Source organism: Ailuropoda melanoleuca, chromosome 11 (genome assembly GCF_002007445.2).
Source record: "Ailuropoda melanoleuca isolate Jingjing chromosome 11, ASM200744v2, whole genome shotgun sequence".
Taxonomy (NCBI): Eukaryota; Metazoa; Chordata; class Mammalia; order Carnivora; family Ursidae; genus Ailuropoda; species Ailuropoda melanoleuca.
In genome coordinates this window covers 70,343,951-70,405,737 of record NC_048228.1, presented here as the reverse complement: position 1 = coordinate 70,405,737, position 61,787 = coordinate 70,343,951, and the positions used below count along the sequence as shown (strand labels likewise).

Sequence of the window (61,787 nt, the reverse complement as noted above, 5' to 3'; positions counted from 1 at the left end):
ACGCTGTGAGCCGGTATTTCCAGGCTTTGTTCTCTGGCGGCTTTCCCTGGCGGTTTGCTGTGCCTCTTCTGAGAGTCAGAGCAGCAGTGGCTGAATCTCAGCCTCTATCTCAGAACAGAGGGATCACGGACCATTCTCCACTGACGTTCTGGCCACTTTAACTCTATTACTGTTGGTGCTGCTCAGCCCTGCAGCGTCCTGGGATGTGTGCCCCACACCTGGCTTCCCAGCCCTCACTTCCAGAGCCGGCGCGTCTCTGTCCTTTGTGTTTCTAACATCGCCAGCCGCCAGCTGCCCCGCGCACGCTCCCGGAGCTCCCGGTCTCAGTCTGGTTCCAGTGAGCACACCGGAGCTCCATTTCAGTCTGGTGGCACACTCCCGGCTCATGGTCTCAGTCTGCTCTCTCGCAGGTGCCGGTCCTCGAGTCCGCCCGCTCCCCCTGTGCAGGTGGCTACCACTTCCTGGAGCCCAAACGCGGCAGCTCCCTCCCCCTCCCATTTATCTTCTGATATCTGTGCACGGTTTCATGGCTCCCCGCTTCGTACCTCAATACTCAGCACTGGAGATGTTCATTTGTAGAGATCCAGATGTATCTTCCTGTGTCTCAGGCTGATTCCATGGATGTTCAGGATGGTCTGGTACCTATCCAGCTCGACTCAGGGGACTGGCTGAAAAAGGGGTCCCCTACTCCTCCACCATCTTAACTGCAACTCCTGATTAATTTATATTTTGCCTTGTTCCTGAAAGGATTTCAGGAGGCTTATGGGGACTCAAGGATACAGCAGGAAACATAAATTAAAAGAAGGATGAAAGGAGAGAGAACACAAGGGTGGTGCTCCACAACGAAGCAGGAATGTGGCCCAGTGTGTGCACAGCTTTGGCCTCACCCAAATTAGGGAATTAGATCAAACAAAATGAACTAAACAGCTGCAGAGGAAGGTATAATTCCTTCGTGTGGCTCTTACTCTCCTTACTCTGCTGTCATCTTGGGTTTTTTCCCTTTCAAAGTCCAAGATTGTGCTCCAAGCTGGGTCCATGTGTCATTATTTATGGAGTTTCTGCTATTTAAAAGACATCTTTAGGGGCACCTGGGTGGCTCATTCGGTTAAGTGTCAGACTCTTGGTTCTGGCTCATGTCGTGATCTCAGAGTGATGTAATTGAGCCCCGAGTTGGGCTCTGAGCTCAGCGGGGAGTCTGCTTGAGATTCTCTCTCTCTCCCTCTTCCTCTGCCCCTCCCCTCCCACTCACACTCTCTCTTTCTCTAAAATAAAATAAAAGGCATCTTTAGTCAAAAGGTAACAGAATCGATGTCTTCATGGAAACTCATCACCACCACTAGAACAACTCAAAGCTTATGCCCCGCAGGTGGTCACTGCTGTGAAAATAAAGGGTGGCACATTTTGGGGTAATATCCAGTCCCTTACCAACCAGATGGGATGGAAGAATGGAGTTGTTCTAAGTCTAAGTTAACATGAACGTAGACCAAAGACGAAGGAAAGCCATAGTAAGAGAAGCAGCAACAGCAGGACAGGGCAACGTTTATCACATGGCTCCCGGCCACCATCTTCCCCACTGCACTGCAAAACCTTTCACAAGCCTGGCCTCCGTTCCCTTCTCGATGGCGCCTGAGATGCTTGGTTCATAGAAGGTGTCAGTCAGTGCTTGTGGAACAATTACACGTTGGTCAGTGGAAAGCCAAGTATGCCTTTTGGCTCCAACTGGTGTTTAAATATTTTGGCTGTTGGATCTAAGCACATAAGCGCTCGGGGCCTCAGTTTTCTTATCGTGAGAGTAGCGTGTATGCAGCAGCTTGCTAACTACCACCCGATCTCCATGCTCATTTTTGTTACGGTGTTTCTTCGATTAACACCCCTCCCCTGTCCTCACAGCTGCCCTCTCAGGATTTTGCAGTCCAACACGTTAGAGAATTCTGACTTGTATTTTAAAAGCCTCATTTAATCGTAGACTTGGGAAGGAGATACCCTGGTAACATCTCACCAGTCCTCAGAGTCAGCCGTGCGACAGCAGATTGACCCCAGGGTAACTAAGAACTGGCTTAGGACAGACAACCTAAGTTTGGAACCTTTGCTTTAAATGACTCGCTAACTGGAAATATCTAGAGAAGAGCAGGTATGGTTCATCTGTAGAGCCCGGGTCACGTTTGGGGGCTTCACCACTCCGTGAAGAGATTTTGAGAAGCAAATGAAAAAACATGGCCATTACTTATTACATCCATGCTTTGAAAGCTGTCCTCTGATATCTTTGTTTTTTTTTTAATATTACAAAATAGAGTATATCTTTAATAAGTGATAAGAAAAATATATTATTTTTTAAATTGAAGGACTTTATAAATAACACTGATGAATTTTGATTTTTATGAATGATATGGTTATCTACTATTATAATAGAAGATTTTTTTCATCTGAGGAATGCAAGTGTTTATTCCCCTGGGCCCTCTGAACAAAAGGATTCAGAAAGTATCCTTTAAATGAGGTATCACCCTAGTGTTTATAAAATATGATTTGATACATAGAATGAAAATTCAAATACATATGTACCAGTACAATGTCCAAAAATGAATGAAGAACTCAATATACTGTCCTCAATACCATGGGGACGCTATTCACATGACCTATGGAAAACCACGTGACCATGAGAGAACTTGACCTTAAATGCCTAGTTATTCAATGTCGAAAACACCACCACCAATACCATTTTCAGAATCAACCTTCCCCACAGATTATTATATGCCCTATAGAAGCCCCAAATTTTCTTAAGAGAATGTAAGGGAATAACTCTCAAGCTCCCTGCTCAAATAGATACCACTAACCGCGCACACACACAGGACCCCCTCAACATTAGGGAACGACCAAAGCAACTTCAAGCTAGAATGAGCTCCCTGTAATATGGAGGCTCAGCCAGCCATTTAGGAGCCAGACGAAGCATATTGGGCATCTGTTAAATGAAGCCTGCATACTCACCAGTCCCCTCAACGCCTATTCAAGATATTGTTGACTTCCAGCCAAGTTATTCCATTCTTGGTAGGGTGCAGTTTGTAATGCACGCAAACAGACTTTTCAGTCTTTCCAGTCTTTCCTGTTCACCCTGATTTACCACTGGCTGGTGGCTCCCGCTCTAACAGTCTGCTCGCAGGCCAGGGATGACATCATGGGCCTGGCTTTCTGAGCTCCTGCAGCTGCACACTGTCCTGAGAGACTCTCACCGCCTTCTGGAGCAAGAAAGAGTGCCTGCAGAGCTTCAGGCTACAGTTCTTAAGGTGCCAGGGAGCAGCTTTCTTTTCCAGGAGGCGCCTTCAGCTTCTAGAAGGTTAGTCGCTGGGCCCCCAGGCCAAGGGGGTGGTCCAACCCCACTCCAGAGCTTTCCTTCAGGCCTTGCCCTGCACAGTTGCTGAGGCAAAGTGAGAGCTTGTTCCATCTGGGTCCTATTATTTCCTCTAGGTTGAGCCAGGTTCCCATTGGATTAATATTCAGATGAGTACTCACATAGTTTTAGAGATTTTGATTTCCCCGGGTCTATTCTGTACCCTCTGTTGGAAGGCAATAAAAAAGCCTATTTTCCTCTGTCTTTGAAATTCGTCAATTTCTATAACGCACTGAACAAAATGATTCCATTTAGCAAAAGAATGGGGGAAAGAATTCATTTAGCAAAAGAATGGGATGTGCGGAGTGAGGAAGGATAAGGATGATGGAAGAGAATGACAAAAATCATCTTCATAAAATGACATAAAGTGTTGTAAAATGTTTGATGGCGAGCTATTTCCTTAAGCCGTTATCAGGCATTTACATAATATGGATGTGTGAGTATACAGCTACTAACGTTTAGCTGATTGCAATACACTAATGTAATTAAAGTTAATAAAACATAGAAGTGGAATTTTAAAATATACATGCAGAATATGGATTTTTAAAAGATTTTATTTATTTATTTGAGAAAGAGAGTGTGCGTGAGTCGGGGGAAGGGCAGAAGGAGACCGAATCGCAAGTAGACTCCCTGCTCAGCATGGAGCCTGACGCAGGGCTCGATCTCATGACCCTGAGATCATGCCCTGAGCCAAAATCAAGAGTTGGATGCTTAACCTACTGAGTCACCCAGGTGCCCCTAGAATACGGATTTTAAAAACAATTACTTACTTTCTCTATTACCTGTATACTCAAAGGACAGCGTATTTACAGAAAACTTTAGATGTTTTCCTTAAGTCAGTGTGCTCTTTCCCCTCATAATTCTCCAGGGTCTAATTGTCTGGGGCTAATCTCTTTCATCTACAACCCTTCTAGTGAGAGTTGAGAAAGAGGAAGCGGATGGTCCAGCATTCTCTGGTTTGGGAACCTCGGGCTGATGTGTGTGATAGGTAAAGCTAACTCTGGTGTGCCTCCTTCTCTTGAGTCTGCGATGCAAAGACGGTGGAAGAAGGAACCAACCAAAATTTATCTGAGAGCTTGTATGACCATTCCATTTCATCCTCTACATGACTAATAGGGTAGAAAGAAGTGTGCTTTGGGGAAGTTTTTTTTTTTTTCCCATTAGAAAAGAGCACAGAGAAGGATACACTTACTGGATTTATTGTAAAAAAAGAGGACTGGTATCTGTGGTGGGTAGGCAGGAGGGGGTTTTGTTGGGAACATTCAGGTCCTAGGTGGAATTGTTTCTTGAGGAGGGAAAACAGGCCCTGCTACTTACTGGCTGTGTGACTTTGGGCAAATTACTTAACCTCTCTGAGCTTTAGTTTGCTCAACTGTACAAATGGGAATTTTTACTTTACAAACTTTTCATGAGGACTACATTAAATGGATTAAATAATAAATGCAATAAGGATTACATTAAATGGTACAGGAGAAAGTGTGTTTCAGAGTAGACACTCAGTCTTAATCTCCTTTTCTTCATGGTCCCTATCCTGAGTATATACAGTTCCAAAGCACATTCCCAAATATTTAGTATTGCAAAATAACTAGCCATTGATCCATTGTGTGATTACATTGCTACTTCTTACAACCTGAACAAAGCATACAAAAGAAAGTAAATAAAAATGGAGAAAAGTAATGGCATTTCCTGCTTCCTCATAAACTAGAAATAAAAAGTTGGCTGAATTTTCACGTATCCATAAAATCAGCATTAGAAATCAGATAAAGAAAATAAATGTCAATTGTATCTTTGTTGGATGAAACTCTTGAAGTTTTAGAGGAAATCTGCCAGAAGAGCAAAGTGGGTTTTGCCCAGTTAGCACCGAGCATTACATGGCGGCAAGGATGCATCTGAAATATGGGTTATGAATTCCTCGGTAATGAACTCTTGGCCAGATGTGTTTCAAATTCAGGATTTTTCAGATTTTAGAAGGGCAACATGGTGAAAGTGCTGTATGATACATAACACCCCTGGTCTGGGGTTGTTACTATGTCTGCGGTAAAATAGAAGAGTAGTCACACTAAGTGGGACACATAGAAACCCATAAAGGGCTTCAGCTTTGTTTAGATGTGTCCAACTTGGAAACAGTTTTTTTTTTTTTTGCCCAGATGTTGGGGATTTTTAAATTGTTTTTAAGAGATTGGGGGTTTAATGCATTTCCCTTGGATTTTGTGTTCCTCCTAACCTGTCCCCCTCCTATTCAGGGCCCACAGAGGCTGAGGAGAGACTGGGTGGTAGTGGGTTCACACCCTGTCTCTTACTGCACCCAGACTCCCTGCTCCCTCTGACCCCCAGGCCCTGCTGCTGAGCTCAGTGCAAGCACTGAAGCTATCTTTACTCATGGTGCCCTGGAGTCTCTCCCTGAAATCAAACATCAACTCTGACCTGCCCCCACCCCGTCAACCCTTCACATCCACTCTCTGTTTATATATAGCTCAAGTGCCCTCTTCTGGGACTTCCAACCTCCAGGTAAGTGTTCTGTGGCTGCTAAGTGATTTTTGGTCTGCACAGCAAACCTCTGGGGTGCGGGTGGAAGGAGCTTACGTCATCAGCTTTCATCTTCTAATCCCAGCTCCAGTGTTTCCAAGACATCTTTATATGCAAGTATTGGGGTATACAGTATACACCCTCAGACTACACTCAGATGTGCAGGAATAAAATGGCGGTGTCTTTGTTAACTGATGACTTGATCTGGGTTTTCTCACAAGCTCCCTACTCTGCTGGGCAGGAATGGGGGTTGAATAAATTTAGTCCAATTTGATCAGGTCGTCCATGCTGTGGGCGGTCTGTCCACACAGTCCATTATGGGTCTGTGTACTCAGTTTTTCAGACCTCTTCATCATCTACTTCTTGTCCCTGAGATAGCAATCAGAGCATGAGGGATGCTTACCGTGGGCTTAAGACAGTGGAGTGACAGGTCTTCAGAGCTCTGACAAGTCTTCTGGCCTCTCTGGATTTTGCAGTGTCTTCTGTCAGTTTTGTTGCTGCCAGCCTGGCTGGCCTTTGGAGGTGATGTTGGCCGCTGGTATAACCCATGGTCTAGTTTCTCTTAGCTGGTCCAGAATACTGGTGTTCCACGGCTAGGCTGGCCTCATTTCACCTTTCACTGATTCTGTGGACCTCTCTGGGTGTGGGTGATTCAGCCTTAGCCTCAACTGTGAAAATCACCTCATCTTCTTCATGGCACCTGATGGCAAACTATGGCTCTCACACGGTTGCCTTCAAAGATCCCTTGAAGTGCATGCAGAGAGTTCAGGGCCCTATGTATAACACAAGGTATGGAGAGGACTGCTAGCAAGCAACCAAAAGCTGTCCTCCCTTAGTTCCATAATGATAAAAGTTTACCTGGGCAAACATGGCTACTTTGTTACACTAATTTCCCAGCATTCCCTGTGGTTAGATTTGGGCAGGTGACCAAGCTCTGGCCAATGAACTATGAGTAGAGGTGACATCTGTCACTTCAGGGCCAAAGTCTTCTGACATGGGGTGTACCTCCTTACCCTCTCTTTTCCCTTCCTACCAAATGAAACATTGGCAGTCATCCAATGGCAATCACATACTGTTGATGACAGTGCTCTAGGCTCTCTGGTATCGAAAAGAATTTGAGTTCTTGAATGAGGAGCTGACCACCCGCCTGGAAACTCACCTCAGATTATTTGAAGGGAAAACTTTTTTCCTTCTAATGACCCTAAAGTTGAGCCCCTTGGTGAAAGCAGCAGTTTTCCAACAGCAGCTAAGAACTGACTGCAGGTAGGGAGAGCCGCATCCGGGCTTCCACTAAGTAACTAAAATGTGCTACTCAGGCAAAAGTCCTTTACCCTTGGAGTTCTATCATCCTAGCTGACATACCCGCTGTCTTGGAGCAAGGAGACTGAGCTCCTCACATCCAGCCTCTTTCTCTCTGACTCTCTCCATAGTTTATAAGTGCATGGATGTGGGCTTTGGACTTTCCCTCCTCTTCCAGTTATAAAATAAATAAGTCCTGGGGACATAATTTACAGCATGGCTACTACAGCTAAAAATACCTTATTGCATATTTGAAAGTTGGTGAGAATAGCTCTTAAAAGTTCTCATCACAAGAAAAAAAAATTGTAACTATGTAGGTGATGAATGCTAACTGGACTTCTTGTGGTGATCATTTTGCAATATATGCAAATATTGAATAGTTATACTGTACACCTGAAACTAATATAACATTTTATGTTGATTATATCCCAATAAAAAAATCCTCCCTCTCTGAACAAAATCTGGCTTTCAGGCTCACTGTCCACAAAATCCTATTTTGATGCATGACCGTGGAAATGCAAAAGAGGAATGTTCGTTAATAGGTTTTAAAATATTACCTTTCATTACATATACCAAAAAAGGAAAAGGATTTATAAGAGATTTATAGTTGTTTATAACTGTATGACAAAATTATGTGATTTTTAAATCTTATTTTTGATTTTAATTTTCTGACTTTTCTATGCTGAACATAGACTACTTGGTTAAGTTTTTTTAAAACAATAAAAGTTATTTTTAAAATATGCCTGTAGCACTATCAGTTGGGAAAAGGCAAATTACACTCTCTGTGGGAACGAAGTTAAACTTGTCAGAGAAGTTAAATTAATTAGGTCTTAACTGACATTTAACAGCCAGGGTGGCAGGTCTGATATAACTTAGCAAGGACTTAGAAAATTAGGGATAATAGTGTGCAGACTGTATTCCTGCAAGGCATGCTCGACTCAGGGGAAACAGTGCAGCGAGCAGAGTTCCTAAAAATGCCTCTGCGTTTTCGTTTGTTCTTTTTCCTGGAGAGAGAGATGCATGAGTGAAATATCTAAGACGAAACACACACCCGTTTTTGTTGGCATTCCCCCTTCACGTATTATGACAAGAGAATGATCGCAGGCTTGGCTGGAGTATTTCATGGATGGGTCATTGTAAAGAAATCCTGTGGCACTTTTTTCCCATAACAAAGAGAGACATAGAGCTCTGTTCTCTGGCAAGTAAATTTCCTCGAGAAAACAAAATATAAGAGATAGATTTATAACGTCCAGGAGGAAAGAGGAACTTCAAAGTCTCTGGGAGTGGGAAGCAAACTCCCAGACTGGAGGGAAGAGAGGGGCCTCATTGCCATCATATCGGGCCTGCTTGGCCGGGCCTGGGGACAGACAAGCTGGGTGAGGGAGGGAGTCAGGAGACAAAGCGGAGGGACCCGGCACGCCTTGAAGAGTCGTCTGAAGGAAAAGTGCAGCTGAAATGCCCCAAGCAAGAACCTTAAAGACATCAGGGAAAGAAAAAGTCCACAGGAAATTCTGAACTCTGTTATTTTTTGCTTCAGGTATGTCTGGAGGGAGCCTCTTGCCCCCATCTCCAGAATGCCATGGAACTTGCTAGGCAGATTTCATTTTTCACTGTGGAAGCCTCCACAGCCTGTCAGACAGAGAGTCAAAATAGAGCAGGGGCGGGGGGTGAGGGTGGGGTGGGGGGTTGCCAAACACTTCTAGGGCAAAGGTTTCTTTGTGCGGCTCTAGCAGCCGCAGACTGTTACCTGGCCACGGCCTTCTGGGCCGGGTTTAATCGCTTCCAGCTGCGCTGGCTCCCGCGGCCCCTCTCGCTCCTCCCCGTCTGGCCTTCCTGCCCTCTGCCTCTCGTGGAGGAAAAATTAAGTATTGCACTTAAATCCCCCCTTAGGATTGGGGATCCTGAGCGGGAGCCTGGCCACAGTATCCATCTCCAGCCACAGATGACAGGCCGGGTCGCTGCGCATGGGGTGTCTCCTTTCTGCCCCGTGGCTAAGCTCTCTCCCTGCCCCTAATTCGTTCCAGCTAAGCACACAAGGGAAAAAGCACCAGGGCAGCTCCACTGCAGAGAACCCCTCCCCTCCAAATCCCACCCTGGCCCCACCCGAATCCTCCCAATTCCTTGTTAGGGATTGACGCGTTAGGGCTACATTCACCCTCTCCCGGCTGTCATCTTTTGAAATACCCATCTTTCTGCCAGGGTGGCTGGGATGGCCATCAAATCCATTCAACACTAGGCCTTGGTGATGTGGGGGGATTGAAAGTCTGTGGCGAGAGTGGGAATTGGGGAGTGCCTGACCAATCGCTGCCTACCCTCCCCTCCCACGTGCAGACGTCCCTCATCGGCCAGGAAGCAGATCTCCGGCCAGAGAAGCTAAGACTGAGGCCTCATCCTCCTCCACACAGCACGCCGGGTAGCCACCACGGCCTGGAGAGAATCAACGGATTCGGTGAAATCTCCTTGCTATCTCTGGGGTAAAACACAGAATGCATACGGAGCAGGGGTGAGCAATGAGTGTGGGTCGGTGGGCGGGGAGGGCCTGCATCAGGGGTTCTCAACCTGGCCATGACATCAAAATGGCCTGGAGAGCTTGTGAACACACAGATTCCCAGACCGCGTCACCAGCGCCCCTGTTTCAGTAGGGCTGGGATGGCGGCCCAGGGGTGCCCCTCCTGATCTGGCGACCGTGCTTAAGACCCACTGGTCTACATCATACCTGGGCACTTGGTATGCATCAGGCAGTGTAGGCTCCTTGAAGGATGTTAATCTTGGTAGGACGGGGTTGTGGGCTCAGGTGGACATTTCCCAAAGCTCAGACTGTCGTAGTGTGGAGAACTGCCTTGGAGAGACTCAGGTGGGCACAGGAAGGCTGAACAGAGGCTGGTGGCATGCTCCCAGTTGTGTCCACGATGAGGTATTTTGTGTCATCTTACAGAATGAGATCTTGGCAGCAAAATGGCACCGAGCCACCTCCAGGAGCCCGAGAAAGAAAGTTGAGAAAGATGGCTTAGAAGAAACCACTAACAAGAGATAGGGGCACTCAAAGACAAGTGTTGGCCATTTCCCAATTTTGCCAAGCTCCAGTCCAGATCCCAGAACAGAGATTGTGCCCTTGCAGGGGGGTCTCCCACAGTGACACCAGGCAGACCTGCTAACTACATAAGGCTAGCTCTCTCCCCTCCTCCCCCCTTCTCTGCCCTGCCAGGAGACTCTATTCTATTGGGGAGAGCTGCTTGGAGAACAGGTGGTGATAATTACCAGGAGACCAGCAGTTTCCCTGCCTCATCTTTCAATGTGTCAAAAAGACTGACTTAGGGAATTATGGAGTGTGGGGAGCTTTCCTAATTTGTTCAGTTCAGTAATATTTGGCAGAGCCTGGGCATTCTGACTCAGTGTCTGATGTATAATTTTGGAAGAACATTAAAAATTATCTAAACTCTACTAAGTGCTTTCTTAAGGAGGGTTACTAGCATACACACAGTAAAAGAGAATTCAGAATTTTGCTGCACATTCCAGATGTGTAAATGAAGCTACATCAGAATCTGGGCAACTACCTACAGATGGCATCATGGCGGACCCCTGCTCATCAACTGTCAGGGCATTCACATGACTTTGGATGTCTCCTGACTCACCTACAGGCCGCAAAATTGGTCAGATTGGCCTACTCTGAATCTGTGCATTTTCACCCCCGGCTGTGCCCAGACTGCCATAGATAACATGTAAATGAATGACAGTGTGGCTGTGTTCCAATAAAATTTACTTATGGACACTGAAATTTGACTTTCATAGACTTTTTACGTGTCATGAAATATTCTACTTTTGATTTTTTCTTAACCATGTAAAAATCATTCTGTCCCCTGGTCTAAGCTAATCATTACCCTTGCCAATGGCTAGTTTAGACCAGAACATGTGATACAACTTGAGCAACAGGATGTGAGATGAAGTCGGCTGGGAATCTTCTGGAAAAGATTTCCTCACACTTAAAAATAAGCATGGAAGACATAATCTCCTTTCTGTTTCTGGATGGTGTGTAGCATGGATATGGCTGCTGGAAATTCGGGGGCCATCTTGTCACCAGCTGGGGAGCTGGGCTAAGGTCAAAGTCTTCATGCTGATGCTGGCCCACCTGAAGGATGGAAAGAGCCTGGGTCCTTGATGAAGTCTTTGAGCCATTGAACTAATCACCCTGGAATGGCTCTACTTACAGTCTTCTTGTTCTGGGAGTTTATAAATATTTCTGTTGTTTCAGCAGTGGAGGTAGAGTTTCCTGTTAAGCTGTAGCTGAAAGCAGCCTCATCTGTGAACACCACAGGCCACCATGATTGGGAGTTCCCATAGTTCCTCACGATTGGAGGGAGTGGGAAAGCAGAACACGTGGTGAGCAGCCGAGAATCTCACGTCCTTGACTACACTCTCAATACACCACTTGATTGATTGCTCTTTCAATCCCACACCTCTAAACCCCAGCTCCTTGATATTCTTCTCATTGTCCAGCCAGTGCAACATTTATGTTTTTAGTTCCTGCTATAACCAAAATATTCCCTGAGATTGTTCCAAATGCACATCTGAAGAACCTTCCGAGAGCGGCTCAGCATGACCACTCATCTCTCCTCAGCTCACTCACCAAAGTACAGCGCAGAGTATTCCCTCTTGTGACCTGTGGCTTTTTTTTTTTTTTAAGATTTTATTTATTTATTTGAGAAAGAGACAGGAAGCACAAGCAGGGGAGAGGCAGAGGGAGAGAGAAAGGGAGAAGCAGGCTCCTCGCTGAGCAGGCAGCCCGATGTGGGGCTTGATCCCAGGACCCCAGGATCATGACCTGAGCTGAAGGCAGATGCTGGAGGGATTGAGCCATCCAGGTGCCCTAGTGATCTGTGGCTTTAATCATCTTTGCCTCTGCCCTTCCAGCCTCACAGCATGATTCATTCACCTCTTGAGTTAAACTTCTCTTCCCAGAGTTCCAGCCACCCTCTACCACATCCCCTCCACTCAAGGCCACTCTCCTTTGCTTCTCCCCATGCACTCGGGTGTTTGAGTGTAAAGGCAGGGAGCAGTTGTTCGAGTCTGGCCACAAGACGTGGCCACAGGCTCACAGCCCAGGGAGACACCCTTGATCCGACCTCAGCTGCAGAAGTGGATCCGGCTAGCGGGGGTTCTTCCCCATCCACATTTCAGCCAGCTACCCACATTTTCCCACCAGCAGCTGCAAATACCTATTCCTCTCCTTACTTGCTGCTTTGGTCTCTGTCTCCTCCATATTTATTTTCTTTGCCTACACATTTTGTTTTTGTTTCAGGGACCCTTACCTAGACCTGCCATATGGTTCTCCTTTAAACAAAGTGTGGAGTGTGCGGAGGCAGCTGGTGGGGTCCCTGCACATGATCGTCTACACATGGGCCCCCTCCTCGAGCTCTGCTGCCTGGCAGAGAGGGGCTAAGACCCAGCTGTGGAGAGGAGAGGGGGATTCCAGAAAAAGTCCAAGGCAGGCCACACACCTCATTAGTTCGTTTTGATTAGTTTCTTTTATCCAGTTATTAGGAATGGTGAACAGTGATAGATGAGGTAGCCCTGAGATTTTTATCCCCTGAATTTTATACAATTTGGCAAGAGCAGATAAACCATGGAGAGCACACAGAAACTGACATGTATATAACTAAGTTGACTTGTAAGATTGTGTAAGGTTGCCTGAAATCCCAATTCCACAGCCCTTCCTCATTGTTCCTGCAAAGCTTTGAGGGCTTCTGCTTTGACAGCCTTCTTTGCTTTTTGGCTGCTTGTCCCTTTGTGCCATTTCTTCTTCTAGCAACCTGGGCTGAGAACCAGGGCAGTTGTTCACCGGGATGCAGGACCAGGTTGGATGCCGCACACAGGTGCCCTGTCCAGGGGCGGGGGGGCAACTAAAGCTAGCTCCAGCTCAGATTTCTGAGGAAAGCCCAGAGGGATGTGTCTTAATTCCTCCGCCCCCAGGGTACACCATTTTGTCATTTGTTTTACCCAAGGGGCTTCCTTTTCTTATTTGTATAAAAGTATCAGGTAGATTAACTGAGGGTCCTACACTGACCTTTGCCCTTCACTGATTCCCTGGAGGGAATGCCAGACCTAACTGAGCTTCTAGGCAACTGCAGGTTTGAAGGGCTGGGGTGGGAGGTCACTTTGTACAGTACACACCTCTCCTTCTTTTGTTTTGGCTCCTTTGTCCCCATGTCCTACCCTTGTCCTTGTCATGGAGCTTAGCGTCACTCCTGTTGTTTGAATATGCTCCAGTGAGTCATCCAAGTATTTCCGCCAAATAAATGCAAAGCTCTCCCAATATCCGGGGAGTAACGTTTTCTCTATCTCAACAGGTTGGCGGTGACCAGGGCAAAGCAGTGTATCTTCGCGAAGCTGGAATACACTGCATGTCTCATATCACGCAACGTTGTCGGTTGTCTCGGTAGAACTGGTGAGTTCAGGAGAACACAACCCAATTATTACCCCCTCTCACTATTCCAACTTGTTTTGTGGGATTATGTTTTTCTCAGATCTCGTGACGTGTCTGTTTATTTCCATTGGAAGAATGGTAGCACCTGTATGGTTAAACTGTTTAGCCACATGTAAGAGTGGAAACGTTCTTTCCTTTGACGTGAAGCTTCCCTGACCCTTACACGTTGCGCCTCCACCACCCCCACAGGCCTGCTTGATGAGGTTCACCCCCCAGATGTCCGTACCCCACCCCCAAGTCGCCCTTGGTCCTCTAGTCTTGCAGCAGAGGAGGTAGGAAAGTCAAAGACAGAAAAGGGGTGTTTGCCTGGCACCCATGTAGTCTGGCGCTGGGTCCCTCGGGCCCTGGCAGAAGTGGAGAGCTGAGTTTCTTCTTTGTGTGTTTGGTTTTTTGCTTTGATGATAGTTTCCTCTCTTATGAGATCATGAGCACTTCAAGGATATAGTTTGAGTAATACATCCATATTGCATACGAATACTTGAAGAGATGTGTGCTGGAGAGATGTTAAAAAGGTTGTGGTAGCCTATTAACATGGAAAGAAACAAAACATTAAATGGGTGAAGGGGGTCAATGGTTAAAAAAAAAAAAAAAAAGAATTGGGGTAGTGCCCCAGCCATGTGCTTCACCGCATTTCAGCAGAGCTCCGGCTGTGGGCAGGGCGCCCCGGGCAAGCAACATCATTTCACCAGATGAGCTATTTGACGAATGATTGGAGGTCCTGACTCTAGGGACCATGAAGGCATCTTGCTTTGCTTTACACACAAGGTGAAGACACCAGTCAGAAAGGGCACGTAAGCAAGGACAGGAGTGTATAAAGCCGATGGCTGTTCTAAACTTTTCCTTATTTGTTTTTGAACTGCATCTGTGGACTCTGATTCCCCTTGCTAAGCCCTCCAACTGCAACTTCAGACAGCGGGTCTGCTCTCTCTTTCAGGTGGCCCAGATTTGGGCAAAGAAAACAGCATTTTTGCTCTGACAATAGCCCGAGCACAATTTTCATCCCTGCTGCCCCCCGCCCCAGCTTCAGCCAGCTCTTCCTGAGCAGTCATTTTCCCAGCCTGGGCCCACTGTGGCCCCCAAGCTCTCTTGATGCTGCTTGATAACTTTATCTGAAACATAGTGGCTTTGGCTGTTTTAAACTTGTTATTATGGAAATTTCAAAATTCAAAAGTAGAGAGATTAGTTTAATAAGCCTATAATAAACCCATGAACCAATCACCCAGCTTAACAATGATTAATTCAGAGCCAATCTCTTCATCTATACACAGATGTATTCCCCTCTCTGCTCTTCCATAAACATCAGACTACATTTCAAAGCAATTATAATTTTTACATGAAATCCTTTGGTAAGCAGTATCTCTAAATTCTAAGAGCCTTATTTAAAAAATATAACATGTACAACCACACAGCCAAATTCATAGCAATATCTTAGTACCATCAAATAGACAATGTTCAAATTTAATTTTCTCATCATTTTTTTAAGACTTTTTTAAAGAGAAGTTTTAAATTCACAGCAAAATTAAGAGGAAGATACAGAGATTTCCCATATGGTCCCTGCCCCTGTACAGCCTCCCCCATTATCAATACTCCCTACCTAAGTGGTACATTTGTTAAAACTGGTGACCCCATATCAGCACCTAATAGTCACCCCAAGTCCATATTCGGCGTTAGAGTTCACTCTTGGTGCTGTGCATGCTATACGTTTGGCCACATGTGTAATGACAGGTATCCACCATTACAGTATCACACAGAGCATTCTTACTGCCCCCCAAAGCCCCTGTGCTCTGCCTAGTCATCCCCAACCCCTAGCAATGACTGGTCATTTTACTATTTCCATCGTTTTGCCTTTTCATCATCATTGTTTTAAACAGTTGGTTTGTCAAATCAGGATCAAAAATTTCCTATAATACATTTGGTTGATGTTTCTGTAGGTCTGTCCTTCCTTTTTTTTTTTTTTTTTGCCCTTAAGATTTATTTCTTGGGGGCGCCTGGGTGGCTCAGTTGGTTAAACAGCTGCCTTTGGCTTGGTCCTGATCTCAGGGGCACTAGGATTGAGCCCTGAACCAGGTTCCTTGCTCAGTGGGGAGTCTGCTTCTCCCTCTCCCTCTGCCCCTCTTCCTGCTTGTGCTCTCTCTCTCTCTCTCTCTAAAATAAATGAATAAAATCTTTAAAAAAAGATTTGTTCCTTGAAGGAGGAGGGCCATTTGTTCTATAGAATTTCCTACAATGAATTGTTGCTGGTTGTATCTCTGTTCAATCAGTATTTTTACCAACATTTCTTATGTTCCACATAATAATGGTCATCATTTCTGTATCTTCTCTCTCTGTCTTTTTTTTTTTTTTGGTCAAGGCTAGAAAATGTGTATTTAACAAAATACCTCAGATGGGAAGGGAATGTTGCTGGAGGCTGGGAAGATGGTGGAGTAGGAGGACCCCAAGCTCACTTGTCCCATGGATACAACTAAATAACAGTCATGTCAGCATAAATAACCCAGAAAGCAACCCTAAGATTTGCAGAACAAACTTCACAACTAAAGGTAGAGAAGAGGCCACATCAAAGAGGTAGGAAGTGGGGGGAAGATGTGGTTTGGGAGCAAGAGAGACTGTGGCCCACAGCTGGGAAGGAGCCAGCGGTGCAGAGAAGGGTGAGAAATAGACTATCACATCAGGGAGCCCACACAAGGAAAATGAATCCCCATAACATTTGTCTTTGAAAACGAGAAGGGCCGAATTTCATGAGTTCTTACAACCAGCAGGACTTAAAGCCTGGAATTTTAAGAATCAGTGATCTTGGCTCTGAGAGAGCCCAGAGGCCATGAGGAAGCTGAGTCCCTGCCCTTCAAGACATTAGCATGACAAACATCCCTCAGAGATACGGCATAGAAGCAGCAGTTTGAAAAACGTCTGGGGCATGTATGAAGGAGAGTTATTTACTCATTTCGGAGCATGCCCCAGAGAAACAGTGATTGTAGGGAGGCCTCTCCAGGAACAAAGGAACTGGCAGGCACCATCTCCCTCCCCCATGCCCCAGCATAAACACAGGGCCACCTGTGGGAACCAGCATGATGCCAATACTCACTACCTAACTTGCTTACACCAAACCCCACCCCCTTATGCTTCATGGGATCTGCTCTTTCCACTCATGCTTGCCTAAGTCCCAGCACTGTGGGTACCTCCCACCCCCTGCCAGGAGACCAGCAAGAACTCTGCCAAGACCACATCTCCAACCTGTGGGTTTTGTGGGGCCTTGGTTCTGGAGATGGAGGTGTCAGCAGGTCTCATTTCACAAACAGGCCAGTGCACATCTTGTTAAAATTCACCCTACCCCACCAAACACCGTCCACAACAGGCGAAAAGAGCCTCTGCAGATGACTGGACTAAAGGAAAAGGTGGCCAGTACACAATAACAGGGCATAGGCAACACACAGAGGAGATACTGAAGTACCAGGTCCTGGGGAAGAGGGGACACTGCACTGCTGAATATTACAGGCCCTCTTCTTCATAAGGACATTACCTTCAAGAGCAGGAGATTTGGCTGACTTTCCTAACACAGAGAAATGGACAGAGAATTGGATAAAATGAGGAAATAGAGGAATATGTCCCAAAACAAAGAACAAGGCAAAACAACAAGACCCATCTATCTGCTGCCTACAAGAGACCCATTTTAGACCTAAAGATACCTGTAGATTGAAAGTGAGAGAATGGAGAACTACCGGTCATGCAAATGGATGTCAAAAGAAAGTGGGGTAGCAATACTTATATTGGACAAAATAGACTTTAAAACAAAGACTGTAACAAGAGACAAAGGAGGATGCTATATAATAATAAAGGGGACAATCTAACAAGAAGATATAACAATTGTAAACATTTATGCACCCAGTATGGGAGCAGAAATATACCAGTTAATAATAAACATAAAGAAACTAAATGATAGTAATATAATAATAGTAGAGTCCTGTAACACCACACTTACATCAATGGGCAGATCATCTATACAAAAATTAAACAAGGAAACATGGTCTTGAATGACAAACTAGAACAGATGGATTTAACATACATATTCAGAACATTCCATCCTAATACAGCACAATACACATTCTTTTCAAATACACATGGAACATTCTCCAGAATAGATCACATATTAGCCCACAAAACAAATCTCAACAAATTCAAAAAGATCAAAGTCATACCATGCATCTTCTTTGACCACAATGCTTTAAAAATTAAGAAATGAACCACAAGAAAAAAGTCTGGAAAGAGCAGAAATACATGGATGTTAAATAACATGCTACTAAATGATGAATGGGTCAATCAAGAAATCAAAGAAGAAATTAAAAAGTACATGAAAACAAATGGAAATGAAGAAACAACAATCCAAAATCTTGGGGATGCAGCTAAAGCAGTTCTAAGAGGCAAGTTTATAGCAATAGGCGCACTTCAAGAAGCAAGAAAAATCTCAGTAAGCAACTTAAACTTACACCTAAAAGAGCTAGAGAAGGAAGAACAAACAAAATCCAAACCCAGCAAAAGGAAGAAAATGATATAGATTAGGACTGAAATAAATGATACAGAAACTAAAAAACCCAATAGAACAGGTCAGTGAAATGAGGAGCTGGTTCTTTGAAAAGCTCAACAAAACTAATAAACCTCTAGCCAGACTCATAAAAAGAGAGAGAGAGAGAGAGAGAGGACTCAAAATCACAAATGAAAGAGGAGAGGTAACAACCAACATCACAGAAATACAAACAATTTTAAGAGAATATTATGAAAAACTATATGCCAACATATTGGACAACCTAGAAGAAATGTATAAATTCCTAAAACACTTAACCTACCAAAACTGAAGCTGGAGGAATAGAAAATTTGAACAGACTAATTATCAGCAATGAAATTGAATCAGTAATCAAAAAACTCCCAACACAATTTGTCCAGGGCCAGAAGGATTCACAGATGAATTCTAATAAACATTTAGGGAAGAGTTAATATTTATTCTTCTCAAACTATTCAAAAAAATAGAAGTGCGAGGAAAACTTCCAAATTCATGCTTTTAGGCCAGATAAAGATACCACCAAAAAAGAGAACTACTGGCCAATATCTCTGATGAACAGAGATGCAAAAATCTTCAAAAACATACTAGCAAATCAAATCCAACAATACATTAAAAAAAATCATTCACTATGATCTAGAGGGGTTTATTCCTAGGATGCAAGGGTATTTCAATATTTGCAAATCAACCAACATGACGCATCACATCAATAAGGGAAAGTATAAAAACCATGTGATCATTTCAATACATGCAGAAAAAGCATTTGACAAAGTACAACACCCATTCATGATAAAAACCCTCAACAAAGTAGGTTGAAGGAACGCACCTCAACATAACAAAGGCCTTATATGAAAACCCACAGTGAGCATCATACTTCATGGGGACAAACTGAGAGCTTTTTCCCTAAGGTCAGGAACAAGACAAGAATGTCCACTCTCACCACTTTTATTCAACAGAGTGCTGGACATCCTAGCCACCACAGTCAGACAACAAAAAGAAATGAAAGACATCCAAATTGGTAAGGAAGAAGGAAAACTTTAACTATTTGCAGATGACATGATACTATATACAGAAAACTATAAAGAGTCTACCAAAAAACTATTAGGAATGATAAATGAATTCAGTAAGTTTGCAGGATAGAAAAATTAATGTGCAGAAATCTGTTGCATTTCTATACATTAATAATGAAACAGCAGAAAGGGAAATTAAGAAAATAATCCCATTTACAGTTGCACCAAAAAGAATAAAATACTTAGGAAGAAACTTAACTAAAGAGGTGAAAGACCTGTACTCTGAAAAATGAAAACCATTGGTGAAAGAAATTGAAGATGACACAAAGAAATGAAAAGACATTCCATGCTCATGGATTGGAAGAACAAATATTGTTTAAATGTCTATACTACTCAATGCAATCTGCACATTTAATACAATCCTTATCAAAATACCAACAGCATTTTTCACAGAACTAGAACAAACAATACTAAAATTTGTATGGAAACACAAAAGACCCTGAACAGCCAAAGCAATTTTCAAAAAGAAAAACAAAGCTGAAGTATCACAATTCAGGACTTCAAGTTATATTACAAAACCATAGTAACCAAAGCAGTATGATGTTAGCACAAAAATAGACACATAGATAAATGGGACAGAATAGAAAACTCAGAAATAAACCCACGATTATATGGTCAATTAATTTTTGACAAAGGAGGAAAGAATATGCAAAGGGAAAAAGAGTTTGCCCCCAAAAATGGTCTTGGGAAAACTGGGCAGCTACATGCTGGATGAAACTGGACCACTTTCTTACACCATACACAAAAATAAACACAATGGATTAAAAACCTAAATGTGATGTCTGAAACCATAAAACTCCTAGAAGAGAGCACAGGCAGTAATGTCTCTGACGTCAGCTGTACAACATCTTTCTAGATCTGTCTTCTAAGGCAAGTGAAAGAAAAGCAAAAATAAACTATTGGGTCTACATCAAATTTAAATCTTCTCAAATGAGGGAAAAAATCAGCAAAACTAAAAGGCAACCTATTGAATGGGAGAAGATATTTGCAAATGACATATCTGATAAAGGGTTAGTATCCAAAATATAGAAAGAACTGATACAACTCAACACCCCAAAACCAAATAATCCAATTTAAAAAATGGGCAGAAGACCTGAACAGGCATTTCTCCAAAGAAGACATACAGATGGCCAACAGACACACGAAAAGATGCTTAACATCACTTGTCATCAGGGAAATGCAAATCAAAACCACAATGAGATACTGCCTCACACCTGTCAAAATGGCTAAAGTCAATAACAAGTGTTGGTGAGGATGTGGAGAAATGTGGTGAGATGTGCACTGTTTGTGGGAATGCAAACTGTGGAAAACTGTATGGCGTTTCCTCAAAGATCCCGTAATTGCACTACTGGGTATTTACCCCCCAAAATACAATAACATTAATTCAATAGGATACATGCACCCTTTTGTTTATTGCAGCATTATTAACAATTGCCAAATTATGGAAGCAGCCTAAGTATCCATTAATAGATGAATGGGCAAAGAAGATGTGGTATATATACACAATGGAATATTATTCAGCCATGAAAAAGACAAGAAATATTGCCATTTGCAACATGGATGGAGCTAGAGAGTATAATGCTGAGTGAGATAAACGAGTCAGAGAAAGATAAATACCTTATGATTTCACTCATATGTGGAATTTAAGAAACAAAATAAATGAGCAAAGGGGAAAAGTGAGAGAGAGGCAAACCAAGAAACACTCTTAATTATAGGGAACAAACTGGTGGTTACCAGAGGGGAGGCAGGTGGGGGGAGCGGTGAAATAGGGGATGGGGATTAAGGGGGGCACTTACCATGATGAGCACTGAGTAAAGTGTAGAACTGTTGAATCACTATATTGAACACCCAAAACTAGTATAACACTGCACGTTGACTATACTGAAATTAAAATTTAAAACTTAATTTAAAAAAAAGATGGGAAGGGAAGAAGAACAATTTTTTTTTAAGGTTTTATTTATTTATTTGACAGAGAGAGAGACACAGCCAGGGAGAGAGGGAACACAAGCAGGGGGAGTGGGAGAGGAAGAAGCAGGCTCATAGCGGAGGAGCCTGATGTGGGGCTCGATCCCGCAACACCAGGATCACGCCCTGAGCCAAAGGCAGACGCTTAATGACTGAGCCACCCAGGCCCCCCCAATTTTTTTTTAAGTAGAAGAATAGAATGGGAAGATTCAGTGCTTTGCACATGTGGGAAGAATATTCTTTTAAGAAACTTTTTATTTTGTTTTATTTTATGAGAGAGAGAGGGAGAAAACTTGTTCCACATCTAAAATATTATTTTCAAAATCATGATCACATTCCAAGAAAAAATTTGAAAACATTGGAATAGATCAATTGTTTGAGCCACAATAGAGAACAACTCCATACATTGGAAGACTGCCTGTCATCTTTAGTCAAAAGACCAATTAGGTTGTGAGACTTGAAAATTAAGAAGCCCCTGTCTATGTGTGATGCTGTTTATTATATTACCATGAATCATAGCTGAAATGCAAAAATTAAACAAATAATAAGAGGAAAACTTCACAGGAATAAAAGAGTGAGTTTAGAGCCATGCCAATGCCCTCTAAATGGGTACAGGCTTTTAACATGGCCATAAAGCTAATTAATCCTATTTCTTTCTTGAAATTTAAGAACCAACATTTCAAACGTACTTGAAGGATATGAGTAATTATGGTCTTGAGTCAGAGAGGGAAGAAGAAGTGGGGAGGTAACAAGACTACTCAGATAGTCAACAACCAGGAACTCTGATGTCCTGGCTACTCTACTGTGCCCTGGCTTCCATGTTTGAAAATAGTTGGCCCATTAGCCACTTTTAGCTTCACTGAAGTTTTTTAAAAAGGGAATTATACAGCAGCCTGTGAAATATACAGCGCTTTTTGCTGCTACCAAGGACATGGAAGAAGGGAGTGTGGAGTCAGTTTTAAATATGAAAGTAATTCAATCAGGCTCACAGTTTTCATTTGCCGCAAACTAGACATCAAGCATGGAAACAGAGCTGTTTCCTTTGCATTCTGATGTATATTGCAGGTGTACATATCAAAAGATAATGAAATTCTTTAAATGCCCCATGAGAACTGAAAGCCACTCTGGATTGGCTGCCTCACAAAATTCAAAATTAAAATAAGGGGCAGAAGTGCTATAAAGCTGACGGGATTCATTTTTAGATATGACGTTTAAAAGAAACATGTTCTTGAACTCAAAGTTTGCAAGCCACGCAATTTTATACATTTTAGAAATAGTGTGTGAAAAGTCACAGACATGTTCTTCCACCAAGGCACACCAGGAAATGTGCAATAAAACTAAGACATGCAGAAGTGCTTGCCCACAGGCATTCAACACCCCAGCCATTCACTCCGCACCAGCGCCTCAAAACACCTGCGCTATAAAACAGTCCTGGGAGCACCGCTCGCCAGATGGGGAGTGTCTTTTAGGAGAGAGATCTCTCTCATTGTTTTTCATTTATATACCTGTGGCTTCATTCTTCCACTCCTGTGTACCCATTTGCTGTCCCCTTGCACTCCCTGGGTGGACATAGATGGAGGAACTCAGCACCTCTTTGAGTTCCCCCCAAGAGAATCCACTTACAGAAAAGCTTTAGTAAGTAAGGCAGCCTTCGCTAAACCCTTCGAAGAGGAGACAGAGGAGAGGGTTCCTGTTGCCATCCTACAGCAAGCAAGTTAAGTTTTTTGAAGGGGGGAGGGGCAAAGGGAAAGAGAGAATCTTAACCAGGCTCCACACCTAGAGTGGAGTCTGATGCGGGGCTCGGTGTCATGACCTTGAGATCATGACCTGAACCAAAATCAAGAGTTGGACACTTGACCAACTGAGCCACTCAGGCGCCCCTAAAGTTTTTTTTTAATGAAGTCGTTCATTTTCTTCAAAGTCCTGTCTCAACACCAGTCTCCACCCAGAATGGTCTTTTTCCCCCTCTTTTTTCTTCTCCATGGGGTGCCTATCCTTTCTCTTGACTGCCTCATTCTAAGATTAGCCTGGGAAGTTCAAATTCTCCCATCCTCAGTTGGCCAGATGCAGTTCTATGCCTCTGTTCCTGGCTGTAAACTGGGAAACTCATGGCAAGGACTCAGCAAAATAAAGGATCTCCAGTTAATAGAACCTATACTCCTTAGAAAGCGTGTTCCATAATTTGTACATTCAACAAATATCTACTCAGTGCCATTTGTCAAGGATTGTTCTAGGAGGTGAGGATATAGCGGTCAGTGACCATCTTTCCCCATTTGAGTATGCTTTTTGGTGCCTCATTCCTGCCCCATTCATGCCATCAAAACATTTCTTCCCAACACACATAGTATTCTCTGAGAGAGAATTCTGATAAAGTTGTCTATACCTTGTTATCTTTGCTAATGTTACATATTTTCTTTTGTATTTTTAATATGTTTTTAATTAAAAGCCAACCGATAATAGTATTTCCTATCTAACATAATAGACAATATTTTTTAAAGTAACACAAACTGGCTTTGACCCCAGAACTGACCAGGGTGAACAAAAACATCAGTCTGAAATGCAAGGTCTTTTGGCAAGAAACGAGAATTCTCCTTTACGGTTTTGGAAAGCAACCTGGCAAAATGGATCAAAAGCCTCAAAACTTTCCTTATTCTTTGCCTCGGTATTCCTACTTTGGGTAACCTCCCCTGAGGAGATATGTAAGTAGATATGTATAAGTCTGTGTATATGTGCAGGGTAGGGGTGTTTCTTTACTTTTCTGTATTTAAAAAAAGTTGTTCCTTCATAAACAACACTATTTTGATAAGAAAAATAATTTTGCAATCTTAGTTTGTGAAAGGAATTGTTTCCAAGCCCTATTTCTTCCATGAAACTTTCCTTGATTAATTTTTATCTGTTTCCCTTCATAGTTCTGCTGATCACACACTTGTCTCCACACTTTCGCACTAATTTTCATTTGTGTGTGCATATTTCCTGTGCGTGTTTCAGAACTCTCCTTCCTATTAGATTGAAAGCTCTTCAAGAGGAAGTACCTGTCTTCAATTGCCTCTGCATATCATGGTTTATCACTACAACTGCCATCTGTTGGTTGAGTAAATGCTCTCATTCGTTTGTACCACACAAGCATTTCTCAAATTGTGTGCCATGGGTTTCTGGTTCCTGGAGACATTCCACAGGTGAAGAGTTTCCTAAACAAATAACTTTAGGAACACGGCATGTGTTATGTCCCTGTTCAGGATTCACAATGCAGATTAGTATATTAAAGGCTCTGAAAGTCCTCCAAGTAAATAAAGCTGCTTAACTTGCTTTCACTCAGCACTTTCTAAACATATTTGATATGAACAATTCCTTTTAAATCTTTTTAAATTTTTAATTATTTTATTTTATTTTAAAAAATATTTTATTTACTTGAGAGAGAGAGACAGAGAGACAGAGATAGCAAAAGAGAGCAGGAGCAGGGAGGAGAGGAGAAACAGGCTCGGCGGGGAGCCTGGTGTGGGGCTTGATCCCAGAACCCTGGGATCATGACCTGAGCCAAAGGCAGATGCTTAAACAACTGAGCCAACCAGGCCCCCTCTGAACGCTTCTTATTTTAAATGACATTTATTAACATTGGGTCTTTTCTGGAATGCTTGATGAGAAATAATGATTAACTCCTAGAATATGGGGGTAGAGATGATATCTTATTCATCTTTGTACTTGGCATATTGTAATGTTGTCTGACACGTAATCGTGTTAACAAGAATAAATGTTTCTGTGTGAGTGAAGAAGTATGTGATATAAGAAACAGGGCAGGCGACCATGGAGGAAGGGTGGGAAAACGGAGTGGGAAATCATCAGAGAGGGAGACAAACCATGAGAGACTCTTAACTGTAGGGAACACACTGAGGGTTGTTGGAGGGGAGGTGGGTGGGTGGATGGGGTAACTGGGTGATGGGCATTAAGAAGGGCACCTGATGTGATGAGCACTGGGTGATATATGCAAAACTGATGAATCATTGAGCACTACATCGGAAACTAATGATGTACTAAATGTTGGCTAATTGAATTTAAATTAAAAAAAGCAGTACCTGAAGATGAGCTTCTATGAACCAGTGTGATATGTGATGGAATAGCTGCAGGCTAAGGGCAGATGGATCAGGTTTTAAAAATATATTCAGGATTTTTTTAAAACCTGAGTTCACATGAAGCTGATCAATAGAAAAATGTATGAAAATATCCCAATCCCAGGATGAAGACTAAATCATAGACCCGAAAGATGTGCCAAATATATTGTAGCTTATATGCCAGGAACTATCTATGCACAGATTATCCAGACTGCAAGCAATGTGTAAGATCACCCGGTCCAATCCTCAGTCTTTTCCATGGACATACCCTTATTGGCCAAAGAGAGCAAGCGCAAACTTTGAGGGAGGTCTGTGGGAAAAATCTAACTGGCTAAAGACAAGCAGGAAGTCCCGGATTGTATTTTTTTTAAATTTTTTTTTTTACATGTCAGTTTTACAATTGCTCCATAATATACCTGAGTTTAATATAAAAGTAATGCTTTACACATGAGAGACTGTGGACTATGAGAAACAAACTGAAGACTTCAGAGGGGAGGGGATGGGGGAATGGGATAGACTGGTGATGGGTAGTAAGGAGCACGTATTGCATGGTGCACTGGGTGTTATACGCAACTAATGAAGCATCGAACTTTACATCGTAATCCGGGGATATACTGTATGGTGATTAACATAACATAATAAAAAAATCATTNGTTATACGCAACTAATGAAGCATCGAACTTTACATCGTAATCCGGGGATATACTGTATGGTGATTAACATAACATAATAAAAAAATCATTAAAAAAAAAAAGTAATGCTTTACAGAGTTCAGCTCAGTGGCACAGTACTTCTGTTTGAGATGCAAGGACCTGTTCCCTCTCCTTCATTTAACAATGAGAGCACTCACATTCAGAGAGAAAAAGTGACTTGTTCTAGACCCCTGGCAAATCTCTGGCAAACATGGGGTGGAGCCTAGTTCCCTGGACAGCTGGTTTCATGCTCATTCCTGACCAGACACAGCTCCTCCCTCCTACCTCATACTAGAGCCACAGAATGCCAGTTGATCCAGAAATCCCACTTCTAGAAAATCGGTCCAAGAAAGTAATTCGAGATGCAAAAAAAGACCCAAAGATGTTATTTATATTAGCCTTAAACTGGAAACAACCATCTAATAATGGGAAAAAGGGCTAAGTAAAATCCCTATAATAAAATATTTTGTACCCATTAAAAATAATGCTTATAAGGAATTGTATAATATTAAATAAGAAAACAAAATTGAGATTTCCTACTCTGTAAAAATATTATAAAAACATCTATCATGTATTTTTCTATCCAAATGCAGCACCCCAAAATATTGAGAGTGGTCATCTTTGACCAATGGGTAATGGATGATTTAAATTTTCTTCTTTGTACTTGTCTATGTTTTCCAAATTTTCTGCAATGAACATATTACTTTTATAATTAAAATTAAGCACAGTATTATTAAAAAATATATTTGTGGTGCCAAAGAGCAAAATTTATGGAAAGTGAAACATGATGCCTGGCTATTTATTTAAGATTTTATTTATTTATTTGAGAGAGAGAGACAGAGATAGCAAGAGAGAGCACAAGCAGGGAGGAGGAGGAAGCAGTCTCTCCACTGAGCAGGGAGCCTGACACGGGACTCAATTCCAGGACCCGGGGATCATGACCTGAGCCGAAGGCAGATGCTTAACCGACTGAGCCACCCAGGTGCCCCGATGCTTGGCTATTTTAGGCACATGATGCTGAATTCCTTTCCAGGCCCTTCTTTCTCTGTATGAAAGGGTTACCACAAATTGGGCCCCAGTTGCATTTGCTGTTGGAGACGGGAAACCTGAAAACACAGGTGCTCTTTATAAAGCACATGTCCGTCGGGCTTCCTGGGTGAGCCTTAGAGAGAAATCCCCGCGTGGGGCTGGCTTTGTCCTGCTACTTCCCTCTTCCACCGTTCTCTCCTCCCTGCTTCCCTGGTTGGATTTGCACTCTAGGCAGAGCCGGCACACAAGTCCTGCCCAGCCTCTGGGGTCCAGGCTGGTCTTGCTCAGGTAGCATTTGTCAGCAAGGAAGCATCATCACCCTGGGAGGCTGCAAACACGTGTGGTTTCATTGATAAACAAATGAAACTGGACCCCTGTTTCCAGAGGGTAGAAACACAGTATCCTGGAAGGAAAATGTCTTGAAATTAAACTCTTTAATGCCACAATATTCTAGCACAGTGACTCACTCTCAAACTTGAGCCTGCCTGGCAACACCTGGAAGGTTTGTGAAAATACAGATTGCTGGGCCCACCCTCCGAGTTTCGGATTCAGTAGATGGGGAAGCGGTCTGGGGGAGCTGAGTGTTTGTATTTCTACCAAGTTCCCAGCGGCTATTGCGGCTGCTCCGGGGCCACGCTTTTCAGAGCCGCTGCTCTAGCAGAAGCGCGGGGCTGATTAAAATAAAGAAGAGGAAGGTACCTGCGGCCCTGGGACCCACGGCTCTTTAACAGAGGGGGATTTTGATTCATGAGCTCCTTCTTTTCTTTAGCCTAATTATTCCCTCTGTATTTCCCCATTTCCAAGACGTTCATTCGCTCATTCAACAATTTAAAGAGCACTCATCATACACGAAACATTAAAGATACAGCAATAAACAAGACAGGCAAGGTCTAACTTGAGAGGTTAAGAGGGCTTCTATCCCAACAGGAATGGTCAGCATGAATCAACTGTGATGTGCATTTCCAGTGTTATTTGGGAATGGCCCAATATTCTTCTATTCTACTATAGAAGATGCGAAACTCATGAGATGTGTTAAGTATAATGAGTAAGCAAAGAGAGTATGAGACATAGTCCGAATTCATGGAATATGTTAGATAAATGTAAGTTAGTAGGTAGAACACATCAGTGTTGAACATAGAAAGGAATGGAAGGGCCAAGAGAAACTTGACATTCATAAGGCACCAAATATTTGTGAAACACTAAATACATATGAGGCCTATGAGGCCTTTGACATTCAGAGTTCTAATCCGGCCTCCCACTGGTGATACCCATTCTGTTCCCATATGTCCTCTGATCACAACACACAAGAACAATCCAGAGCTGCTCATCGGGCTGATTGGCAAGCTATCGCTGTGGCCTAAGGCACTTATTCCTACATCTGTCTCAGGAAGCAAGTGTGTATTTTGGCCCCACATATTTTCTACATTTGGGGCTTCCTTGCTCAAACCTCGACTTTGTCTTTGCAGCCACACATCAGTGAGAAAGGCTGATGTGGCAAAGAGAAAGAAGCAGCAAGTAAACATCGCCTAACCCAGGACCCCAGCGGGGTGACCCTCCCATCCTACAGCTGTCCTACAGGGCACCCCAGCCCCTGTGTGCTACCCTATCCCAACCCTTGTCTCTGGCTACTTGCTGCGTGTTTTCAATTGATTCAAATATCTTAATTTTGTCTGTGAGAACTTCTGTTCCATGACCTCTGGGATAGCTTATCTCAAAAGATGTTTCCAGGTTCTCTGTGGCATCAACATAATTTCCTGCAAGACCCTAATAGTCATGCAAAAAATGACAAACATGATGCCTTTCTACATTTCCTTTCTCTCTAGGTGGCTTCACCTCTTGCCTTTAACACAGCTGAACCACAGAGCCTGTCTTTGGAAAGAGAACTGACACAAAGCAGACGTGGAGAACACCTCTCTGGCGGGCCTGATGTGAAAATCAGAATGAATATGTGAGAGGGTCTGGGGCAGGGTCCGGTATAGAGCGTGTTCCCACAAAGGTGGCACTTGTTATTGCTCTCCTAGTCCCTACAAGACATTCCTACATTCTAACAGATAATTCGTAACAGCCTCCTTCAAGTCTCCTTAAAGGATTTTCTTTCCTACCCACCAGCACAAAATTATGTTGCCAAATTATGTCACCTAATAACGTTGGTGTGGCTTTCTTTCTGTTTCTCTCCTGAGAGCACAGGGTCTCCCTCATTCCCTCATTATTTTACAGGAGAGCTTATCACATTGCTTGGGTATAATTAATATCCAACCCACAAATAAACACCATGCCTGGGGTTCATCTCCTGATGCCAGCATTTTGTCCCTTCCTCGCAGCTACCGTCACTTCATGAAGAACATCATAGTGTGTCTTCTATATAATCCATGCTTTGTAATTCACCAACCCCAAGACGATGGGCCTCCTTCTCATTCAGTAGGAAGTCATAGGAACTCCCTTCCTATTTAAAATATTCTATAGCAGTAACCTTCATGAGCCCCACAAAGCAGCTGTCTGTGTTAGGACAGGAAAAGCTGGAACACATTGAGCAAGGTTTTGTTTTGGTTTTTAAATTGCAGGCTTCAGGGATCTCCCCCCTTCTCGGGCTCAGAAACTAAGCTGTTGAACAGGGCTGAGAGCCGCAGTTTGCAGGAGCAGCTGAAAGCTATTTCACCATGAAGCAGACCTTGGCAGGTCTCGAAAGCTCCATATGGTCTGCAGCTCTGGTCTCCAGGAAGCGCCCAGTTCATTCTCCCCACTTAGTTTGCCTTGTGTATAATCCCGGCTTGTTTGTTTGTAAGGCAACGGTATAGAAAAGAAGCCTTGCTCTGTGGTTTTTTGTCCTAGTCACCTTTATGGGAATAATTCACTAAGATGCAATTTAGTATATATTCCATCTATGGATTCTCTGCCAAGTTACCTCGTGAGACAGCTAAGCTGTCCTGAACCGAGAAGGACTCAAGGAGGCAAATGGAGTTGTTACCTTCAAGCAGCCAAGCCATGGGAGATACGCCTACCTTCCCCAGCACTGTGGAAGCCTCTGAATCACCGAGACCGCCTTCCTTCTCCAGCTCTCCTGCCCTGCTTCCCAGAAGCGTGAACAGACTCCTCTCCCAGCCCCAGATCCAAAGCCCTCATGCACATAGAGACCAGCTCTGCCATTTCATCAGTCCATGGCTCAGTCCTGGGAAAGGCAGCTTGCCAGGACACCCACCTGATCTCAAGGGAATTGCTGATCCCGTGAACTTCCTCAGAGTCAGAATCTGCTGTCACCTTTCATCATTTGATAGAAAAGTAGAGAAATGTCAGTCTTCCTGAAGCACAAGTGTTAGGGCCACGCTGTCCAACAGAAATATAATATAAGCCGCCAGTGCTTGCTGTCCTTTGGCAAATGTCATTTCCGATGTTCTAGAAGCCACACTTAAAATAAATAAAAAGGGAAAATTAATTATAATGATGCATTTGATCTAACCCAATGTGTCCCAAATATTATCTTTTCAACATGCAATATAAACAATTATTGGTAAAAAGTTATTATTCCCTTTAATAACACGTCTTCAAAATCTGATGTTTTATACTTTCATCGCATCTCAATTTGGACTAGCCCCATTTCAAGGGTCAGTTGCCACACGTGCTACCATATTGGTTTAGAAGTTCAAAACAAGGTCGGTGGGAGAAACAGAACCTCTGAGTGAGAAATTTCACTGGGAATAGTATCCTTCTTTACGTTTCTGGGAATTCCCTCTCCCTGATGAGTGTGGGGCATGCCAGTTGGAGAAGAATGTTTTCACTAAATCCTAAACCCCCATGGATGAGGCTGGCCTGTATCCGTACCAAGGAACCTCCTTCCTCACCTGCCCCGCTTCTCCGGAGCAGGGCTCCTCTCACTCCACCCTGCACACAGATCCCCCAGCACCTTCTTAAAATGCACATTCCGATTCCACAGATCTAGATTTTGTACTTCTAACAAGCTCCCCGGCGACCCCCCTGCCATTGGTCCTCCACCCCCACTTTGAATAGCGAGGTTCTGGAGGCTGATGGCCCCCAGGGTTGTGCGTGTGATTAAATGGAGGTGGTGTGTATCACGGTGGGAAGAACGTGAACTTGGAGTCAGACCGCCGGAGTTTGGCGCTTTGGTCTGCCACCTCGCTGTGGGACTCGGGCAGGCGGCTTCACCTCTCCGGGCCTCTGTCTCCACACCTGTAAAAATAGAGGCAATGAGCTATCATCTCACACCTGTCAAAATGGCTAAAATCAAAAACACAAGAAACGGCAAGTGTTGGCAAGGATGTGGAGAGAGGGGAACCCTCTTGCACTGTTGGTGGGAGTGCAAACTGGTGCAGCCACTCGGGAAACAGTATGGCAGTTCCTCAAACAGTTAAAATAGAGCTACCCTATGACTCAGTAGTGGGATTATGTGGAGAACAGTCCTTCTCTGGCTGCATAAAAATCACCTAGGGAAATTCGTTTACAATATAGATTCATAGGCTCCATCCCAATGGTTGGACTCAGTGAGTCTCATTTGGACCTAGAAATCTATATAGTTTAAGAGTTCTGCTCCTTAGCTGGGTTTGGGAACCACTGGATTTTTCCACTTTGGATCCTCAGTGTCTACGGAGTTCCTGGCATAAAGTCAGCTCCCAGGTTGTTGGATGAAGATGTCATTCTTTTTTATTTAAAGTTTTTATTTATTTATTTGACCCAGAGAGAATGGCAGAGGGAGAGTGAGAAACAGCTCCCTGCTGAGCAGGGAGCCTGATATGGGGCTCCATCCCAGGACCCCGGGATCATGATCTCAGCTGAAGGCAGACACTTAACCGACTGAGCCACCCGGGTGCCCCCGAAGATGTCATTCTTTACCTTGACACAACCAGTCACGGTTTCCAAAGGACCATCCCATACATAATTTTATCTGGAGGGCTGGATCAGGTTATGTGGGATCTGATCCTTACTCAATTTGGGGTGACTTCTTTTAAAAGAAAGGAACAAAATTAGATGTGAACATGAATATGAATATTTATTTAGAATGAGAAAAATCACAACAAATTCAAGTTGTGAAAAACTGACCAATACAATACTGTATTACAAATCATTAATATTTTTATCAGTTTATTTTATTAATTTTATTAATTAATTGCTTGATATGCCTCTACCTTATTTTTCTCTAGCTTGTTTTTGGGGGATGCATGTTCTTTTATCACCTCTTCTATAGCAAGTTTTATGACATAATTTTCAATAAAGAAATAGCAGTATAATCTAGTCATTCCTCTAATATGGTTGATTAAAATTTGTTTGGTTTTTTTTTTAAATTATAGATGGCTTAGGATGCATAAAACCTGTGGTTTTCCTGAAGTGGAAAGGCTAGCAATAACTTTGCTACATCTGAAAATGACTGAATATCTAATAATTATTCCCCAACTAAATGTCTTGCGAACTTGGCTTCCCCTTAGCTGAAGTGTCATGATGACTTTGGCCACTCCATTATCATCCAGGACAAAGGGCAATGTGATTAAATGGAAGCCAGATTGGATAGAAGCTGTGGTCTTAACCAGTTGTTATTAAAACTAACTTTTGCTGTGTGATGAAAACCTTTGACCACGTGAACACCTTGCTTGGGCTCCTCTGAGCACCTTGGAAGGGGTTTATGCAAGTGAGAGTCCCGAGGCCCAAGCTCAGAGAGCTTCACAGTGAATCTACCTTTGCTCATTTGGTCCTAACAATCCCTGCGTTAGTTAGAATTCCCTGGATGCAAGCAACAGAAAAACTCTGGACGGCAAGAAGGTGTTCATTGGCAGTGTATTGGGTCCTCCCAGAACTGAAGGAAAAGCTGAACAATCATTTCTCAGAAAGCAGTTCTGGGATTCAGGGAACAGAGCAGATAGGTAGTCTTTTTGCACCTCCCCTGTTAGCAAAAATGGAATGCACGTGTTTTTCAGCCTTTGCTTCATTAGCTCAAAAATGTAATTCCAGGGACATGGTGATGGAATTAGCCCAGCCCCAGGGCCCAGCCCTCACCAGGGGAGAGCTGTGCTGCTTGCTGGACACATTCACCAAGCCTGGGTCTATGCAAGAGGCCTCGTTACCTGATGCTGGCTTAGGTGCTGCTGTTGGAGTAAGTGGAATGAAACCGGGCAGACATCTGCAGTTCCTTGTCTGGGCTCCCATCAGACCACGTGTAGCTTTTACCACATTATATTATAGACAAGTGTGTGTTTCCAACTGACTTTGTGTCATGCATCTTTAATTCCCAGTTACAAATTTCTGCACCAAACGGTACATGGTAAGTATGCAATAGATATTTATTAAGTGAATAAATATTCTGATGCAGCAGTGGAAAGGTATGACTGCTCCAAAGTTACTTATGAAGCAGTTGTGGTCTAGAGAAGGTTAACTAACTTTCCCAGGGCCACATGGTCAGAGAACATGTCAGGGATACAGAAGGAACTTACCGTATTCTCTTCCCATGGCGAACGTCTGGACATGGGAGCCTCTCATGAAGGGAAAGTCACGGGCTCTGGAAAGTTCTATACCTATCCACCCCCATTGCTGCCTCAGCTGCATCCCTCAAGGACTTTCCAGCTAGGGAGAGTACATCACCACACCTGCCACAGCACGGGGTGGCGGGGCCATGGAACCTGGAGCCAGCCCCTCACCCAGGGAGAGTCAAGCCCACACTCAGCTCTGCTGCGAGGAGCCCGTCACCCAAAACACCCCATCAAAACTGAATGTGTGCCATCTGGCGCCACTGCTCCTTCCCGGGGGTTCTCAGCCAGGTGCCATGTACTAAAAGGGCTAAGTCAGAATGACATTCTGCTTTCTGCAGCTAGAGGTTGCCTCAGCTCCTTGAAGCACAGAGCTGCTAGCAGGGAGGTTCTTGGGCTGAAAATAAGCCAGGAGTCCCCCCAGCTGGGCCCACGCTATTGCTCTGTCCAAGTGCAGCGTGGCAAAGTCTGAGTCATGACGATTGTTCAGTCAGTGGTTCTCACGCTCCAGTGGGCAGTTCGATCCCTGGGAGGGCTTGTTAAAACACGGGCCCCACCAATTCAGCCAGCCTGGAGCAGGGGCCCCAGGCTTTGCATTTCTAACAGGCTCCCCAGGGGATGCTAATGGAGCTGCTCTGAGGCCCACAGGACCACACGTTGAGAACTACTGATTTGGATACTGCAAGAATTTCATTAGCGCTGCCTCGGTTATGGAGATCACAAGGTGTGCACCAGACGATCGATAGGCAGCGGACCAAGGTCAACAACTGAAGTTCTCTGGCTTGAAGGCACAGAGAGGAAGCATGTGAACACACCAGGGTTTCTCAATTTCCCAACTACTTACATCTTGAATCGGATAATTTTTTGTTGTGAGGGGCTGCTCTGTGCATTGTTGGATGTTTAGAAGCAGGCCGGGCCTCCGCCCTGTAGATACCAATACATGGGATTTCCCCTCCCCCTCCAACGGCCGTGACAATCAAAACGCTCCCCAGACATTGCCAGATGTCCCTCAGATGGCAAAATCAGCTCCAGTGGAGAACCACTCATATATACTCTAATGTGCTTCCAGCAGCGTGCATGGGGCGAGGGGGAGCATTTAAGATTTCTCCAGCTGGGCCCCATGCTGCTGCCTAAAGCCAACTATAGGCTGACATGAAACATACTGACGCCTTTCTTCTGGAACACATGTTTTTAAGGCTGTTTCACATATTCAAGTTCCTATGATCCCTACCTGTGTGTGTGCAAAAGTAGGTATCACTAGTGTCTTCATTTTAAAGATGGGGAAACGGAGTCTCAGAGAGGCTGAGCTTCCACAGAAAAGACTGGAATACACATCCTCTAATTCCTAGGCCGGTCATTTGTCCATTACATAATGCAACTTTTATTCAGTCTACAAACATGCCATGAACAGTACCAGGTAATGGCATTCTCACAATTTGTGGTGATTGAGAGGCTGTAAAAGACATGAAAACATTTGCCTGTGGAGCTGTGGGCTTTGAAAATTCCAACTGGGGCTAATGAAACCTATGTATCCTGGGGACAAATTGGTAGCTGTAGAGACTTCTTGATCTATGGGATCAAGTAAGCCTAGGGTTCCCTGGGGAATGAGCCTGGTCAAGCCAATGAGGTTCTTCTGTGCTTGGTCTGACCCATAAGCAGAGCCGGGACACCCTGACTCAGATTTCTCTGAATGACCCCTGCCCTTTCCAGTATGTCAAATCATCTTTTCAGTGGGTACCATCAGGGCTTAGAAACATCTATGGAACAAATTCTCAGTTTCTCTCTTTCTCATATGTGCTCACGCAGACACACACACACACACACACACACACACACACACACACACACACTCTTTCTGTTTATTCCAGAGAGGATTTGATGCCAAAGCCCATATTAAAAAATATTGCACCAGAGAGAGAATCCAGTAGGTATTAGAAACTGAGTATCAGGCACGTGGGTGGCTCCGATGGTTAACTGTCTGCCTTGAGCTCAGGTCATGATCTCAGGGTCTGGGATTGAGTCCCACATCAGGCTCCCTGCTCAGCAAGGGAGCCTGTTTCTCCCTCTCCCACTACTGCTCCCCCTGCTTGTGCTCTCTCACCCTCTCTGTCAAATAAATAAAATCTTCAAAAAAGGAAAGAAAGAAAGAAAGAAAGAAAGAAAGAAAGAAAGAAAGAAAGAAAAGAAACCGAGGATTAGGCTTCTCCTCGTGTAGCTAATACATCACCACCTCCCACCACATCTGCCACCTTGCCCCGTAGTCTGCTGCTCCGGTTTATTGGGGTGAGCATCTAGGCAAAGACCAAGCCTTGGGGGCTGCATGTATCTAGGAGGTATTTTCACTATTATCTCAGTCTAGCCTGCCTGCCTTTCTAAATTCCTCATTGACTCACCTGGAACGAGAGCGATACCCATTTGAGTTTGAGCATATCACATGCAATGAAATTTCAAATAAGAACAAATTCAGGAAATGAAGAAGGTAGCCTAACAAGACACAAGTGTGGAAACCAACCACAGCCTTTGTGTTTTCCTGCTACTTTGAAAGTGTCACTATTAAAGGGGTGGTGTATGTGTGTTTGTGTGTACGTGTGTGCATGTGATATATGTGTGGGTGTGTGTGGGTGTGTGTCTGTGTTTTGAGGAATTATTAAGGGGGTGGAGTGAGACTGTTGAGAAGCCTGATGAATGAGACACAATTTGTCCACAGATTTCAAAGCCAGTTGCTATTTATATCTCTTGCCTTTGGCTCAAGAAAAGCTTTCAATATGTAGCTGAAAGAGTTGAGGGTTGCTGAGTGAGCCAATAGGACCATCTCGGAGAGAGTAATGGATTCACCCCTAGTGAGATCAAAACAGAACTCTCAGCTGGAAAAGACCCCATAAGCCCTAGAGTAACCCAATCATGCAGGAGCTTGGATTCTTCCCGCAGGTGAGACTGTCTCAACGTCCAGCGTGCTGCTCTGGTGGTGCCAGGCAGATGGAGCTACAAAAATAATCACTCGGCCAGAACACTCACTGCCATGTGGCAACGAATATGGGTCATGACTGCACTTGCCAGAGTGATTTTACTGCCCATACAAGATGAAGTGACTCTAATGGCTTCCACCAGGCTCCATATGGCGTCTCAGTGTTCATATTCCCTGTGGTGGGCTTTTCTTTGGTCATATTTCTTTCTGTAAAATTTATTAAGAGGAAGAAAGGGAGAAATGATGAAATACCAACCCTTACTTACCTGAGCCTGGCAGAAGAAAGAAAAATTCTATGGAAAATATATAGAAAGAAATGACCAAATGAAATCTAACACTTTTTCATATTTCAACCACATCTTCAATAAAATAAGAGCTTCTTAAACTAAGATTTTATGATGCTATTTTGCTCTGGGTCTTTTGAAGATTTCTGTTAATACATTTTAAAAAAATGGTGTCAATGTATATGGAGATCTGAAGTAATTAACATCAATTTCACTGGAAATGTTCAAATAATTGAGGTAAGAGGTTAAGAGGGTGGGTTACTAGTTTCATCATTGTTTAGCTGTGAGATCTAACCTCAGTTACTTAAACTAGGCATTCATTTGCTTATTTCATTTGTTCATTCAGCAAACATTTGTCGGGTCCCTACTAAATGCTGGTCACTGTTTTAGTTATGAGGATATAATGAAAACAAGAAAACCAAGTCTTTCATGGAGTTGAGATTTCTGATGTGATATAAAGGCAATTAAAATATAAGCAAATCAGTAAGTTAAAAAACAATACCCGCTATTGAATGACACTAATAGCTCTTTCTTGTCATTCAGACCACAGCTAGAAATGTCACCTCCTTAGAAAAATTTTGTCACGCTTCCTTTTGTATTTGATTTAAATACCTTTGATCTACATACAAATGAAGGGATTGAATGACAACAAACAGCCAGTCAGGAATATATTGGAGGAAGAACATTTGAAATTGAGGGAATGGAAAACACCAAGTCACTTAGATAGAAGAGAGCCTGGTGTGTTCAAGAATGAAAGTGAAATTCAGCCTTGCTGGAGCCCAGTGAGGTGGGAGGAGAGTGGTACAGGAGTTGATCTTCTAAATATGTAGATAAAGGGGGAACTTTATAGGCCATGGTGGAGAATTGGAGATTTTATTCTCAATGTGATAGAAAGCACGTAAGTTATCTATCGCTGTGTAACAAATTATGGATTGATGCAATAGGTTTGCCTCAAAGCTATGTCTTAATCTTTCTTATTCTTTGTCAGTAGAAGAAGCTGCAAATTTGCAAAATTTGCAAGTCCAAGCTTCTTTTAACAATCCTTTCTTGATTTTATCTTTTTCCTCTTGAATTTAAATTTAAGTAGGAAGAAGAAACCAGGAGGCATCTTCAGCACTCTGCCTGGAAATTTCTTTACCTGGGTCACCCATTTCACTGGGCACATTTTCTACTTTCTACAGTTTAGTGCTGCTAGACATTCTGCCACTGTGTGGTAAGGATCCTCTTTCTTCCAGTTTGCAATGCCATTTTCTTCCTTCCCTTTATATCCTCTCTGGTAGCATCTACTAAGGCCACTGGGCTTCTGCTAACATTTAGTCAAACACCTTACACTTTCACTAACACACTTTCCTAAAAGTTTTATCAGCTTCCACACAATTCCTAATTCCAAAGGTACTCCCACATTTTGGTTTTTGTTGCGATAGCACCTGATAATGTTTTGGAGTTGTGTGATCAAGACTTGCTAAGGGATGTGGGAGGAATGATTATAACTGAGAATGACACTTGGGTTTTTGATAGGCTCAATCAAATGAATGGCGATTCCAATTACTGAGAGAAAAGTGGAGAAGAAGTGGGTTTGGTGAGCATCAAGAGTTCAGTTCAGTGTATGTATAGTTGGAGATGTATGGTTGCAGATGTATGGTTGGAGATGCACATCTAAGTCCAAGCTGCAGACAAGAATCAGGAGGAAATCATTCAATCTTTCTTCATTAACTATGATGTTAGGTGTTTGTGTTTTGTAGATTCCTTATCAATTTGAGGAAGTTCCCTTCTATTCCTTCTATCTATGATGCATGTTCTGTTTTGTTTTTTTATCATGAAAGGGTGTTAGACTTTGTCAACCACTTTTTCTTCATGTATTGAGATACTATTTCTTCATCTATTGGTTTTTTTCTTTATTCTATTAATATGGTATATTACAGGATTAATTTTCAGATGGTAAACCAAACTAAAATTTTTATGATAAATCCCATTTGGTCATGTGGATAATACTTTTTTTTTAAAAATGTAATTAGATTCACTTTGTTAGGTTTTTTTTTCTTTTTTTGGAGAATTGTTGCATCTATGTTTGTAAAAGTATTGGCCCAAAGTTTTCTTTTCTTTGATGTTTTTGTTTGGTTTTGGTAACAGTATTATACTGGCCTCCTAGAATGAGTTGGAGACTATCTCCTCCTTTTCTATTTTTTGGAAGAGTTTGTGAAGGATTAGCATTAATTCTTCCTTGTATGGTTAGTAGAATTAAGTTTAAATCATCTGGGCCTGGGCTATTCTTCACAGAAAGTTTTTAAATTGCTAAGTCAATTTCTTTACTAGGTACAGGTTTATTTACATTTTCTATTTCTTCCTGAGTCAATTTTAGTATTTTGTGCTTTTTCAGAATCTCTACGTTTCATCCAGATAATCTGGTTATTCATAGCATTTCCTTATAATCCTTTTTATTTCTGTAAGGTCAGTACCAATATTCCCTGCTTCATTCCTGATTTTAGTAATTTGAGTCTTTACTCTTCGGTCTTGTTAGTCTAGCTAAAGTTTTGTCAATTTTGTTAATCTTTTCTAAAAACCAACTTTTGGTTTTGTTGATTTTTTTCTATTGTTTTCGTAGTCTAGTCTACTGGGAGAGGCTCAGACACTTCAAACTTTGACCTCTAGGAAACATCCAAATATACAACATCATATTGTGCATAGCACTATAGAGTTAGTAATCAATCTTTTATGGGTTCTTTCTCCCAATTTTTGTATGAGGTCAACTCCAAAGAATTTATTATGATCTGCTACAGTGATCAAAAAAGATCAATAAAGTCAGTGGGGAGAAATAGATACCCAGTTCTTGCGCTAACTTCATTCTCTGCGTCTTGAAAGCTCCTAGTTTGTAGCAGTGAAACATTTCTATGGGGAATGCTTGTTCACTTCAAGGCATGTACTCATCACTCCAGACAATGGCTATAAAATTTCCCCTAATAAAAATGGAGTTCCATCCAACATTTAAGATGAGTTTGACAAGAGACAAAAGTTTTACTTAAGATTGCCAGGTGCATATTTTAAGAGTAAGAGCCAGTACAAAAAAATCTGTAGTGTTGGAAAAATAACTGAAATTGTGATTATCCTTACAAAAATATCAGCACAGTCACTGCTATTTGCACACCAGGTGTTTCTAATTACCTCATGCATTTGCAGACTCTGTCTCTCCACATAATTCTCTATGCTTCTCCCAACAAAGATCTTCAAGACAACACATTATAACACCTACACCTGGTGCTTTGCGTTTGCTACTCTCACCTACTAATCACCGACTTGCTCATCAAAACCCTGAAATCATGACAGGAGACTGGAACATTTATTGGGTGTTCACTGTATGCATGCTGGATGTTGGGTTAAGGACAATAGAAGGAATTCATGAAGGGATCAAACACTTTCACAAAAATTTAGTGTCTGGGGAAGATGGCATACTTAAGATGGGTTGGACATGTACTTTTTTCAAAATACAGGAAGGAAAAAAATATGTAGCACTTAGAAGCATGACAGAACTGTCAAAGTACACTAAATCTCCTACATATGCTGTGATAAACAAAGACTGGTTTTGTGTGTTTCTTCAGTGGTATAAAAGCACAACTTGTTCTTAGAGATAGAAAAAGAAAGCAAGGAAAATTTACTTGCACTTCTGACAGCAACAACTTCTACTGAGACACATCGTTCAGGTAACTATCACTGCAACATTCAAGAAGACTGTGTCCCTCAGTCCTCTTTGCCTCCTTCCCCAGGCTCCAGACATTTTAGTCTCTTGCCTAGGGCAGACCCTAGCGTAAAAGCACATGACAGGAAGAACTTAGTTACAGTGCAGATCTTTGCTTCAAGTCAGTTAATACAGCAGGAACCTCAAATTCTGAATTTTAAATAGGCATTCATGTAACTTTGACGCTGGTGGTCCCAGGACCACACTTTGAGTAACTTGGACTGAGTTTTTGCTTTGTGCAAGACCTAGTATCTATCCTAGAGAAGATTAAAATTTAGTTGGAGAATCAAAGCACATTAATGAAATGAAACAAACTGTGAGGAAAGAGAGAGCAATATTCATCCATTGAGCAAAATTTCTCAAGTGCCTACAAGCCTGGCAAATTACCAGAAAAACAACAGGGTATTAAAACTGGACACTTCTTATCTCAGTCAGTCTGAGCTCTTCAGATCTAAATGCCACATTTGGGGTGCTACATTTGGGGGACAAGGTAGACTGGTTTCTGGCAAATGTCTGAGGGACCTAAAGCGGGGTGGGTGGGAATGGCTGGTTTGCTGCAGGACTTCTTTTGCCAAAGGGGGCTTTTCTCTCCTGCCCATGCATCATGGCACTTTTCAACCAAAGGCCACAAAGTGACAAGTGTTGAACACCTGAATATCCTGGTGAGGCTGTGAGGTATCATCATCCCTAACGTCCAGCTGGATAAACAGAGAAAATTGGCTGCATTGACCTGGATCACACAGGGGGCAGGTTTGGGAAGAGAAATGGGCCATAGCCTCCTGCAGCCAGAGTGGGAACTTTGGTTAGGTCTCCCAGGGAAGATTCCCAGTTACCAGGCCAGAACTTTGAGCGTGCCTCCTTCAAGTGCATGAGTTCATGAGGCATTTTGCTATTGTCAGGGTGTGTGAGCTGAGAGCAGCTGTGTGATGAAATCTAAGGAAGGGAAAATTTTTCCAAAATATCCTGTTTTCAATTTGCACCTGATTGGCAGGCAGAGATAAAGAAAATTGTGCTGCTTTAATTGGCAAGGGAAATGTGCACCCAAGAGACTAGAGTTTCCTGGCTTTATTTTAATTTTTCAATTAAAAAATATATATATACGTAGGTATGTATGTGTGTGTGTGTATGTTAGAATGACTGCTTATACACCTTAGCTTGCAAGCCTTTGGCAGCAACATACTGTCCCTGGAGCTCTCTAGAAATGTTGCCCTGTGCAACAAGATGCTTAACAACTACAAACAACTCAATTAAACAAATATTGAACTAGCCTGAGAGTGGAGTGGGGGTGGATAGACACAGATAGTTAAATATAATACAGCCCTACCCTCCAGAAGCTTACAACTTGAGTAATGATAAATAATGGAGTTCCACTTCAATTGGAGTTAGGTTCTAAAATCAGTGAGTACATAAAAATCTCACGTAATCAAAATTACCCTTGCAAAATTCTTTAACCTGTCTGTGAAGTATTGCATACATGAGTTATATGTAATAAACCTGTACAGTAATTTTTATGCCCTTCAAATTTTAAGAAACACAGGAATCATAATGTAGGGAACAAAAGACAGGTCTAATAGTCAGCCTAATCATTCAACCTCACCCTTCTGTAAGGTAACTACCAAAAACTTGTGAACAGCAGATGGAGTATAACATCATACAGTTATCTGCTTAGATTGGCTGCACAGCAAACATCCCCAAACTCGGCGCCTTAAAATAACCATCATTTATTCTCAGGGAGCCGCTGGTCAGTTGCATGTCTGCCATCTTGCCTGGGCTTGGCTGGGACCATTCAGCTTTGCTCCAGAGTTTCTTAATCCTTCCTTGATACTAGTCAGGCGTGTTTTTTTCCATGGGAATGGCAGAGACTCAAAATTGCAACGTCATAGAATCACAGGAATAGAGACGAAAGAGCCTTTAGTTATAAGGACAACGGTAAGCTTACTTCTAGTCTGCAACTGTCTGGTAGTTAAGGAGCATATCTCACTCAGCATTGGATCCCTACCCTTGCCTCACCTTGCTCTTGGCACACGTTCACTCAGTAGTTGTTGGCCGATGCATGCTAATTATGTTGTACCTTCCAGGACACAATTCGTATTGTGGTGGAATGACATGCTGATGCCATCCGTTCAAGCTGCCGTGGGAGAGCAGGCCTGGCCAGCCGGAGGCTTAGCTCTCAAAGGTTCTTGTGGTTCTTGTGATATGTTTGGAGAAACTTGAGCTTGTGAGCTCACTGAGGCCAGAGACATCTCTTAATTATCATAATATCTTTCCAGAGACTAGCACAAGCTCCCAAGGGAGCCAGCTCTTTACTTAAATAATTACCCATAACTGTGTAATTAATGCTGTAGCCACACGAAGAAGAGAACCCTGAGGGAGCAGGAGCATTCAGGTAAGTCCCATCTGGGGGCATGGATATAAAGGGGAGTTATTTGGGAAGGTTTCAGAGAAAAGGTGGAGGGCTTCCTCTTTTTATCTTGTTGAAGGTTAGTCCTTTTTTTTCCACAAACATACCTGTGGAAACCAGAAGCGGTTAGGATTGCTCCTAGGTCAGGAGCTCAGGGAGACACTTTTATAGAGAAAAGGCAGAAGCAAAATAAGAAAACTATCGATTAGCTATAACTTCAAGCCTAGTTGGCTGTTGGTGATTGGTTGTCATTAGGTTTCAATTTTCTAACCTTGAAGCATTTACAGGTTCAGGTTTGGTTTGCTTACAGCCAGCCATGGCCTAGGGCCACCTCAGAGCCCCCTTGTTTAATTAATTTAACAGAGGGGACAGAAGGGCTAATGTGTGCTTGTGTAGGAAGCATCAGGCAAATATGCTGGAACTTTGCTCCATCGAGGCTTCCTCTCAAAACAGCACAAAGCAGACATGAGGCTGAATCTCATCTCAGGATGCAAGGACGTGGATGTGGTTACGCTGCACTTACACCACGCTGCTGGGAAAAACAGCCCTGGCTTCCAGAGTCTGTTTCCTTGTGTATTAAATGGATTATAAAGAGCCACGTGCTTGACAACATTCACAAAGCAGAGAGACTGGTTCCCAAGGAGAAACTTGACATCTACCTTCATATGGGGCTGGGACTTAAAATTTGGGGGTCACTCGCCAGTGCACAATATATTTTAGAGAAACTAAGAGTTGAACCAAACTTTGAGGTCTGTAGAATACAGGTAGAGTTTTTTTTACAAGAAGAGAGAATGGCTCTGGGAGATGGAATAGTGAGAATAAAGGACTCAAAAGGATAGGTGGGGGAAAATGAGCGGGGAAGGTGGGGCATTCTAAGCAGTGAGGACTTAAGTCAGTAGCGGGAATTCATTAAAAGTTTCTGAGAAGGGGCAACTATAAGGTCTATGAAGACCCAAACTGTGTCTCTTTGGTCATTGTTTCCCTAATCTCTGGCATATTTCAATGTATGAATGAAGAGAGAGAGAGACAGCTAGAGATTTTAATGTGATTTTAATGTGATTACCTCTCTCAAGACCCTATCTCCTTATAAGGTCATATTCTGGAGTACTGGGGATTAGGGTTTCTTTTTTGGAAGGTTGCACACAATTCAATCAACCACACTGGATTAGCTCAGGTAATATGTACAGCACTGTCTGAGAAATAATTATTTTAATTGCTTTGAATTGTTTTATTTGGGGGAAGTCAGATCATTCAAAGTCCCTACCTTTATTATTTTGGTCACTTGTAACTTGGCTTTCATAAACATCTCTCATACATCACCAGGCATTTTGTTATTTGTAAAAGATGCAAATCCAGTTTAGCTAATGAAGGAAATAGGATGGGAAGGAAGGCTACTCTCTCAACTCCTCCCTCCACTCTAATAGATGGATTCTGGCTACACCAGAAATTAACTTCATTACATTAGTTTACTCTTATTTCCTCCAAAGCTTCATTCAGTTTAGACCAAGGTGGTTTGAACTTTGTTAGTTGTAAACCAGATTTTGCAGTAAACTGTTAAACCTTACCGCTTCCCAGAGAAAGCTACATGTCAAGGTTGGCCATTTGATTCAGGTGGGTCTCTCCAAAGTGATTGGTGGAGCTGCTGTCTGGTCCACAAATTGACTTAGTGGAACACATCCTTTGGGACATGGAAGCTAGTGAAACCATTGAAATACAAGTGGGGTTCAATATGAAACTTGTAGGAATGCATTGAAATCTGTGAATTATTGCCACCACTTTGAAGGAGGTGATTTCTCTATGTCAAATCCAGGAGATAATAAACTTCCTTGATTAATTTATTGTATTCTAAATTTTATCTCAGTGTCCACCTACTACCTGTCTCCCAAGACATTTTTCTTTTTTAAAAACTCTTTGCTGGATTCCAATACTGGGTATTTACCCCAAAGATACAGATGTAGTGAAGAGAAGGGCCATATGCACCCCAATGTTCATAGCAGCATTGTTCACAATAGCTAAATCGTGGAAGGAGCCGAGATGCCCTTCGACTGATGACTGGATTAAGAAGATGTGGTCCATATATGCAATGGAATATTACTCAGCCATCAAAAAGAATGATTTCTCAACATTTGCTGCAACATGGACAGGACTGGAGGAGATGATGCTAAGAGAAATAAGTCAAGCAAAGAAAGACAATTATCATATGGTTTCACTCATTTATGGAACATAAGAAGTAGGAAGATCCGTAGGAGAAGAAAGGGAAGAAGAAAGGGGGGGGTAAGCAGAAGGGGGAATGAACCATGAGAGACTATGGACTCTGGGAAACAAACTGAGGGCTTCAGAGGGGAGGGGAGTGGGGGAATGATATAGACTGGTGATGGGTAGTAAAGAGGGCACGTATTGCATGGTGCACTGGGTGTTATACGCAAGTAATGAATTATGGAACTTTACACCAAAAACTAGGGATGTACTGTATGGTGACTAACATAATATAATTTAAAAATATTATTAAAAAAACAAACAAACAAACAAACAAACAACTCTTTGCTGGGAAAGTTGCACTGTTGAGGAATAGACCATAGAAGGTGGGGTGCCCACTCTTGGGCACCTTTGCTAGGAGAAGGAGGACCTCCCAGCTCAGCACTAGTTCTCCAACTAATGTTCACTAAGTTTTGACAAACTCCTTAGAAACAGAAACCACCAAAGAATATTTAAAGTTTATGGGGTGCCTGGCTGGCTCAGTCAGCAGAGCATGCAACTCTAAGTTTCAGGGTTGTGAGTTCAAGCCCCATGGTGGGGGTAGAATTTACTTTTTAAAAAATTAAAGTTTATTACATCTATGGCCAGCTACTTCAATTCGGTCTGTGGTAATTCAAAGACTGTTTCAATGGAGGAGGGAAGTGGAAGAGAAAATTTCGGACCAAAGGTCTGAAAGGGATGTAGGAGTGTTTGACAGAGACAGTGAGCTCCCAATCCAGGTATATTAGTTACCTGAAGCTTCCATAACAAATTACCACAAACTTGGGTAATAATAACAGAAATTTGTTTTCTCAGTGTTCTGGAGGGCAGAAGTCTGAACTCAAGTATGGGCAGGGTTGGTTCTTTCTGGGGGCTCTGTGGGAGAATCCATTCCTTGCCTCTCTCCTAGCTTCTGGTTGCTGCTGGAAATTCTTGGTGTTTCTTCACTTGAAGCTACATCACTCCAGTCCCTGCTTCTGTCTACGTAACACCTCCTCTGTCTGTGTGTTTCTTTTCTTTTTATAAGGACACTTGTCATTACCCTAAGGCCCACCCAGCTAACCCATTATGATTTCATCCCTAGGTTCCTAATTTAGTAACGTTCTTATAAAACAAGCCAACTTGAGATGAGGGGGACCACATTAGACATTGAGGCAAACTTATTTTTAGTAATTTTGATACTGCTTTTTGAAAGGCATATTTATCTGTTCCACAATTTATCATATAATAGATACCTACATATTAATAGAGGTGAAATCTGAAAAAAGTCTAAAATTTACTTGAGTTAATTATGTTGTACCAATGTCAATTTTCTGGTGTTGACAATGTACTATGGCTTTTATCATTGAGGGAAGCTGGGACATGGGTACACAGAAACTCTTTACTATTTTTTTATCAGTATTATAATCATTATTGTTATTATTAACTATTTTTTATCAGTAATTATTTTCTTATTATTAACGTATAATGTATTATACAGGTCTGTGATTCATCAGTATTACACAATACACAGTGCTCCCCACAACACATAGCCTCCCCAATGTCCATCACCCAGCCACCCCATCCCTCCCACCCCCCTCCACTTCAGCAAACCTCAGTTTGTTTCCTGAGATTAAGAGTCTCTTATGGTTTGTCTCCCTCTCTGGTTTCAACTTGTTTCATTTTTTCCTTTCTTCCCCTTTGATCCTCTGCCTTGTTTCTCAAATTCCACATATCAGTGAGATGATATGATAATTGTCTTCCTCTGATTGACTTACTTCACTTAGCATAATACCCTCTAGTTCCATCCATGTCACTGCACATGGCAAGATTTCATTTTTTGATGGCTGAGTAGTATTGCATTGTGTGTGTATGTGTATATATATATACACACATACATTTCACATCTTCTTTAGCCATTCACCTGTTGGACATCTGGGCTCTTTCTGTAGTTTGGCTATTGTGGACATTACTGCTATAAATATTGGGGTGCAGGTACCCCTTCGGATCCCTATATTTGTATCTTTGTGGTAAATACCCAGTAATGCAATTGTGGAGTTGTAGGGTAGCTCTATTTCCAACTTTTTGAGGAACCTCCATACTGTTTTCCAGACTGGCTGCACCAGCTTACATTCCCACCAATAAGTAGGAGGGCTCTGCTTTCTCTGCATCCTTGCCAGCATCTGTCATTTCCTGACTTGTTAATTTTAGCCATTGGGACTGGTGTAAGATGGTATCTCATTGTGGTTTTGATTTGTATTTCCCTGATGCCGAGTGATGTGGAGCATTTTTGTGTCTGTTGGCCATTTGGATGTCTTTGCAGAAACGTCTTTTCATGTCTTCTGCCCATTTCTTGATTGGATTATTTGTTCCTTGGGTGTTGAGTTTGGTAAGTTCTTTATAGATTTTGGGTACTAGCCTGTTATCTGATATGTCATTTGCAAATATCTTCTCCCATTCTGTCAGTTGTCTTTTGATTTTGTTGACTGCTTCCTTTGCTATACAAAAGCTTTTTATCTTGATGAAGTCCCAATAGTTCGTTTTTGCCTTTGCTTCTCTTGCCTTTGGCGATGTGTCTAGGAATAAGTTGCTGCAGTCGAGGTCAGAGAGGTTGCTGCCTGTGTTCTCCTCTCAGATTTTGATGGATACCTGTCTCACATTAGGTCTTTCATCCATTTTGAGTCTATTTTTGTGTATGGTGTAAGGAAATGGTCCAGTTTCATTCTTCTGCATGTGGCTGTCCAATTTTCCCAAGACCATTTGTTGAAGAGACTGTCTTTTTTCTATTGGATATTTTTTTTCTGCTTTGTTGCAGATTAGTTGGTCATAGAGTTGAGGATCCATTTCTGAGTTCTCTATTCTGTTCCATTGATCTATGTGTCTGTTTTTGTGCCAGTACCATACTGTCTTGATGATTACAGCTTTGTAATAGAGTTTGAAGTCCGGAATTGTGATGCCACCAGCTTTGGTTTTCTTTTCCAACATTTGTTGGGCTATTCGGGGTCTTTTTTGGGTCCATACAAATTTTAGGATTATTTGTTCCATTTCTGTGAAAAAATTTGATGGTATTTTGATAGGGATTGCATTGAATGTGTAGATTGCTCTAGATAGCACAGATATTTTAACAATATTTGTTCTTCCAATCCATTAGCATGGAACATTTTTCCATTTCTTTGTGTCTTCCTCAATTTCTTTCATGAATATTCTATAGTTTCCTTAGCACCAATCCTTTGTCTCTTTGGTTAGATTTATTCCTAGGTATCTTATGGTTTCTGCAATTGTAGATGGGATTGACTCCTTAATTTCTCTTTCTTCTGTCTCGTTGTTGGTGTATAGAAAAACAACTTATTTCTGTGCATTGATTTCCTATCCTGCCACTTTGCTGAATTCCTGCATGAGTTCTAGCAGTTTTGGGGTGGGGTCTTTTGGGTTTTCCACATAGAGTATCATATCATCTGCAAAGAGTGAGAGTTTGACTTCTTCTTTGCCAATTTGGATGCTTTTCATTTCTTTTTTGTTGTCTGATTGCTGAGGCTAGGACTTCTAGTACTATGTTGAACAGCAGTGGTGATAGTGGACATCCCTGCCATGTTCCTGACCTTACTCTTCACTATTTTTCAACATCTTCTGAATTTTGACCTATTTCAAAGTAAAAAGTTAAAAAAATAAAAACCATTACTAATGGATACATGTATAACTGGAGGAAACTGAAAGAGGTTTGAAGAGTTTTGTCTCCATTTCCCATATTGAAACATTTAGAAGTACAGTGAAGCCAAGCTGTTCTCAAGTCAGTGGTAGCCCTCCACTTCTCGTACCTACAAATGGTTGCACCCTCATCTGACTTAGGGTGGGCACAGCGGCCATCTCTCCAAAATAGTGAATAATTTTGTTGGATACAGAATTTAAGAGCCAGCTATCATTTTGGTTAAAAGAAAGACAACATGGCATTTTTACTTTGTTATAGCCAGAAGTATTATACCAACATGGAAGGTATAATAGCTAAAAAACCAAACTGGGAGCATTTACATATTTGATTTAGCACTTCTGCTCTGGAATTCTGCCTTAACCCATGTAGACTTGGTCATGAGACAGCCTGGGGCCTCGATTTCAGACAAGAAAGGAGACATGAGCGAGCTAAGAGCAAGGCGAGTGGGCATAAACAAGGCTTTGGGAGCCAGCCTCCCAGAGGTAGTCCCCCATCTGTTTGGTATCTAATGGGGCATGATCACTTTGCACTGGATCAGACCTGGCAATGATTTCTAAGAAAATTTAGTGAGTGGGTAGGCAATCCAAGCAGGATTACCTGGTCTTATGGATGACAGTGCCTTGGCTGCCAAGGAGAGAAATGGTAAGGGAAAAGAAGCTCCATCTCTGGGAATGAGGATGTGAGATGAGGATGTGAGATGAGGATGTGAGATGAGGATGTGAGATGAGGATGTGAGATGGGGATGTGAGATGAGGATGTGAGATGGGGATGTGAGATGAGGATGTGAGATGAGGATGTGAGATGGGGATGTGAGATGAGGATGTGAGATGAGGATGTGAGATGAGGATGTGAGATGGGGAAAAGATCTGGGAGAAGAGCTACACAAGAGGTCAGAGTCCTGGCCACATGGACTGCGCAAGGATTAGTCTCTAGGAAGGGATTCTAGCTCCAGTGTGGGAAACTGGTGTCCTCTCAGCAAATCAAGGCAGAGGATTATAAGGAAGATGTGATAACAAGATCAATATGAGCAGACTAATATTGTTCAGATAAACTTTAGAAAGCATACAAGCTTATAGGGAGTGAGATTCATTTCAAGAGCAATTAGTGATAGTTCTGGATGCTGGTTTTACTCAGGACTATCACACTCTGGAAGAGGCTAAAATTATTGTTATACAGTTCAGAATTATACAGTTCAAAGACACTTGGGAGAACCATGTGAGCAAGGCTGGGGAATTTAGGGGCTGGAGGCACAGATCAGATTAAAGGACAAAGAAAAAAATTCACCACAGCCTCCAAACCACCTCTAATGCATTCTGTGAGATTTTTGTGACCACAAATGCCATCATTTAAAAAGAATAAAGATAAAAAGTTTTATTTATACATGGATCCAGTGTTCTGGAAAAACAAAAGTAGGTGGAAGTTACTTTCAAGACTTAGTATCTGATGGAACATTACCTTTGCCTTTCCCTCATCTCAGGGTTGCCGCCTCCTCTGTTTTTCTTCTCATGAGGCTCAACTACCATTACTGGTTCAAAGTGTGTAACATTTTGTCATGGCAAAGCACAAAATGGTTATATCCCCTGGGAGCTTCCAGGCAGTGAAGGCAATAATCTATGTCCCATATTTCAGAACAGTAGGGCCTCAAATCAACTTTTCCAAACCTCCCAGGGAGGGGAAACCCTGCTATTTTGAAAATGTGTCTTGTGTTTTGTAATTAAAAATAACAAGTACCTTCTGTTTCCAAAGCTTTTAAATCCAGTGAATGTAGTGTGTCTCTGGGTGTGTGTCCGTGCATATATGTGTGCTCACACATGCTTTATTTTTTTTAAGAGATTTTCCCCAGCCTGTATTATTACATGAATCAAGAACATAGCTGTTTGAGCTAGAGAAAGTAACTTCCCTACTCCTATCTAGAATTTAATCCTGAAACATCTATGCAGATTTTCCAGAATTAGTACATTAATATAAAGAACTAATGCCAAAGATTTCAACTTTAAGCAGTCTTTCTTCAAGGGTGAATGGATTTTGCCTATATATGAAATATTACACAGGATTATCAAATACCAGTAACTTGGAAAGAGAGTTTGTAATAGAACGTCATAAAGTTTCCAAGCAACTAAGTCAACCCAAATAACAACAATAATCTTATCAGATAATTTGGGGGAGAAAAATGACTCAAAAAGATATATGCACCCCATGCTCATTGCAGCATTATTTCAAATAACCAAGATATGGAAATGCCCACAGACAGATGAATGGATAAAGAAAAAGTGGTATGTATACAATGAAATCTTATTCAACCATGAAAAATAACGAAATCTTGCCATTTGTGATAGCATGGAAGGAACTTGAGGGCTAAGGGAAACAAGTCAGATAGAGAAGGACAAATACTGTATGATTTCATTATATATAAAATCTGAAAAAATGCAGAAAGGGAAACCAAAAACCCACAAGCTCGTAGATAAACAGAATAGATTGGTGGCTGCCAGAAGTGGGGGTGGGGGGATGGGAGTGTGGCAGAATGAATGAAGAGGGTCAAAAGGTACAAACTTCCAGTTATGTAATAAATAAGCCATGCCGACTATGGTTAACAATACTGTATTTCGTATTTGAAAGTTGCTAAGACAGTAAATCTTAAAAGTTCTCATCACGAGAAAAAATTCTGTAACTATGTATGGTGACAGATGTTAGCTAGACTATTGTGCTGAATATTTTACAATATATACAAATGTTGAAACATTATGTTGTGCAGCTGAAACTAATATAACAGTGTATACCAATTAAACCTCAATTTAAAAGAGAAATAGAGTAAATAGAATAGAAATAAAACAAACTTTTTTATGTCTCACTTTTGGAAAAGATTTCTAATTGTAAAAATAATACAGTAACTCTTTAAAAGCACCAGAACCAGATGGTTTTACAGGTGACATTAAAAAAGAAAAAATGTTCCAAGAATGTGTAATTCCCATGTTACAGAAATTGTCCTAGAATATGAGAAAAGTTGAGATTCAACTCAGTTCTAGTTTTATTTTAAAAATTTTTAATTTAAATTCAATTTAGTTAACATATAGTATTTATTAGTTTTAGCGGTAGAATTTAGTGATTCATCAGTTGCTTATAACCACCAATGCTCACCATATCAAGTGCCCTCCCAGACTCAACTCAATTTTAGGGCTAACCTAATGCTGATTCTAAAACCAGACATAGTTGGTACAGAGAAGAGAATGGCAGACTAATTTTGCTTTCAAACACTGATACAAAAATCCTAAATAAAATGTTGGCAAATCCAATCTGAAATAAAATGTTGGCAAGCCAACTCCAGCAAGGGGTTGAAAAAGCATACATCATAAAAAGGTAGGATTTAACCTAAAAATGCAAAAATAGATCTTTTAATGTTACTCACTGTGGTAACAGATTGAAGGATACAAACCATAGGAACACCTCAATAGATGCTAAAAGGTATTTGCCAAAATTCAGCAGCCATTCCTCATTAAAACGCACACACACACACACACACACACACACACACAGTAGGAGCAACTACCAGAAAATAGCAGAAAGTGTCATGCTAAAGTATGAAATATACAGACCAATGATTTTCCTAACCAATTAAAAGGAAAATGATCTCAAACATAACAGCAACAGTAAAATACTCAAGACGTACAGGAAGAGAACTGCAAAACTTCACCAAAAATACATTAAGGAGAGCCTGAATGAGTGGAGTAATATACAATGCTTCTAAAAGGGAACACCAGAAGATTATAACTATGCCACTTTTCCCCAAATTAATTTACAAATTTAATATATTTCTACTGAAAATATTAAGATTTTTCATGGATATTTCAAGCTGATTATAACTTCATCTGAAAAACAACAGGTAATAGACTTTTGGAGAATAGTAATGCAAGGGAACCTGGAGTACCAGATGTCAAAATATACTGTAAAGTCAATCATCAAAATCAAGACAAAAATTAAGACCAAATACACAAATAGATCAATTGTCAGATACAAAGTATGAAAAACAGATTTACATACATACATATGAAAATATAATGACCGATGTAAGTGACATCTAATCAATGACTAAACATTGGACTATTTAACAAATAGTTTTTTGACAGTTGACTATCCACTTGGAAGAAAAAGAAAAACAAGATTCTTAACTCACCCCACGTATTAAAGTAAATTACAGATAAGTTGAGCAATCAAGGCATCAGGTGTGGTTGCAGGCATCTCAGAGATTGACTGGGAATGATCCATGTCTAAGAGGGCTCACAGTTGTTGGCAGGATTTAGTTTCTTGCTGGCTAGTGAATGAGGTCCTCAATACCTCACTTTGCCACTTGGGCAGCTCACAAGATGGCAGCAGGCTTTGTCAAATTGAGCAAATGAGAAAGAAACGGAAACAGTGCCATCAAGATAATAGTCATAGTTTTTGTAACCTAAACTCTGAAGTGATATCCCGTCACTTTTGCTGTATTTTGTTAGAGGTGAGTCATTATGTGCAATCCACACTCAAAGGGACGTGATTATAGAGGATGTGACTGCTAGGAGGAGGGGATCATTGGGTTCTATCTTATTTGGTGCTCATTGCCTACTGCAGCAAGAAATGGTCACAAACGGGAGAGTCACAGAAGAAAATGAAAGCCCAGCAAACATAAAATGAAATGGACAGGATAATTCAAATAGAACCAACAACATTCCACTTTCTTCCCATTTGACTGGCCGAACACAAGCGCTGGGGTCATGTCTGAGTTAATATCCCAGCTTCACCACTTGCTAACTGTGTGACTTTGCACATTTACTTGATTTTCCTGGCCTCTATTTCTTTATCAGAGGACAACAGTACCTACCACATATGTTCAATAGACATTTTTTAAAAACCCTTGTTATTCAAGGTATAGAAAATTGACACGTACTACTAGTAATATAAATTGGTAAATATTTTTGGCTATGAATTTAGAACACTCTTTCACTAGTTAATTGTATATCCCCTTCCACCCCAACAGTTTTGCTTATATAGAGTTAAACTCACAGTTTCTTAAAAACACATGTTCACAAATATTCATTGTACTCGTGTTTATGACAGAGGAAAAATGACTCCTCAAAATGTTCGTTAATACGGAAAGAGTAAATACACTCTCATATAGCTATACTTTGTAATTATTTAGTTAGAAAAATATTTTGAAATGTAGTAACCCAAACCCAGAGTTATAGAATGACAACAGACATTGGAACCTGTTTATTATCACGGTGCTTAATTAACATTTGTTGAGTGAATCACTAAATTAAAAAGAAGTAATTCTGTACATACTGAAATGAAAGATCCATATGAAATTAAGCTTCTAAGTAATATTGTTACTGAAAACAAGAAGTGCGGAGGAATAGAGTATTCAGGATGGCACTATAGATACACAAATGACCACAATTTACATATATGCATATAAATGCTTTTTAAAAGAAGCCATATGGACTTGGGGTGATAATGCTGTGTTAATGCAGGCTCATGGATTGTGTGGAACAAATGCACCACTCTGGTGCTGAGCTTTTTTAAAAAGATTTATTTATTTTTTTTTAGAGAGAGAAAGAGGGAGAGAATGTGCATGTGTTCATAAGTGCGTGAGGGGGAGGTGGGGCAGAGGGAGAGGGAGAGGGAGAATCTCAAGGAGAGTCCCTGCAGAGGGTTGAGCCCAATGCATGCAGCTCTAACACGACCCTGAGATCACTACCTGAGCCGAAATCAAGAGTCTGAGACACTCAAGTGCCCCTCTCGTGCCGGATTTTAATAGTGGGGGAGGCTGGGCTTATGTGTAAGCAGGGAGTATATGGAAATTTCTGTATCCACTAAATTTTGCTGTAAATCTTAAAATTCCCTCAAAGTGTATTAAGAAAAAGGATCTGGAAAGATTTATGCCAGCTCGATAGTGAATATCAGCTCTGAGGAAAGGACTAGGGTCACAGATTTTGGTCAGGGATGGTTGTCCATTTATTTGTATTGCTTGAGTTTTTCACAACTGTCTATGTGTTATATATTACTTGTGTAATTCTTTTAATAAATAAAAATACATGTTATTACTGAGAATTTAGAAAACACAGGAGGCCACCAAGAAAGAAAATTTAAAGTGTCCATAGTCTTGGGGCACCTGGGTGGCTCAGCGGGTTAAGTTGATGCTTGATTTCGGATCAGGTCATGATCCCAGGGTCCTGAGATCGTGCTCCGTGTGGGGCTCCGTGCTGTTTACCACATGGTAAACAGCAGTGGTAAACAGCAACTTGCCTAAAACTCTTCTTTGAACAATCTGAGACTTTCTGCAGAGGTCTACATACCACTCCTTGTTGCTGTGCTCTGTGTGTGTGTGTGTGTGTGTGTGTGTGATTTGTATCATGACGGTTCGTTCATCCTGCTCTCTGGCTGGTTATCTGTAGTAAATTTCCCTAATTTAACCATTGCATTTGCCCTCTGCATTTTTTTCTTTCAATTTTATTGAGTTGTAATTGATAGCCCACTGTAGAAGTTTACGTATACAGGATAATGACTTGACTTCATATATTGTGAAATAATGACCATAATAAATTTAGTTGTCATTCATCACTTCATATAAATACAAAAAGAAAAAAGAAAGAAAAAATGTTTTTTCCTTGGGATGAGCAATTTTAAGATCTACTCTCTTAGCAACATTTAGATATACCGCACAGCGAGCAGTGTCAACCACAGTCATCATGTTGTACATTATACCCCCAGGGCTTATTTAGCTTGTAATTGGAAGCTTGTACCTTTGGACTACCTTTATCCAATGTTTCCATCCCCTAACCCCAAAAGGAGGGGTTCTAAGAGCTTTTGGGTTGGAGAACACGTGGAGATTTGGAGAGAAGGAAGAACTGGAAAGCACAGGAGCTCTGCACTCCCTCCGCATACTTGCCCTATGCACCTCTTCCATGTGGCTGTTCCTGAGTTATGTTCTTTTGTGATAAATTGGTCATCTAGAAAGCAAAATGTTTCTCTGAATATCTGTGAGCTGCTCTAGCAAATTGGTTGAACCCAAGAAGGAGATCATTGGAATCTCTGGTCTATCTATAGCAGGTTGGTCAGAAGCTCAGGTAACAACCTGGACTTGTGATTGGTGTCTTAAGTGGGTGATGGGGGACAGTTTTGTAGGACTGAGCCCTTAACCTATGGGATCTGAAGCTATCTCACAACAAATAGTGCCAGAATTGAGTTGAACTGTAGGACACCCCAGTGGGTGACCAAAGGAGTAGAGCCCAGAAGAGTCACAGCCAACAGAAGTAAATCTTTGCTGTTGCAAACCACAGAGAATTGGGGGTCATTTGTTATCACAGCAAAGATGATCAATATACCTTTTGGTTAACTATCTCTAGTCATCACACAGTTACCCTTGTACCCCAAAGATGGGAGATACAAAACTCTATTTCTTGAGGAGCCTGGGTGGCTCAGTTGGTTAAGCATCCAACTCTTGATTTCAGGTCAGGGTCTTAGGGTCATGGGATTGAGCCCTGGGTTGGGCTCCATGCTGAACGTGGAGACTGCTTAGGATTTTCTCCCTCTCTCTCCCCCTACACCCCACCTCCACTCTCTCTATTTGTTGTCTTTCCCTCCTGTGACGAGCAACAGGATTCATTGAGGGGAAAACATTGTTCCATGGAGCATTGGAGTTTAATTCTGTGTCTGAATGTGCAGGTTTACCTTCTATAAAAAGAGGCTCCTCGGGGCGCCTGGGTGGCAAAGCGGTTAAGCGTCTGCCTTCGGCTCAGGGCATAATCCCGGCGTTATGGGATCGAGCCCCATATCAGGCTCCTCCGCTATGAGCCTGCTTCTTCCTCTCCCACTCCCCCTGCTTGTGTTCCCTCTCTCGCTGGCTGTCTCTATCTCTGTTGCATAAATAAATAAAATCTTAAAAAAAAAAAAAAGAGGCTCCTTGTAAAATAATGCTAGCAGGAGTATCTTTTCTTTCTCTGTGTGTCACAAGTTAATAATCCTTAATATGAGATTTGGTTTCTCCTTGATTCCTTAAAATCTTAAAAAACAACAAAAAAAATCTGCTTCCTTCTTGGATAGATCCTTTCATCCTTCCATAAACTCTTAATATTTTCTAGGGAGCAGGGGCAGAGAAGGGCAGGTGAGGGGGTGCCACAGTGGCAAACAGACAAGGCCCTACCCTCATAGAGCTGACATTCTAGTGGAGAAGACAGACAAGAGGCAATAACATTATGTCAGGTAGGGAGGGATCAGTGCTATGCTGAAAAATAAACCAAGGAAGGAGAACAGGGATGGCAAGGTGTTTTACCTTGGATTGGGTGGTCTGGAGTGACTGCATGTATGACACACTTGGGCACAGGGCCATCTGTGTCCACTGTGTAGACCACATGTTGTTGGCTATATCACATGACGTCCCTTGTCAACATTCCTCAGCACTTACTGCTGTCAGCTCCTTTAGCACATTCAGGGTCAGTCCCACCTGAGAATACCCCCCACTCCCACCTTCAGTTCTACTCGCTGCTTCGAAAACCTGAATGGAGACCCGTTTCTTAACTCTACACCAAGGTATTGGCTGACCGACCTCAGGTTTTGCTAATCCCATTATTTAAAAATGTTTCCTCTTGTGCCTCAGATTTCGACTGTAACTCCAGAGGGCACTGGGGAAATGAAAAATACATGAGAAGAAATACTTCTATGGATTGGCAGCAAAGCACTGAGAAGCAGCCTGGGCTGCGCTCCTTCACGACTTTGCAGCCCCACCCCCCCAACCCCTGGGGTTGGGGTTCACTGAAGACAAGGAAGCAGCCTGAGAAGAAACAAACATGACTTATCTGTAATATTTCATTTACTTAAGAAAGAAAGACTGGAAACAAATATGGCCAAACTTAAATTACTAATTTTGCATGGGAGGAATGTAGGTGTTTATTAGGCATTTTAAAAATGCCTTTTAAAAAAATGTTTCTTCAGACTCGTAAGGATAAAGAACAAACAGATGGTCATCAGAGGGGAGGTGAGTGGGGGAGGGGTGACATAGGTGAAGGGGATTAAGGAGGACGCTTGTCATGATGAGCACTGAGTAATGTATAGAATTGTCGAATCACATATTGCACACCTGACACTAATATAACACTGTTTGTTAACTATACTGGAATTAAAGTTAAGAACTTAATTTAAAATTTTCCTTAAGGAGAGGGGCGCCTGGGTGGCACAGCGGTTAAGCGTCTGCCTTCGGCTCAGGGTGTGATCCCTCGTTATGGGATCAAGCCCCACATCAGGCTCCTCCGCTAGAAGCCTGCTTCTTCCTCTCCCACTCCCCCTGCTTGTGTTCCCTCTCTTGCTGGCTGTCTCTATCTCTGTCGAATAAACAAATAAAATCTTTAAAAAAAATTTTTTTTCCTTAAGGAGAAAGAACATAAAATTTAGGGTCAAAGTGTTTAACCTCTGCCCTTGCACTGCCCTTTCCTGGCTGTGTGTCCTTGAGCAGGTCCCTGAAATCCTCTAAACCTGGTTTTCTGTGCCTGTGAAGTGGTGATGATGAGGCCGATCGTGGAGGCTGTGATGGATACACAGTGAGAAAATGTATGCAGAGCCCCCCGCAGTAGGCTGCGATGAGTCAGTCCCAAGTACATGGTGGCTGTGTGGTTACTTCATGATTTCCCAAAGTGTGTCCATGGGACACCAGTCTCATCAGTGGTCTCCAAGTGAAGGACACCAAGGTCAATGAGGTTTGGGAGACTGTGCATTACAGTCTCTTCTTGGGGACTCAGTGACATTTGGTTATTAATGGTACTCAGACGTTCTACAGTAAAAAAATCTGTTTTGTTTCTCTTTGGTTTCTTTCTTCACTTAAATTGTTGTTTCCAGATTTAGGACATGAAACACTGGCCAACAGGGTCCCTGCCTAAAAGGGCGGAGTGAGGCCACCCTGGTCGTTGCTTAACTTAATGAGAAGGCTACTCTTCCTTGAAGAGCACGGTGCGGAGGGTGGGGTGCCAAAAGTGAGCGTGGCCTTCCCACCGCCGTGATATGTGGCCAGCTGGAAGGCATGGTGACAGAGCTGCACCTGACGTGGAGGCCACCCAGAAAAGCTTTGAAGTGTCCCGGCGGATACCCATTAACTGACTGAAAAGAATCCCCTAAACTGGCATCCTTCCCAGTGGGAAGATTATGGAAAATTTTGAAGATCTCAAAACAAACAAACAAAACATAAAAACAAACAAAACCCCCACATTTTAGATGACTCTGTATTTCTAAGTACTCATAATGACCCAAGAGGCAAGAATCCACTTTAAGTGAAAGCACACGTTCTGTGCCCTGATTTGCAGAGAAGAGGTTGTTAATAACAGCCCCACCACTAATCCTACTGGCAGATTGTCACTCAGCAGGAAAAGACCAAATCTAGATGAGTGTCTTGCCTGGAGCTCGTTTTACGATCTGTTTGAGCACTGAAGAGTTTGACTGCGAAGGGGATCCGCCCTCCCTGTTCTGGGTTGCATATGCGAGCACCGGGGAGCCTGAGTGGGGGCTGGAAGGAGCCTGAGTTATTACTGGCAGTGGGTCCCAGCTGGGTGTGACCTCAGACGATGCAGACAGACCTTCAAAATTGATGACAACATGTTTCCAAGGAGAATGAGCCGCCAAAGAGAAAAGCAACACACCCAGCAGCCCAGGCAGGAACAGAAAGTAACAGACAATATCTCCTTTCCAGAGATGAGGGCTTCTCCATCCTGATGTCTCCTTCCATGCATCAGAATTTTCTAAACAAGGCAAGATTGAAAGTGGGGAAAGGGGGAAGGGAGACCCTCACTAAATGTGGAGACTATAGTCAGGCAACCACCGTCTCTAAGGCTTGATCTCCTAACCTGCAGAGCAAGGGTGGTAAGAGTATCTCCCTCGTGTGGTGGTTGTGTGGATCAGGTGAGATGAAATCCAGAGTTGGAGCCTAGTACCTGGCATGCAGACGGAGCTCTGCTAGCATTGCCTATAATTCAGATCACAACGGTAGAGAATCCAACTTGTTGGTCGCATGTCATATGCTGGCCACATTTACCCTGCTTTTCCCAAGAGGACTGTGTCCCAGCAGGCGCTTGGCTGAAGCATGCTCATTGTAATCGAATCTAGGGTCTGGTCTTGCTGTGTAAAGAATAATTGATATGCAGAGACTCTGAAAACAAGCTTTGGGAATCAAACATCTGGTTTGGAAGGTAGCTTGTAGGCCAACCCCCTGTAGACCCAGGGAGGAGAAGAAAACAGGAAGTTTTATTCATCTTACTCTCTTGGTTTTTCAAGTTACAGTCTCCAGCTGTTTACATCAACTTTGTTTTTCCTAAAGAAAGAGAGAGAGAGTCGCTCTAAAGCAATGTCACCATCTTTCCATGAAGTAGCCCTTTGTGGAAAATCGGCGTTATTCTTTTACTTGGCTAACCCATCTTTTATTTTTCTCTTCTCTTCCCAAAGCAAATACCTGTTCTCTGGCTTCTATTCAGTCCTGAGTAAGTTGTAGAGAAGGAAGAGAGAAAAGAAGTTTAGGGAAAAGGAGGTGAGGACGAGGCAGAAAGAAATAGGAGAAAACGCTGGAGAGGAAGAAAGAGAGATCATACCCCTGAAATTTAAGATGTTTCCCGAGTTGGCGGTTTTGCCCCATGCATGAATGAGAAGTCAGTGGGACACCACAGGTGTGGGTAACCGTCCTCAGGGCTCAGGAGCACCGAAGGGGAAGAAACACTCCCAAAAGTGGCTTAGGAAGGTCTGTTGTCCTGTTTCTTGAAAACAACTGAGATGTAAGCTATTGCGCCCACGTTGGCTGAATATGGATGCAAACATTTTACGCAGCGTGTCCTAATCTGCCTGTGGCTCTCCCAGCTTCACCTTCCAGAGCAAGGGTCAAGCGAATGGTCTCTGGCCCTAGGCTACAGGGGTTCAAACCCCAGTTAGGGGACTTGCAAACTAGGTGACTTTGGACAAGTCATGTGACTCTCTGGGTCTCAGCTTCCTTGTTTGTAAACAAGAGGTGATGATAATGATGAAAATAGTGGTTTGCCTATAACCTTGGCTGTTACAAGGATTAAGTAAGTCAGCACAGGTAAGGTACCTAGCCTCGGGCTAAGTGCTCTCTGAGTGTTAACTACCATCATCCTTGCCCACTCTGATCCAAGTATTAAACCCCACCCCATGAAGTGACATGCATTGGTCATTCATAGCACTTGCTATTTGCAGACATCAGTCGGAATACTTCCCACATAAGAAATCATTTCATATCACACCCTCCCTAAGAGGGGGGTGCATTATTATCTCCTGCATGAGAGATAAGGAAACTGAGGTGCAAAGAGATTAATAAGTTGCTTCCATTTTACGCATCTGATAAATGGCATAATGGTCTTTCAAGTCTGAGGAGTTTAGTTCTACAACAGAGATATGCAAACTAGGGCCTGCCACTAGCTTTGTAAATAAAGTTGTATTGGGCCCATGGCCACGCCCATTCACTTACATATCCTTTAAGGCTGCTTTTGCGCTACACTGGCAAGCCTGAAAATACTCATTATCTGGCCTTTTTACAGTAAATGTTTACTGATCCCTGATCTAGAGTCTATCTACGTGTTGTTAAGGTGGGGTTGCCAAACAGAGCAAATGAAAATGAGATGCTCAGTTAAAATCTGAATTTTAGATAAACGGTGAATAACTTCTCAGTATAATGTATCTTATGCAACATTTGGAACCTGTACATTAAGGTGACCTGCCTCTCTGATCTACCATGAATCTACGGTCAAGATTTTTCAGAAACCAACCTGTCCCTCTGAATCATGGTAGGTTTGAGTTACAAAGGACCTAGGATGGCATGTGACTCACCCAGCATCAACTCAGGAGTTAGTGACAGTGTTGGGCTAGAGCCATCTCTTTGTATAACAGGTGGCCTTGTTAAAGTTTTAAGTTGTA

At 42.3% G+C, this 61,787-nt stretch overlaps 1 long non-coding RNA gene across 2 annotated transcripts; it reads left to right on the top strand.

The window, feature by feature from the left end:
* The first annotated feature begins 3,176 nt into the window (after positions 1 to 3,176).
* LOC117804474 lies at positions 3,177 to 30,512 on the top strand. 2 transcript variants are annotated; one of them, XR_004628949.1, is made up of 4 exons: positions 3,177 to 3,328; positions 9,539 to 9,710; positions 13,552 to 13,649; positions 28,920 to 30,512. It is a non-coding gene; the product is annotated as an uncharacterized LOC117804474 (long non-coding RNA). The 2 variants fall into 2 exon arrangements; XR_004628948.1 differs by lacking the exons at positions 13,552 to 13,649; positions 28,920 to 30,512 and adding an exon at positions 10,724 to 10,961.
* The last annotated feature ends 31,275 nt before the right edge of the window (positions 30,513 to 61,787 follow it).